General features: G+C 42.2%; 1 protein-coding gene across 1 annotated transcript; it reads left to right on the top strand.

The window, feature by feature from the left end:
- Positions 1 to 12,825: 12,825 nt before the first annotated feature.
- Positions 12,826 to 23,301, top strand: LOC105489676 (RNA polymerase II subunit M). Its single transcript, XM_011754679.3, has 4 exons — positions 12,826 to 13,072; positions 14,829 to 15,476; positions 18,079 to 18,283; positions 20,300 to 23,301. The coding sequence occupies exons 1-4, from the start codon at positions 12,960 to 12,962 to the stop codon at positions 20,441 to 20,443; spliced, it is 1,110 nt and encodes a 369-aa protein (XP_011752981.2). The 5' UTR covers positions 12,826 to 12,959; the 3' UTR covers positions 20,444 to 23,301.
- Positions 23,302 to 60,948: the final 37,647 nt, after the last annotated feature.

Raw genomic sequence — 60,948 nt, 5'->3', positions numbered from 1 at the left:
GTACCCAAGAAGTTTGCCTGCAGGTGAGAAGGGTAGGATAACGGGGCCAGTAACTGATGGGAGCAGGGGAGGATACTTCCCTGGGCTATAAGAACATGCCTATCCTAAAGTCACTCAAATTCCTAAGTCTGAAAAACACTGTGCTGCCAAACACACCCATCTGTAGTTTGAATGTGGTCAAAGACCGACAATTTGCCACCCCTGACTTAACATTATCTAATGTTTTTCTTGCTGTATATTATGAAGAGGATATTTATTCCTTCATACTAACTTTCTTCAGTCTGCTTGAGGTGATGCCCTTCCACATCATTCATAACAGTTTGCTCGTCTTCTACTATTTTGACAACTTCACTTTTTTAACCTTATAAACAATTTTAAGTTACTCAGAGCTGTCATCCATTAGATATAAAAATTAAATGAAGTCCAAGAATTCTAGGTGATGGGAAACATTATCCAGGGCTGCAAGACATGCACAACTATGGGAGTCCAGCAAAGGCTGATAAGCCTGGAGCTCCAGCAGTGTTGGGTGAGCATTTATTTAAAGGGAGCTACTTGCTTCCTGGTTTGACTGCATACCAAATATTTCTTCTCAACATTTATGAGCTTAAATAGATGCAGATGTTGCCAGAGAATGTATTATATCATTCATCATACTAGAATCATATACTTTTAAGTGTTCAGAGGCACCTTGGACTTTGGTTCAATACTCTCGTTTTAAGCAGGAGGAAGCTGAGGTTCAGAAGAGTTAACTGACTTGCCACAAAGTTAGTGATCCACAAACCCTGACCCGTAAAAACATTGTTGAGGGTTGACAAATTTTACTACCACCACCTTCATTCTCTCATCTGGATTACCTTTATTGCCCTATACACTATGATTGACTATTCTCTCCTCCCAATTTTCAGGAAGAAAATTGCTGAGGATTTTTTTTTCCTGAATAATTCTTCTATGTATTTCATGGGCATCTCTTACTCCTCTCCAGCTCCCTGCTGCCGATGATTCTCAGAGCTGTGTTCTTTCTCAGGTAAGATGGAAATGAAAGGTGACCAGACATTGACTCTGGCCAGGTCTAGTGAGAGGAGAGGGGTTAGCTGGTTTTCTCTAACTCTAGCCTGCTGCTGATCACTGGTTTATTTATTTCATAGCCTCTGATGTACCTCAGACTTCAAAGAGTGAGAGCCATGGTATGCTCACACTGTAGCAGAAACTGGTTCTTTCCATCCATTAAAAAGACAACTACCTCCTTTCAGGTTGAAACCTGAAAGGATCTTATGAAATCTCATCCTGTAGTGACTTTGCAAATTACCTCCCTCACTCCTTTTCTGTTTTCTCATAAATATATGTGCAGACTATTTTTCCTCAATCACAAAGGAAGTATAAACATAGTTTATCTGATATTTTATGAATTAAATAATTTTTATAGCCAGACTTATATGATGCACTGGATGTTTTATGAAAAATCTTCAGTGAGGCCCATTTAAGTGTAGGACACTCTGCCCTCCAGCATAGAACATGAACCAATTCTAAGCAAAGTTTAGCTTTGATATCCTCCTACTTTCCTGCCCTACATACTCTCCAGATTCTGGAGATGAGTACTCTGGAGTCTTCCTATTATCCTAAACTCACTGATGTAATAGTCTCTCTGGTGTGTTCTTCTTCTCAGATTACTCAAAATTCTCTCCATTTTCTCCCTTTCCCTTCTAAACAAATTTCACTCTTTGAGTGTAGGTCACCACCTCAACTAGGCTATTATGAGGAAGCCTTTTAGAACTAATTAATACTCACATGTAAATTACTAATAGATCATTTGTCTTCTCAAAGGAAGATATTTGTTCACCATATAATCTTCTTATTGGTGGAGTTTCACTTGATGTGTCAAAGGGAAGGAAAATAAGTCAAAGAGAGGGGAAGGTACTTTTAATCTTATTTAAGATTTTATGTCTTAAACTGAGAGGAGAGGGCTTAGCTACAATGTCTATATAGTCTGTGTCAAAGATTATGTGCTCCTTCAAGGATTTTGTTTTCACAGTTTGTGAGTTTTTTCATACTAAAAAATCTTACAAAGTTTTATTATTCAATTACAATTCAGTTGGTCACATATCTAACCAGCAATCTTCATTACATTTGCTTATTAAAAAGTAAACTTACATGAAATTTCAGAGTACCAAACTTTTAATAATTTTAAAAATTATGTCTTCCCACACTACCAAGATCATAAAACACAGTGGTGACCTGAAATGGAAGATTTGTCACTAAACAACACTTTAGCCATGTGACAGTATTAAGAGAAAAGGGTTCTTTTCCTCCAACTTGAACCTTACTTGGCTGAGATTTTCTCACCACAGTCTTTGTATTTTTTTTTCCCCCATGGGCAACTGCCCCCTTGATTAATCCCATTTCCCTTAGTCCTAGTTTTTCCAGGCAGCTGAGCAAACAAAGATGCAGGCAGCCATTTTAACGTGCTTCCTCCCTCAAGCCCTCTGGGATGGGCCGTCTGTTCATCCTGTTCATAAACCAATGGCCTAAATGGGGTTGGAGAAAGCAGCAAGGATCTTCTGTCAGGATTAATTTTAATAGGCTGTAGTCTGTCACCCGGGAACCATAGCCCAGGCAAATGGCTTTAAATTACTATTTGCTGATAAAAAGGGAGATACGAGCTGAAAATTTGGTTCGTCATTTCAAACAACTTGGGTAACTAATGCAAGAATTTACTTTTAGTGTGGAGTGCAGGCACTTTACAGCCTAAACCCTTGGGTAGCGGAGGAAAATCTTTTGTTGCCATGGGATCACAGTGAAATATAAAGAGGGGAAATGTGGCATTTTGTAGAAGTATAGAATTTTAGAGCTGGAAGGGAAACAAAAAATGTATCTGCGAATTCCTAAGGACTTATGTTTAGAGCTTTATATTTCTGATTTCTTTGCAGAGAAACGTGATTCCTTTTATTGCCCCTTCCACTTTTTCATCTCCCTCTTTACCAGTTCCTTTCTCTTTCCTTTTTTCACTGTTTTTCTCATACCCAATTCCAATTCCTTGTTCTTTCCCTTGGTTCCTCATCCCTCACCAACTAGGCTCCCGTCATTTCTCTGTGAAGCTCTGCACTGAGGGATACATGGGGTAGTGTGGTGAATGTAGCCCCTAGGCAAACAAGTCAGGAGTCCTAGCTCTTGTCTCCTGCCCTGTAAAGTGTGAGAAAGCAGTCTGGGGGACTGGCTGGAAGGGATGGTTTTGTAAAATGACACACAGATGTCAGTCATTATTGTTCAATAAAGTCCTCTGTGTACCATTCCTAAGTAATTTTTCATGAGCTATGACCATTGTTTTGGTTTGTTTAAAAATTCAGAATGTGACTGGGCATGGAGGCTTACATCTGTAATCACAGAACTTTGGGAGGCCAAGATGGGAGGATCACATGAGCCCAGGAGTTCCAGACAAGCCCTGGGCAATATAGCCAGACCCCATCTCTCTACACACACATACACACAAATCAGCTGGGTATGGTTGTGTGCACCAGTAGTCCCAGCTACTTGGGAGGTTGAAGCAGGAGTGACCTTTGAGCCTAGGAGTTTGAGACTGCGGTGAGCTATGATTGTGCCACTGCACTTCAGCCTGGGTGAGTGACAGGGAGACCCTGTCTCAAAAAAGAGAAAAAAATCAGTGTGTTCCATTCTCAAATGCATGATTCCAAGATAAACCATGAAAGAAAATAGAATTTGCTTCATACTTATTTATGACCCTTGGTTCCTCTCTCTTCTCTTCCAGCCAACTCCCCTCAACTCGCATGGATCATATCACTTGTTCACGGAGAAAACGTTCTCCACATTCCTTTACAAACATGATTGATACCATAAAAAATGTTTGGTGCAAGTTCTGTAATCTTTCTTAAATAGCCCAGCCTGAGCACTTGAGCAAGAAGGCTGGTGGCTAAAATTAAACAAAACATAACAAAACCAAAAACAGGCTGGGCGCAGTGGCTCATGCCTGTAATCCCAGGACTTTGGGAGGCTGAGGCGGGCAGATCCCTTGAGGCCAGGAGTTCAAGACCGGCCTGACCAACATGGCAAAACCCTGTCTCTACTAAAAATACAAAAAAATTAGCCAGGGGTGGTGGTGCATGCCTGTAGTCCTAGCTACTCGGAAGGCTGAGGCAGGAGAATCGCTTAAATCTGGGAGGTGGAGGTTGCAGTGAGCCAGGATCATGCCACTGCACTCCAGACTCGGTGACAGAGCAAGGCTATACCTCAAAAAAAAAAAAAAAAAAAAAAAAAAAAAAAAAAAAAGGAAAGAACAAAAAAACGAAGTGTCAATGAAGATGTTGAGCAACTGGAACCCTGAGACATTGCTGGTGGAGTGCAAAATGGTACAGACACTTTGTAAACAATTTGGTAGATTCTTAGAAATATTCATTTACCAATGACCTAGTTATGCCACTCCCAAGTAAAATGGAAGCTTATGTTCATGCAAAAACCTATACACAAGGTTTATAGTGACTTGATTTATAATCAGCAATAACTTAAAGCAACTAAAATACCCTTCAATTGTTAAATGTATAAACAAACTTATACAATGGAATACTATACCCATAGAATACAATACTACTTAGCAATAAAAAGGATTAGGTTACAGATACCTGCAGTGGCATAGATGAATCTCAAAACCATTATGCTAAGTGAAAGAAGCCAGATTCAAAAGGCTACTGTATGGTTCTACTTACATGACATTCTGGAAAAGGCAAAACTCTAGGACAGAAGACAAACCAGTAGTTGCCAGGGGTAGGGGTTCAGTGGAGAGGCTGACTACATTTTGGGGGGATGATAGAACTGTTCTATATCATGATTATGGTGGTCGTCGCAGAACTGTATGCATTTGTCAAATGCAGAGTTGTACACTAAAAAGGGGGGCTTTACTACATGTAAACTATATCAATAAATCTGACAAAGAAAAGAAATATACAGTATTCATTTGCATGTTATTCATCTTAAAATAAATGGTATTGTTCTGCAACTTGCTTTTTTCACTTAACCTTAAGTTTTGGAGATTAAACCTTGTTGATATCTATAGATTTAGTTCCTTCATTTTAATTGATGTAGTTTTCAATTTTTGCTACCACTATAAATAATGTGGCATTGAATGTTCTGACACACCTCTTCTTTTGTACATACACAGTTGCCTTAGGAAGGCTAGTACATAAAGGCTGTGTGTTGGATTGCAGAGTAGGCATGTCTTCCAGTTTACTAGATGTGACTGCATATCTTTCCTAAGTGTTTCTGCCAGTTCAGTCTCTGTAACACATGCACTCCTACTTCTCCAATCAGAAAGAGTTTGGAATTTTAAATATTTTTTTGACTTTGCATTTCCCTGAAGTTGAGGATCCTTTTTTAAAGCATGTTTTCCAGTTTTTCCAGTTTCCTCTTCTGTGAACTATTTGTATTTTTCCTTTTTTTTTTTCTGCTGACTTGTTTTGCTTATTGATGTATAAGAATTGTTTTTTGTAAAGTATGAGTTTTTGTATTCTGGATGCCAGCTTGCTGTTTATATGTATAATAGCCTTTACCCTTTTGTACTACAAAAGTTTTTGCCTTAATATAGTTAATTTACAAATTATTTCCTGTAAAGTTTGTAAAATGTGTCTTAAGAAATCCTTCCTAAACTTGTGATCATTAAAATGCTTTTCTGTAAACATTATTTTTCAGTTTTTAATAGTAGTTTGTTAATTCCTCTGGAATTAATCCTCATGTCTATTGGAAGAAGGAAACTATTAATATTAATACTTTTTCCCATATATACAACCAATCTCTCTAGCACCATTTATGAGAATTCACTCGTTCGTCACTAATCTTAAATCTTGAATCAAGTTTCCACATATGCATGGGTCCATTTTGGTGTTCTCTATTCTGTTCTATTGGTCTATTTGTTGCAAAAATTATATAAAATTAATAAAATGTAATCAAAAGGCCAGGCACACAGTAGGGGCAAAGCAAAAGCTAGCTTCCCCCCCTCCTCAGTCAGCTCTCTAACCCTAAAGTCTGGTCATCAATGAAGTCTCCATTTTTCTAAAAGAATGATGCTCCCTTGTTGGTGATCTTTATTCCCAGTGACCTCATCTGGTCCAAATCTCTGGCTATCCTCTCCTTTAAATTCCCTTTTGGTAGTAACTCCCCACTAATCATCACTCCGCTGCCTGCATACCCGCCACTAGGCCCATTGTCACTGTGGCCAAGTCTAGGCATAGAGGCTGGACATGCTTCTGCATTGCCCCATGACACCCCTACCCCCTCATTCTCCAGCAATCCACATGTGGGGGTCGGGCCATCTCTCATGCTGAGAGGCCCAACAAGTGTGAAATTGAACACTTTCAGTCTTTGCTACATTGACACTAATGTCTCCCACATTAGTAATCCAAGTGAAGGAAGCAAAATTAAATTTCTTAAAGAAAAAAAGGCCGGGCATGGTGGCTCATTCCTGCAATCTCAGCACTTTGCGAGGCCAAGGCGGGCAGATCTCTTGAACCCAAGAGTTCAAGACTAGCATCAGCAACATGGCAAAACCCTGTCTTTACAAAAAAATTTAAAAAAAATTTAGCTGGGTGTGGTGGCACACACCTGTAGTCCCAGCTACTTGGGAGGGAGGCTGAGGTGGGAGGATTGTTTGAGCCGAGAAGGCTGAGGTTGCAGTGTGCTGACATCATACCACTGCACTCCAGCCTGTGCAACAGAGCAAGACCCGTCTCGAAAGAGAAAAAAAGTAAGTCAGAATTTAAGAGAGGAAGAGTGGGTTGAAGGAGGGAAATGCAAATTCAGTTTTGGACAGGTTGAGACTGAGAAAACTTTGAGACATTCAGGTGGTAAGGCCTCTACCTGACTCTAATTCTAGTCCCAGAGCAAAACCCCAAAAGACTTCTGTGCTTAAAAGCCTGGAGAGATTGGTACCTTGGAATTTATGGTAAGAGAGAGTTTTAAGGAGGAGAAAGTGCTCAACAGGGTCAGAGGCTGTGAGAAGGGGAAAGACTAAGACACATTCCTTGAATCTGACAGCAATGAAGGGATCCATGGTGCTTGCAAGATGGTGAAGAAATGGAGTCAGAGAATGTGGACAATTCTTTTAGGAAGCGTATCTCTGAAAAAAGAAGGCAGGTGGAAGCTGGGGGAGCTTTTAATTGCTTTATTGGAGTATAACTGACATGCTATACACTTGACATATTTAATGTATACCGTGCAGTAAGATTTTTTTTTTTTTTAAATTTTCTCTTTTTACCTCTAGAATAAGTAAGTTTTGACTTAGCAGATGAATACACCCATATAACCATCAGCACAATTAAGGTACTGAGCATCCCTGTCACTCCCAAATGTTTCCTCATGCCCCTTTGTCATCCTTCCTGCCAGCCTCTCCCTGCCACCCAGCGACATCAGATAATCACTGATCTGCTTTCTGTCACTATAGATGAGTTTGTATACTTTCCAATTTTATATAAATGGAGTCATACAGTGTGTACTTTTTTCCTGGTCTCTTTCTCAGTATATTTGAGATTCATCAGAGTTGTTGCATGTACCAGAGTATTCGATTATATGGACAAACTACAACGTGTTTATCCACTTACCTACTAATGAATCATGTCTAGTTTTGGGCTATTACAAATAAAGCTGTAATGACACTTACGTGCAAGCCTTTGTATTAATATATGGTTTCACTTACCTGTTTCTCTTAGGTAAAAACCTAGCAGAAGAATGGCTGGGTCAAATGGTATATTTTAAGAAACTGCCAAACTGGTTTCCAAAGTGGTTGTACTATTTTGCATTCCCATTAGCAGTGTATCAAAGTTCTAATTGCTCTATGTCCTTTACAGTCTTTACTACATCCTTTTCAGTCTTTCTGGTAGGCATGTACTAATATCTCATTGTGATTTTATTATTTCTTTTTTTCTTGGATATGGAGTCTTGCTATGTTGCCCAGGCTGGTCTTGAACTTCTGAACTGAAGCAATCCACCCACCTCAGCCTCCTGAGTAGCTGGGATTACAGGCATGAACCACCATGCCTAGCTTCTCCATGTATTTTAAATTTGCATTTTCCTAATGGCTAATAACACCGGTCCTCTTTCACGTGCTTATTTTTCACTTACATATCTTCTCTGGTAAATTGTCTGTTCAAATCTTTTATTCCCTAATCTGGGAAGTGGTACCCATCACTTCTACCATATTTTTAAGAAGTGAATCAGTTAAGTCCAGTCAACATTCCATGGGAGAGGATTACATTGGAGTGGGACACTGGGGGCCATCCTAGAGGCTGTCTACCACGTGTGGCTTCCCATTTCTTTTAGGGTAAAATCCAAACTCCATATCCTGGTCTACAAAGCCCTGCTGGATTTAGCCCCAGTCTTCCACATTGCCTTTTTTGTTATTTGAACATACTGAGCTCCTTCTCCTTTTACAGTCTTAGTATTTTCTCTTCCTTCTCTACTTGGGATGTTTTTCCATCAGATTTTCCCACAGTTGATCATCTGTCATTCAAGTCCCAGCTTAAAAGTGACCTCCTCAGAAAATCCAACCTCAGTCACCCAGTCAGAGTAGTCTACCAGTCACTCCTTATCACATCACTCTGTACTAGTTCTCTTTGTGGCTCGTAGTGCTGATAGAATAAAAGTTTCAGTGTAACAGGAAATTTCTTTGCCTTATTCATCGTTATAGCACCAAATCCTAGAATAGTATTTCGCTTATGATAGATGCTTAATAAATATTTACTTACTGAACAAATGAATGAGATCTCCAAGGAAGCAAGAACAGATGGGATCCATAGTATAGCTGAAGGGATTAACCTTGGATAAAATTCCTGTTGTTACTGCTGTTTAATAAACCACCCCAAATTTGGAAAAGGCATAGTGAAGATGTCTCCGCTCCACGGTGTCTAAGGCTTCAATTCGGAAGTCTTGAAGGCTGGAAGTGACTGGACAGATGGGGCTGAAATTATCCAAAGTTTTGCTCACTTACATGTCTGGTGGTTGATGCTACCTGTTGGCCGAACCTTCAGCTTAGGATGACAGCCAAAATATCTACACAAATGCAGGCTTCTTCATGGCTTGCTTACTGAGTTCCAAGAGTAAGCACTTTAAGAAAGCTAGGTAGAAGTTGCATCACCTTTTGTCATCCAGACTAGAAAAATCACTTTTGCTCTAGTTATAAGCATTCCCAGATTCAAGGATAGAGAAGACCAACCCCATTTCTTGATAGGAGTGTTAAACTCACATAGTAAGAAGAATATTTAGGATGGGAAATATCGTTGCTGCCATTCTGGTCAACTCCAACTATATCGTGGCCAGTTTTGTGGTCATTCATGCCCCAACAATGACAATCAATGCAAGAAAACAGAGGAGAACAGCCTGTAAATTCTAAAGGTTTATGTTTATCAATTTTACAATTGATTTATCAGTTTTTATCTTCAACTAGGTAAGGACAAGTGGAAATCATTCCTAGGTCTTGTTTTTGTTCAAACAATGTCCTTGTGTAGCTTCGTGGTAATGGGATGTCTATAGGTCATCTTGGCAGCACCTCGTGTGACTAATGAAAATTTCCTTTAATTCTGTTTTGAATTTTCCTTCCTTTCAAATGCAGCCAAATTCATTAGTTTACTCTGAGAGCAACTTTCAGGAGATTAATCCAAGTACCACTGGAAAAGTGATTCAGTTTTTTTTTAAATGAGCACTGAAAAACACAAACAAAACCCCAAAACACTTGCCCAGATTCATTTTTATAACAGATGGGCTCTTTGACAGGCAACTGGAATTCTTTAGCAGAGATCAGCTGTCTGTGGTTTGTGGGCTCCATTTCCTTTCAAGTGTTTGGTTCAGCTGCAAACAGGTATAACCTGTAGCATTCGTTGTTTCTCTCTTTAGTCTTCATTTCTCCATTGTTATTTATATCTTTTTCTCTAGACCCTGCTGTGAAAATTTGTGTCCTAGACACTTATTTTTTGTTTGATAAATTATAAAAGAATACTTTGCCTATTTTCATTCTGAAGTGTGAATAGCCTGCAAGTAACCTGCTTCTGTTGTAGACTGATGTTTTCCACTTGCCATGCCTCTTGGTTACTGACAAAATTAGACAGTTTGTGCTTGGATGCTGGTAGGAATTCAGATTTGTATTATGGTATCTTGAAGCCCTAAGCCATACTGTATAAAAGATTCTATCCCAAAGCACTGAAAATATCTACACAGTAATTATGATTAATTATGTAAAAAGTCTAAGATTTGTATTTAAGAAACATTTCATTAAGAGAAAGAGGAATATGAGGGAAAGGTAGAGAAAAAAATACGAGAGAAGGAGATTGTGTCAATTAGTACCTGCTATGTTCCTGAGAGGAGAAAGAAAAAGTACAATTATAGCTCCCTCACAGAAAGGACTTACTTTTGTTAGGCAAGGAAAAAGAAATCTTGATGCATAACACAATTAGAGAACTATAATATGTTTCATGCAGTGAGGTTCCAACTTTAAGCCCTATAGTTGTGCTCAAAAGAAAGAGAAATTTAGTTTGGAATAACCTAGGAAAGTTCAGGGAGGAGGTGAGACTTGAGCCAAGACTTATAATTGGCAAGGGGAGGAGAGACAGCCTTCCAAAAAAGGGTAACAGAAGGGGGCAAAATTCTGAGGCCTGAAAGAAAGGCATCCTTGCTTTGGGGACACCTGTGGCCCACAATCAGCGCCTGGGGAGTTCACTACTATGGGGGAAATAAAGGCCTCCAGCTGCGGTCCAGGGTGGGGCAAAGGAGGCTTGTGGGGCTCTCACCACTGTAAACCAAAAATAAAATTTGAAGGCCCCCCTCAACCGTCTGAATGAACTTCCTCCTCTAGTCCAGGGTCCTCCAAATTTAACCTAAAAGACTGGCTTAGGCCATGATGGGAAGGGGAGGTCAGACATGCCTCATTATGCCCTTCTTTCTTTTAGAATCCAGGAAAAGCTGCACAGCATTTAATATCAACATCTACCTTAAGTCTGATAAGAAACACTTACAACTTACTTTCTCTGAAGCCTGCTAACTGGAGGCTTCATCTACATGATAAAACTTCGGTCTCCACCACTTCTTATGGTAACCTAGATGTTCCTTTAAATCAACTGCCAATCAGAAAAAAATTTAAATCTACCTATAACTTGGAAGCCCATCTTGCCCCACACCTGCTCTGCTTTGAGTTGTCTCACCCTTCTGGATTAAGCCAATGTTTATCTTAAATGTATTTGATTGATGTCTCATGTCTCCCTAAAATGTATAAAACCAAGCTGTGCACCGACTGCCTTGGGCATGTGTTCTCAGCATCTCCTGAGGGCTGTGTGACGGGCCATGGTCACTCATATCTAGCACAGAATACATCTCTTCAGTATTTTATGGAGTTTTTTTTTTTTTTTTTTTTTTTTTTTGTTGACACCACAGACAACCACCTGACTCGAGGAGCTTACCTATTTCTCATTCAGCCAATGCTGGAGCAGGTTATTAATGTCCTTGAAAGCAAGTCTTATACAGAGAAAACTTATATTGATATACTAATGAATCTGATCTGAATGGACTAGATTGGGGGGATAAAAAAATGGTTGCAATTGTGCTCCCTGGAATAGCTTTGGAGTTTACCTAGATCTTCTGTCTCTTTGGGATGAAGCTGCTTGTGTTAATATAGCATCTTACATAGGAGTGAGACAACTTCAATTTCCTATATAAAAAAATCGGGGAGGGCAGTGGTTTTGGAGGTCATGGGGGTGTTCAAATCTCCCAAGTGATATCTGCTGTGACTGCATGTCTTCCCACTGTTTCCATTGGGATGCATCTCTGGTAGGTGAACTATAACAAGAAACTAAAAGCTGTGTCCAATACTTACTAAACTGTCTTCTTCTCAACAGCTGGGGGAAAGAAAAAAAAAAAGTCTTTTCAACAATTTTGCACATTTGGAGATAGGCCTAAAGTGAAGAAGGGAATTTTCAAATTGGTGTGTTGGAAAAGCCGCTGGGCTTTTGGGTTTGAAATCTGGTGCTGTCACTTACTGGTTTTGTGCCCTGGGAATATTTATTTCAGTTTTCATGACTCTTTTTCTACAGGCAAAGTAGAAAATTATAAAAGGTCCTCAACCAGTTTGTACAGCTGCTCCCACTCCCTCATCACCTCTTGTGGGCCTTTGGAAATGTATGTTGGGGGAGACATTTTGGATTTTTGCAATTACTTGGGAGTGCCATGGCACCTAGCAGGCAGAAGCCAGAAACACCAAATGTCTTAACAATGCCTGAGGCAGTGCCACAAATGAAGTCCTGCTCCAAATGCAATGAGCCCCGAAAAGAATTGCTGATTCTAAGGAACCTTCCAACTTTAACATTTCAGGACGTCCCTAAGCTGAGCTAGGAGGCACCACACACAGGCCGGAGTCTCCCAAATCCTGTCCCGCACTCTCCTCTACCTTATTAACGGCCAACTCATCTTTCAGGTTTCGACTTGTATTTCACTTCTCAGAGATACCTTCCCAGGTGCCCATCCCAACGTCACTATTATATTATTATTTGACTCTCCGTCCCTCCGTCCCCCGCGCCAACTCTGTAAACCCCAACTATAACAGAGGACGTGGCTCTTTGTTGACTAACACATAGTGCTTGGTGAGGTCACGCTGGCGCCAAATACTTTTTGTATAAACCTATGAACAGCTGACAACCGGATGAATGCTCACACGAGGGGAAAGGGCGCCAAGCCCAGGCGCCGGCGTCCTCCGACGTAATTTCCGCCCTTTAGCGCTCCTCCGGACGCCCCCTTCTCCCGGTCCGTGTTTGTTTCCGGCATTTCAATAAAGCTCGATTCGGCTCGAGGAAGACCCCGTTCTTCCGGGAAAATGGCGACTCCCGCTCGAGCCCCGGAGTCACCGCAGTCCGCGGATCCGGCGCTAGCAGCGGGGCCTGCCGAGGAAGCCGAGTGCCCGCCGCCGCGCCAGCCTCAGCCTGTGCAGAATGTCCTCGCTGCCCCGCGGCTTCGAGCCCCAAGCTCCCGAGGACTTGGGGCAGCGGAGTTTGGTGGAGCTGCGGGAAATGTTGAAGCGCCAGGAGAGACTTTTGCGCAACGAGTAAGCTGGGGTCCCGCGGAGTCTCCGCCAGGCTCCTTCAGCTCGAGCTCCCTGGGCGCTCCCCTCCCCTCCCCCAGTCTGTTTCGTTCCCTGGAAGGTGACCTTGCCTCAGTCACATTCGCCTCAGTCCTACGGCAAGTGGACGGAGGGCTTGCTGTCGCAGAGCCGTGCCTCTTCCTGGCCAGGCACGTAGGCCTGCGAGGATGGCTCGGAGTGAACGGCTACTTATTGTTGCAGGCAGTTAGTAGCCCCTCGTTGGTTTTATTTACCCGGGGACTGTGTTAGTTCCATGAAGCAAGAGTCTTCATTCTAAACCCTTTTGTCGCCCGCACCCCTAACCCATAACAAATTGTCAGCTTCGTCTCTGGATTCTACGCTTACAGGAACCGTAGGAAATGGGAAGAGTGGGATATGAAGAGGCGTTTATTAGGCCGGGAAAGTTCGACCCTCAGTCAGCTGGTTGATTTAACGGATTTTAGCAAGGGAGCCACGTGATAAAAGTGATTTTGTTTTTCAGGCAGCTTTGTTTAGCAGCTTGTTGCAAAAGATGGTTTGAAGGAATAAAAAGCGGGAGACAGTAGATGGCTATTTTCAGAGAGGCTCCCCACGAGACAGTTGTAAGAAAGTGAACTAGGAAGGGATTGGGAGAACTTTTAAGCGTAGAGTCATTTAAATGTAGTTGACAGAGATGGCTGAGTTTTCCAATTTGTATGGAAGACCACTAGCAAAAATAGGAATATTCAGGGAGAGGAATAGATCCGTGGTTGATTTTACGTAGGGTGTTCAGAGTTGAGGGGAGAGCGGGACAGACATTTGACTAATTGAAAACCAAACACTTAAAAGCTGGAGAAGTTGTCATTAGGCTCAAGAAAGAGAGAACTCTGGAAAAATATAGAAAACATAGGAATTTCAGCTGTAGAGTGTTGTTAATAGTTGAAATAGTGGGAATGAATGTAGTGTCAAAAAGAACAAAGGACCTAAGATTTTTCTCTCCATTTATTGTATAATTAAAGAAAAGAGAATCAAAAAAGGAACTCTGTCATCTAGCAAAAGGGACAAATAAATAATTGATTGGGATCAAGGCAGGTGTTTTTACCTTGTGAGAATAGGTTTTTAATCTGTAGTAGTGAATTAACTTTTTGGTCTCAGGACTCCTTTATACTTTAAGATTTTTTGACATCCCAAAGAACTATTTTATGTGTTCTGTCTAGTGAAGTTTATTTACTTATCAGAAATACAGCTGAAGTCTTTAAAACATAAGCATACACAAGCACACATTCTATTCTAGAACAATGATGTCATCATATGTCATGTAGCCACTGGAAAACTGCCGTACCCATGTGAGAAAATGAGAGGGAAATAACATCTTAGTATTATTATGAAAGTAGTTTTAAAATAATAGGCCCATCCCCACACTCCACCCCATCCCCAAATTGTGGGGATTGCACTTTAATGACTGCTGGTTCTTAGAATGTCTTATGTGATTATTACATGCTTAAAATACTTTTGCCGAAATTCTAATTTGCTGAGACAAATGAGGCATATATTCCCTATTCCAGCATTCCCTTGTTTTTTTGTGCTGTTTGGATAATGACCGTTTTATTTGTTTTATTCCTGTTTTGGGGCAGTTAGAAATCAGATATTTGACTTAAAAATCAGCTTTTCTTTCTTTGAAGATAATGCTTTGCCTTTTTAATGTTATATGTCAAGTTAAAAACATGGCTGTAATGTATATGTATTCTTTTCCATTTGACAGAAAATTCATTTGCAAATTGCCCGACAAAGGTAAAAAGATCTTTGACTCTGTTGCCAAACTGAAAGCTGCTGTTGCAGAACATGAAGAAGTTAGAAGAAAAAGTGAACTGTTTCACCCTGTTAGTTTAGACTGTAAGCTAAGGCAAAAAGCAATTGCAGAAGTTGATGTGGGTACAGATAAGGCCCAGAATTCTGACCCGATACTTGATACTTCATCACTAGTTCCTGGGTGTTCCTCTGTAGATAATATCAAGTCATCTAAAACAACCTCACAAAACCAGGGACTTGGACATCCTACTCATGAAGGTGATGGAGAGACTCCAGAGGTTGAGTACACAGTGATTAAGGGCCCAGCTTCCAGCAACAGAGACAGGGTACCGTCTTCATCTGAAGCTAGTGAGCATCACCCGCAGCGTCGTGTTTCAAGTCAAGCAGAAGATACTTCCAGCAGCTTTGACAACCTGTTTATTGACAGGTTACAGAGGATCACCATTGCAGACCAAGGTGAACAACAGTCAGAAGAAAACGCAAGTACTAAGAACTTGACAGACCTTTCTAGTGGGACTCAGAAGAAGCCTCATTACATGGAAGTGCTAGAAATGCGAGCCAAAAATCCAGTGCCCCAGCTGCATAAATTTAAAACCAATGTGTAAGTACCATCGGAAACAGGCCTATAACAGGAACATGATATTTGTTAAACTCAAAAAGTTAAGGGAAACTGGGTGTCGTGGTGCTTGCCTGTAGTCCTAGGCTACTCAGGAGGCTGAGGTGGGAAGACAGCTTGAGTCCAGGAGTTGTAGACCAGCTTGGGCAACTTATAATAAGACCTTTTCTCATAAATAAGGAGAATGCTCTAAGTTCCATGGGCTGTGTATGAGAACTACTTGTAGTTAGGAAAGAACATATTGTGGAAACACTGAGACCAGCCTGGCTGGAGTGGAAGGTTCATGCTGAAAAATACTTAGTTTTGAAACCAAGTAATTGACAGGGTCTTAAATAGCACTTGGGGGAATATTAAATTTCAGGACGCTTAGCCAATATTTCATAATAAACACAGAGTTGGAGAGAATTTATGATGATGTCTTTTTTTCAGAACTATTTTTTAGTGTACAGCTCTGATTAGTGTACTATCAAAGTGTACTCTCTTTGATTAGTCTGTGAACTAAGGGTAAAGCAATTGCAGGAGCTGATCGGCTTTCCAGCAAAAATTATTTGTATGCTCACTGAATGTAAGCAAGCAGCAGGTGTTGTGGGGACACAGTGAAGTCAAGATTCTTAAACTTCTTTGCCTTTTTGATGTTATACCTCAAGTTTAAAAACATGGCTGTAATGTATACATGTATAATGTAATACAACACCATGTTCTTCAAGGAGTTTCAGAGCTAGATGAGGACACAAGGTTTACACCCTTGGAAAAGAGTTCAGCTACATAATAACAGTTTCAGGGGGAAGGAAGCTGAGGAGAGTTTGAAAAACTGAAAATAGATTCAGGCAGGATAGGCAAAAACTCTCCTTATCAGTTCCTTGCCATAAATTTGTTTCTGAAATTTCAGGAAAAGTAAAGTCTTTTTGAAAATAATTGCTATTTACTTGCAGCAAATGTAACATTCAACTCAAAAGGTACCTTCCTATACTGTATTTACAAGTATGTAACATCAAATACAAAGTTAAATTACTACTACCTTTCTTTGAAAAACAGAAAATCTCTAGTGAAAAGTGCCTAACACATGCTTCTTTTTTGTTCGACTTTAACTCTACCCCAGCATTCATTTTAACCGCAAAACATTTTATTTCTGCCGTATAGAAAATCAGGATTATACTGCATTCATGTGATCAAGTCATCTCTTGTGTACAGTGAGGTGTCTGTCTTCACTTCCAGGATGACATTTTAGGAAACTAGAACCATCATCTAGTCAATAAATACAACAAAGAATACATTAATCCCAGTTCTGTATTACGGTCATTTAGCTGGGAGTGGGAGAGAGGTAAGGGAATAGTGATGAGGGCTACCACGAATTCAGGAAGTTGAAGAGACAGGGAGCCTTCTGTATAGTTAGAGAACAGGAAAGACAGGGCTTTGAGGAGTCCTTATGCCATAGACAAGGATTTAGAGGGTTCCATGTGAGAAGTGGTTTGGAGGTTGGAAGGTGGGGTCATTTAGTGTCCTTGGGTCCTTTCTGCTCTTCCTTCTGCATACTCTTCTGGTTTCATGTATCACCTGGATGCTGGAGGCTGACCCCTGTCCACCTCTATCCCAGATCTTCCCAGAACTTTAGGTTTGCATAGCCAATTAACCATGAAACTTGACCACTTGGGTGTTCCTAGGCACCTCAGCTTAATCATGTACAAAGTGGAACTTCTGTTTCTTTCCAAGGTAATTTCCATATTTCCTAATAGGACCACTACGTTCTTTGTTTTCTTCCCCTAAGGTATCTTCCATTTTTCTCATCTCCGTATCTGCTAGCCATGAAGACCTACTTATTTCTTTGATCTTCATCTCTATAATTGTTCTTCATCTTCTGTCGAAGTGAAGACTCTCATCTCTCTCGGGCTATAATTGTGGCCTCTTCTACCTCTAGTCTTAACTACCAGTCAGTCTCCACTGCTGCCAGAGTGAAATTTGTAAGATGGAAATCTGAATTTGTTACGGAGAACTCTTCATTGCAGTCTGGGCCCAGCCTACTTCCCAGCCTTCTTTCTGGCTGTTTTTTCTGTGTAGCCAGAAAAGCTGAGTCTCTCTACCTTCTGTACTTTCTCTCACTCCCCTTGCTGGGATGCACTTCTCTCCTTATTTAAATGGTAAGCAGTTATTCCAAGACTCTTCAAAGCTTTTTAGAAGCTTTTCTTACAGCCTCCCTGTCTCCCACTAGAACTGGCCATTTCCTAATGTTCCAGTGTATCTTGTTGAGATATCTGCCATAGTACCTCTGGTATTATATTGCACTGAAACTTGACATGTTTCTTTCTTTCTACTGGGCAATAAGCCCTTTTGCAAATGTTCTTTGAATGATACATGAAAAAAAAAAAAAGCTCCAGATGAAATATAAGGTTTGAATAAGGAAGGAAAAGGCAAGAGCCAGTGTGCACACAAACACACCCCTGTTTGTTAGAGCAATAAATACTGGTAAACTGCTTACTATTACCTTTGGAGGAGAGTTAATTGCTGAGGTAAAGGTCATTTGTGTGAATGTTTTAAATGTGTCTACAAATAAAATAGTCTGATTATATAGCACAAGTTTTCCTTTCATCAGGTTACCTTTTCGACAAAATGATTCATCTAGTCATTGTCAGAAGAGCGGGTCTCCTATTTCCTCAGAAGAGCGGCGGCGCAGGGATAAGCAGCATCTTGATGACATCACAGCAGCTCGGCTTCTACCGCTTCACCATATGCCTACGCAGCTGCTCTCCATAGAAGAATCTTTGGCACTTCAGAAACAACAGAAACAGAATTATGAGGTATTTAGAGTATTATTTTTTTTTCTTGTCTGTTTGTTTGGTGCCTCTTACATAAGCCAGAATTTACTCCAGGTTCAAGGAGGAAGGAATGGAATAGAGGGGATTAGGTGCTTCCATGAGCTCAGACCTATGCCACTAGTTTTCAGAGACCTATGCCATTAGTTTTCAGAGTCATAAAGTTGCTAGAACTGCAGGAAATGGCTAGAGATGATCACAGCTACCTTCAACATGAAAGTGGTGATTTGCCAGGAAATGTGGGGAGACTATTGTAGAATTTCATGTCTTGAAGCTCATGTACCTGCCTGTTCCTGTTAGGATAGTAGTAGCATCGCATCTCTCCCTTTCACCTTGTAAAACCCATGTGACAGCTTCTGAGTGGTGGACTGTAACCCAGACCCCTTGTTAGAGAATGAGGAAAATGTAGTTCCCAGGCTTCCATCTCCTGCAGTATAGGGGAGGGCATAGAAGGAGTGGGAGGATAATGTTGTATAGCCAGCAGACAGTGAGACACTGTTTCAGAGCATAATCCGCAGGCCTATGTGAAGAGAAAAAATCTGCTTTTGGCAACTTAATCAATTTTGCATAGCACTTTGTTTCCATGTGTTTTGCATTGAACTTTAAACTTGTATGTTGAGAGTTTGTATATAGAGTAATGGGATGGGAGAAAATAAGTGTGAAGCACCACAGGGGAATAGAAAAGTTTAGAAGTATTTAGTAACAATTTTAGCCTCCAGGAGAACACTATCCTGTCTCACTTCCTAGGTCTTGCTTAGCTTAGATTTTAGTCAGGTACTAGTGTACCAGCCAGTATCACACCAGGCTGTTCAGGAGTTCGAGACCAGCCTGGGAAACATAGCTAGACTCCATCTTTACCAAAAAATTAGCCGGGCATTGTGGCATGCAACTGTGGTCCCAGCTACCCGTGAGACTGAGGTGGGAGGATTGCTTGAGCCCAGGAGGTCGAGGCTGCAGTGAGCTGCAATCGCACCACTGCACTCTGTATAGTCTGGGTGACAGAGTGAGACCCTGTCTCAAAAAAAAACCCAGCAAAACAGGCTGTTAATCTGCCTTGGCTTTTCATAAAAGCCTTGGCATGGATTGGCATTTTCAAGGTGCTCTTTTTCAAAAAACCCATATTTCTTTCTCTCAGTGCATTAAAATTACTGCCTAGTTATGACCGTAGCATTGAGGAAGTGTTTATTGTCTCTGGGCTCTTAAATGCCCATCCTAAGGTATTTTTAGGTTGAATTAAACCCTTTATCTTTAAATTGGTTTTCTTGGTAGAGGTAATAGCTCCCACTTTTACTTACCCATATTCATGGCTTGAAGAGGAAGACATCAAGAAACTCAAGAAAGCATGAGAAAAGGGAAGAACAGAATTAGGAATGACATTGCCACCTACCATGAGTTGGTGGTGAAGTCCTTAGCAGTTTTTAAGTACTTTGCCAGTGTCTGAAATTTACTTGGACTTTTTATTAGATACTAGTTGCTGTAGGACTCTATTTGGAAAGGAATAGTCAGCTTTTTAGTATTAATTTCTTAATTTTCATTTTGCCATTGAAATGTAATTCCCAAGTCCAGAAGTCATGATTTTTATTAGGGAAGAAGGTTCTGTCAGTTGTAGAAATCTAGACAATATTAATCATTTTTGACATTTGATAGGTCACATTGTTATGTGAGCGTGTATACATGTACATGTGCCCACATATTTAATGCATCTGCATTTATAACTGTTGTTGTGCTAAGCTGATTACTCAGTTTCTTATATAGAGGAATGTATTTCAATGCAATGTTGTATATTAATGGAGGTCAGTAACTTCAACTGTAGCAGGCTGGTGGCTGTCAGAAGCATTACCCTGTTGTGTCTGATAGGGCACAGCCAACAGGCTTGTATTGCCCAAGGGAGCACTCGGTGAGGTGTCAGTACCCCTCATATCGCTGATTCTAGATAACTTCCCATTGAAAAATTGAAGAGATGTGAACGTGTAACTTTTTGCTTTGCTCTTTGTTTTAAAGGAGATGCAAGCAAAGCTCGCAGCGCAAAAATTAGCTGAAAGACTGAATATTAAAATGCGGAGTTATAATCCAGAAGGGGAGTCTTCAGGGAGATACCGAGAAGTAAGGGATGAAGATGACGATTGGTCCTCTGATGAATTCTGAAGATAATCTCCTAAATCACTGACGTTGAGGTGTCATCATCTTACATCAGACTTTCTAACTAGTATCAAGATCAGTGTCAGATATTGTTGAGGGAAGTAATTTTATAAAGTTACACAAAGGTAGTTATTAAAAAAAATCCCAGTTTGTCTTTCAGAAGATGACTTTCATGTGCTTGAAAAGTTTAATTTTTGAATATTGTGTTTAACCACATGGTATTAAAATTTTGCAATATATTGTGTATTGGTCTGATATTTTAGTATATAGTAGAACATACTTTTTTAAGCCAAATGAAAAGAGAGAACTTTGCTTTTTTTCCTTATTCTTAACTATCAAATAGCATTTATTACATGTCTTTCAGTGAAATACTTAGTTCCAGGCACCCAAAATCAATTAGGAAGACATAGTTCCCTTCTCTTTTGGGTAATGAAGGGAGCAGTCTAAAGAATTGTATGCATGTTTGCATGGGGTTATTGAGACATTGGATGTGAAATACTTAGGAAGACATGCATGGAGAATGCTTAACAAATGCTCTTCTCCTTTTTCTGTCTTCCCTTAGGAAGAATGTTCTCTCTCTTCTGATTAGGAAGGAATTCCCTTTTGAGTAGATGCTGGAAGGTGGAAGTTTTTTTTTTTGTTTGTTTGTTTGGTTTGGGTTTTTTTTTTTTTTTTAGAGTCTTGCTCTGTCGCCCAGGCTGGAGTGCAATGGGGCACTATCTTGGCTCACTGCAACCTAGGTGGAGGTCTTTTTAAATAACCTCATGTTACTTCAGGCAAATCTGGTACAGGAAAAGTCCAGGCTAACTGAGCTAGGTGAAGGCTTGTGCATCACCTGGCTTGAGTTCCTTGCTGTCACAGATGATAGGTTCATGTACAGAACATTAATGTTTGGTAAGGAAAGCATTTTTTTTGTTATTGTTGTTACAATTGTCAGTACTTTACTTTTTTTCCCCCAAAGAGGCAGATATAGACTGCAGAAACTTCAGTCTCATATATAAATGTTCATGTCATTTTAGAGGATTATATGGTTGTCTCCAGAGAAATTAACTTACATTATCAAAAAATTCTTTGTTTAATGTATTGGAGTCTTTAAAAGTGTTGAAGAATAAAATATTAATTAGAACAACTTCAAATGCTAATGGTGATGTTTTACTGGGACTTAATTAAATACTTTTACTTTTGAAAAAGACTGTTCACATTTGCTTCCAGGTGTAGTTATTGCTTTCAGTCCTCACCCACCTCAAGCAAATGTGAAAAGTATACTGACCTAAGAGTCTCATTAGTTTTAGTTCTTAAAACTAATAGTAAATGATTTTGCAGCATAAAATTTGATGTTATTTGTGGAAAGCTGGATGATATGGAAGAGTTCATGTGCCTGGACACACAGTTCCCTGTAATCCTGCCACCTAGGGAGATAACCTCTGTTAACATTTTGATGTTGTGGTTTTACTTATTTTTCTAATGATAGTTATACATTTATTTTCTCAAAAATGCAATCATAATGTACATTGCTTTGTGGTCTGCTCTATGTATTATCAACATTTTCCCATATTAAGTATCTTGCTTTTTAGATAGCTGTAGGATATTTTATTTCATGGATATACCATAACTTTAAGACTGATTTCCTATTCAGCAATTTGATTATTTATTATAATGTAATCTGTAAATAGTGATGTGATTAACATCTTAAAATAATCACATCTATACAAAATGACTTATTTCCAGAAGAGACCGCTCTAGAAATGAAATTGTTAGGTGAAAGTGTTTTCGAGAATCTTTATATATCACTCACTGCAGAGATCATGTTCATTTACATTCCTATTAGCAATATATCCAACGCTCAGAATTGAAAATTACTACTTAAAATCTTTGGAAATTGAATAATTACAGAAAAGGGCTACATTTAAAATTTGTATTTTTTTTTATTACTTAGTGAAGGTTGTGTTTTTTTTCCACGTTCATTGGCTATTCTGTATTCATTCTTTTGAGAATTGCTCATTCATATTTTTTCTGTTACCTGGTGAATTTGCTCTTTTCTTGGCTTGTAAGTTCTTAGAATGTGCGTCCTTTGTCATATATTGTAACTTTTTTTTAGCCTTGTCATTTAACATAGTTTGTGATATTTTAGTGTAGAAGTTGTTTTCTTTAGGAGTCTACCTTTGTATATGTGCTTGAAACTATTTTTGTAATCCAAGAATGGATAAATGTCCTTTTCTTCTTCTAGTATTTTCTTATTTCACTTCTACACCTGTCTTTAAAAGGAATTTAAATTTTGTTTATATACATTAACTAAATCAGTACAAGTTTGGGGTGAAAAGGAAATTTTTAATCCATCTCAAATGTATTTGGGTATATTATATAAGGTAGGGATTTGATTTTATTTCAAAGAGTTTATCAATTGGTTCAGTATCTGAAACCACCATTTCCCCTCTGATTCGTAATGCTATTTTTATAGAATATTAAATTCTTATGTCTTTTGTATCTTAGGCCAATTTCTGGGCCTTCTGGGTTTTTTCCACACTGTCAATAATTATCGCTTTAATTGGTGTTAATATTTGGAAGTACAGGTTCTCCCTTGTTCTTTTAAATTTTGTGAAATATAACCTACAAATAAGTACTTAAAACAGAGTTTAATGGGTAAAGCAACAGCTGTGTAATCACAAACCAGATGCAGAGGAGGTCCTGCCAGCACTCCAAAATCTCCTTTTGTCCCCTCTTGACACTCACTCTTTCCCCCAGAGGTAACTATTCTGACTTAAATTCTCCCTTTGTCCTTTTAAGAATTATTTTACCAGTTATGTGTGTAACAATATGGTTTACGTTTTGCTCACTTTTGACTTACATAAAAATAGAATATTGTATGTTGTGTTTGGTGTCTTTCAACATTGCATGTAAGATTCATGTCACATGGTGTGTTTCATTCATTTTCATTGCTGTGTAATGTGCCATTTCATTAGTACCACTATTATTCCACTTTGATGAGTACTTTGAGATTTTCAGTTTTTGTCTATTATAAGTAATGCTTCAGTGAGCATCTTTGTGCACATAAACATGTTTCCATAGAATGTGTACCTAGGAGTGGAATTGCTCAGTTATAAGGTATGCATACCTTTAAAATTTTATATTCCCTCCTCTGCTTCCATGATGTGTGAGTGCTTGTTCATCAACACTTGGTGTTGCCAGATTTTAACTTTAGCCAATATGATGTTTATATAGTAGGCGTTCATTGTGTGTGTGTGTTTCTGTCTTCTGAGATGGAGTCTCGCTCTGTCACCCAGGCTGGAGTTCAGTTGTGTGATCTTGGCTCACTGCAACCTCTGCCTCCTGGGTTCAAATGATTCTCCTGCTTCAGCCTCCCGAGTAGCTGGGACTATAGGCGCATGCCACCACGCCCAGCTAATTTTTTGTATTTTTAGTAGAGACGGGGTTTCACTGTGTTAGCCAGGATGGTCTTGATCTCCTGACCTCATGATCTGCCTGCCTCCGCCTCCCAAAGTGCTGAGATTACAGGTGTGTGCCACCACCCCCGACCTCATTGTGGTTTTATTTTACCTTTCCCTGATTAGAAATGGCATATGAGCATTTCTTATGTTTATTGGGCACTGGATTTCTTCTTTTGAAAAGTGCCCATTCAAGTCTTTTTTTTTTTTTTTTTTTTTAAGCGAGAGTTGTTCTGTTGCCCAGGCTGGGTTGGGGTGCAGTGGCATGGTCACAGCTGGCTGTAACCTCTAACTCCTGGGCTCAAGGGATACTTCTGCCTCAGCCTCCTGGGTAGCTGACGTTACAGGCAGGAGCCACCACACTGGCCTCCATTCGAGTTTTTTGTTTTTCCATTGTGTTGTGTCAGCTGTTTTTTTTTCTCATTGATTTGTAGGATATATTCTGGATACTAATCCTTGGTATTCAATCAAATTTGGTATTTGGTTGGCTTTGTTGGAAATGTCTTCTCCTTTTGGGGGATTATTTTTCATTCTCTCTCTCTTTTTTTTTTTTTTTTTTCCAGAGATGGGGTCTCACTATATTGCTCAGGCTGGTCTTAAACTCCTGAGCTCAAGTGATCCACCTCAGTCTCCTGAAGTGCTGGGATTATAGGCGTGATCCACCACATTCCAGCCCTTATTCTCTTCTTGATGACTGATAAATTCTTAATTTTAATGGCAAATCTATCTTTTATGTTTAGTGCCTTTTGTGGCTTGTTTTAAGGACTTTTCCTGTCCTGAAGTCATGAAGATAATCTTTTATCTTTAAAAATCTTTATAGTTAAAAGATGGTTTATAATGTTGCCTTTCACGTTAGGTCTTTGATTCCACCTGGAAGATATTCATGACTGTGTGAGGGAGGGGTCCTTCTGGACAGCCCTGGTGCTAGCACGGAGTGCAAACACGGTCATTCCCAGCTGCTCCTCCTTGCTCTCCTGCCATGAATCAAGCATCTGTATATGTCTGTGTTACCTTCTGGATTCGCTCTTCAGTTCCATTAACCCATTGTGCTAATATTCCATTGCCTTGTTTATGATAGCTTAATGATAAGACTGGGACAAGACCCACCATCTTACTCTTCAAAGTGCCTTGGGAATTTTTAGCCCTTTGCCTTTTCATATAAATTTTAGAATCAGCTTGTCATGTTCCATACACACAAAATCCTTGGTAGTGCAAATTCTTTCTCGTTCATTTTCAAAAATACGTTTGATATTCTGTCATTAACTTTTCTAACAATTTATATATTGAAATTTAGGAGATAGGGGATTTGGACCTTTGCCCTTGATTAAAGTACACTTACTCTCTATGCTGATGACTATTTTTAGTTTCTTTGAGTTGAATAGAAAATTCAAAATGCTGTTTTATGTGAATACCTGATGTATTGTGTAGTTTTGACTGAGGAAAAGCGGAAGAGAAAGAATTTTTTAAAAAGTCACATTTAGGTTTAAACTGGGAAAATGGAATGAATGCAGTAGTTGTGAACTCTTGCCTTCAATTTTCAAGCGACTATGTCTAGGGAAGGAAGGAAGCGCTAAAGCTTGGGGCTTAACCTGAGTCGTGGAAGACATTATGAGGATTAATCTCATTATATAATAGTCATCTATAGGAGTGATAATTCTTCATTTTCACAGGACCTGTCTGTAATCCACATCGCATTTTCTGGGGAGCCAGGCTGTGAGCTAATGCGGAAGGTAGTTTGTGGGATTTTCTCAGTTTCCTATAACTGGGAGGTTGAGGTGATTTGCTCAAGGTCACTTAGAGCCAGCTAAGAAAAGAACCCAGCACTCAAGATTTTAGGCCCTTGACTGCATGGCCTTGCAGGTGAATACCACAAATCAAGGCTGCATTCAGGCTTTAACACGTGCTAACGCCAGACAAGAGCTCAAATTACTCTGGGGTGTTTGTCAGGTCTCCATGACATTTTACAAGAGAGCTTTTTTCTTCTGATTTTTTTTATTTGCAATGTTTTGTTTTTAATCATCTTACGGCTGTGTGATCATTTCAGTCACGGCTGGAATCTTCACTCCTCCTTCCTTGATGGTCAGCTGCATACAACTTTTCAGGAGAAGAGATACAAGGAAAAGTAAAGTGTCATAGGCTTTACTCAGAGGACCAGGTCTATCTGGCAGTTTAGCCTTCCCAGGCTTAATGACACAGTTTGTAACACTAAAAGTAAAGTTGTTAGGACAAAAATAATTCTGTCTTTGCACACAAAAAGTTGGGAATGCCTGTGCCAAATAAATAAAAGGATTATATATCCAGCTTTTATGGGGAGCATATAGTCATTTAAAAAATATGGCAAATCACATTATTGGCTAGCTGCTTGCTAAAGGGGGATGGGGTGGAGGAGTTTCTTAAAGCTATTATTTTAATTTCTGGCGAAAGTGAGGAAGCTTTGATACTGGGCTGATGAAATAAACCTAGTGTTGGATAATACTGAACCAGAGCCAGACCACAAATCAGACGCGATTCTGAAAGTACAGCATAAAAGCCTGAACAATTAAATATGATCTATTACTTCCCAGATGGTTTTAGAAAACTTGGAATTTAAAAAAGGCAAAAAAATTAAAAAAAGAGGGTAAGCCACTGGAATAGCATTAGATTATTAGATTTAGGATTTAAATACCACTATTTCCTTTGAATCCAGTGGGAAGTTATGTACTCTCTTGACTATTAAGTCTGTAAGATGAGGTCAGTGACCCCTTATCTAATGTATGGGGTATGTTTTAAGAGAACAAAATTTCAAAGTGTGGTCTTTATAGAGCATTTTGAGGTTTAAAAGAGATTCTATATGAAAACCTTATTGTAACGATGGTAACAATTATGATTGAAGTAGTTTAGGGGGTACCTTTGGCCATATGAAGTAAAATGTTTTAAAATCACCACCATATGAAACTTTTAATTTAGTGTTAAAATTAACTGAGAACAATAGGGACTCCCTAAAAAAGCTATTTTGACAAGGGGAAATTAGGACATTGAGCTAAGGAGAGATCCAACTTCATATGGAAAAATTTCACATTATTAAGGCAAAAGAATGAGAGTTGTAAATCAAGTCCTTATTTAGAGCATACAGAAATACTCCTTAAAAGAGGGAGACTCAGCTCAGTGCTTATAAATTTTGTCCAAAAATATTGCTAGTAAATATATCAGTTTTCCTAATCAGTACCACATATATTTGTATTGAATTAAATAGCTTTTCTAGTGATTGTGTTATAAAAATGAAAGCATATCTTCTGTCAATTATTTAGATTTTCAATAAAGAAGATTTTTTCTCCCCTTTAGTTACTCTTAGTGGGGTAAAAATAAAGCACCATTAGAAACACCGTAACTGGCAACAGAAAACAAATCTTATATTGAATTAACATCTTCAGTTTTTAGGGAAGGAAGGAAGCTTAGTTATTTGTTCCAAACCCTATAAATGAAGAAACTGAGGCACAGAGAAGCATGGAGACTTGCTATGGTTGGGCAGCTGGTTCTGACACGGCCAATTTTTTTCTTTCCTAGGCCAATGCTCTTTGATTAATATGGATTCATCTCATAACACATTTTTATAAAATTACTGAAAAAGTGCAGTGCCAGCAATCTAGTTTCTAATTTTAAAATTATGGATGTTTTTAAAGATAGTCATAACTATTGCAGCTGGGTCCAGTACTATAATTTTCTTGAACCAGGGTAATGTGCTGCCCATTATTTATAAGCATGACCCCCTTTTTCCTTTTCACTCCTGACTTGGTCTATTTCGAATGTGCCCATTTTCACACCTCTTCCTTTCCGTCTTCAGTAGTTCCACTTCCGTCAGCCTACAGAAACTTCTCACTCGTCCTTCTGAGACTCTTAGTCTTTTATCAGCATCCAAGGGTAACAAGGGTCTTGGGGTCTGAACAGTATAGCTGACTAATTGGCATCAATCAACTCTTATCAATATCTCGGTGAATATCAGTTTATTAGATGATTTTTTTCATCAAGGAAGATAGGGCTTAAAGCAATGGTAATGGAACAGGCAAGTTTTTTGGGGGGTGGAGGATGGTGGGAGAGAAGAGAGAAAACGGAAAATGAAAGAGGAGAAGGACAAGGAATAGGAAGCAGCCTGGAGGTGCCCTGAACAGCCAAAGGGTAGCAAGAAAGCATAATTTGTAAGAGTTGTCTATCACACTGTCAACTCCTCCCTTCCCATTTTCTCTCAAATCCACTTAAATTTTAAGTATTTACTCCAAACATTCTCCTGAAAAAGCTTTTGTCAAGGTCACCAGTGACCTTCATGCTGCTAAGTTCAATAATCAATTTCCAGTCCTTTTTCTTGACCCCTCAGCAGTTTTTGACATAGGTGATCTCTCCCTCTTTCATGAAACATTTTATTTTATTTTATTTTTTTCTGGTTTCTGGAAAACCACTTCTGGGAGGTACAGGCATACTTCATTTTATTTATATTTCCCTTGATTATGCTTCTCAGATAAGGCATTTTTTTTTTTTTTTTTTTTTTTTTTTTTTTAACCAGTTGAAGGTTTGTGGCAACCCTGGGTCAATCAAGTATATTGGCACCAGTTCTTCCAACAATATGTGCTCACTTCATGTATTGTGTCACACTGTCACATTTTGGTAATTCTTGCAATATTTCAAATGTTTTCATTATTATTATGTCTCTCCATGATCTTGGATGTTACCTTTGTAATTGTTTTGAGGTGCCATGAACCATTCCCCTATCAGATGGTGAATTTAATTGAGAAATAAATACTTGTGTATGTTCTGACTGCCCCGCTCAGTGGCCATTCCCCCAACTCTCTCCCTCTCCATTGGTCTTCCTATTCCCTGAGACACAACAATACTGAATTTAGGTCAATTAATAACCCTACAATGGCCTCTTAAGTGTTCAGGTGAGGGGAAGAGTTGCACATCTCTCACTTTAAATCAAAAGCTAGAAGTGATTAAGCTGGCCGGGCACGGTGGCTCATACCTATAATCCCAGCACTTTGGGAGGCTGAGGTGGGCAGATCACCTGAGGTCAGGAGTTTGAGACCGGCTTGGCCAACATGGTGAAACCCCGTCTGTACTAAAAATACAAAAATTAGCCAGGCATGGTTGGGTGCCTGTAATCCCAGGTACTTGAGAGGCTGAGGCAGGAGAATCACTTGAACCTGGGAGGCAAAGGTTGCCGTGAGCCGAGATCCCATCACTGCATTCCAGCCTGGATGACAGAGTGAGACTCCATCTCAGAAAAAAGGAAAAAAAAAGAAATGATTAAGTTTAGTGAGGAAGACATGTTGAAAGCTAGATAGGCCCAAACTAGGCCGCTTGCAAAAAACTGTTAGCCAAAGTGTGAATGCAAAGGAAAAATTCTTGATGGGAAATTAAAAGTGCTACTCTAGTGTACACATAAATGGTAAGAAAGTGAAACAGTCTTACCGCTAATATGGAGAAAGTTTTAGTGGTCTGGATAGAAGATCAAACTAGCCACAATATTTCCTTAAACCAAAGCCTAATCCAGAGCAAGGCCCTAATTCTTTTCAACTCTGTGAAAGCTGAGAGAGGTGAGGAAGCTGCAGAAGAAAAGTTTGAAGCTAGGAGAGGTTGCTTCATGAGGTTTACGGAAAGAAGCCATCTCCATTAATATAAAAGTGCAAGGTGAAGCAGCAAGTGCCAGTGTAGAAGATGTAGCTAGTTATCCACAAGATCTAGCTAAGGTCTTTGATGAAGGTGGCTACACTAAACAGATTTTCAGTGTAGACAAAACAGCCTTCTATTGGAAGAAGATGCCATCTAGGACTTCCACAGCAAGAGAGGTGAAGTCAATGCTTGGCTTCCAAGCTTTAAAGGACAGGCTGACTTTGTTCCCCCTAGGAGTTAATGCAGGGTGACTTTAAGTTGAAACCATTGCTCATTTACCATTCTGAAAATCCTAGGGTTCTGAAGGATTATGCTAATTGTACTTTGCCTGTGTTCTATAAATGGAAAAAGCCTAGATGATAGCACACCTGTTTACAACATAGTTTACTGAATATTTTAATCATACTGTTAAGACCCACTACTCAGAATAAAAGATTGTTTTCAAACTATTACTGCTCAGTGACAATGCACCTAGTCACTCAAGAGCTCTGATGGAGATGTATAAAGAGATTAATGTTTTCATGCCTGCTAACACAACATTCATTCAGCAGCTCATGGATCAAGGTGTAATTTCTGCTTTCAAGTCTTACAATTTAAGAAATACATGTCATAAGGCTATATAGATAGTGCCACATGTAGTAATTCCTCTGATGAATTTAGGCAAAGTAAATAGAAAATCTTCTGGAAAGGACTCACCATTGTAGATGCCATTAAAAATATTCGTGATTCATGGGAAGAGGTCAAAAATCAACATTAATGGGAGTTTGGAAGAAGTTGATTCCAACTCTCATGCATGACTTTGAGGGGTTCAAGACTTTAGTGGAGGAATAAACTGCAGATGTGATGGAAATTGCAAGAACGAATTCTATTAGAAGTAATTCTAGTTCTAGAATTAGAAGTGGAGCCTGAAGATGGTACTGAATTACCATGAAGCAATTGTTTTCATTTGCTATTATTTCAGAACTTGAAATGATGAAGAGTTGCTTCCTGTGGCAGAACAAAGAAAGTGATTTTTTGAGATAGAATCTACTCCTGGTGCATATGCTGTGAATATTGTTGAAATGACAGCAAAGGATTTAGAAATTTTTTTTAGGGGGGGTCTCGCTCTGTCACACAGGCTGGAGTGCAGTGACAGGATCATAGCTCACTGAAGCCTTGACCTCCCAGGCTCAAGCAATCCTCCCACCTCAGCACCCCCTGAGTAGCTTGGATTACAGGTGCACATCACCATGCCTGGCTAATTTTCTTGTATTTAGTAGAGATGGGGTTTTGCCATGTTGCCCAGTCTGGTCTTGAACTCCTGGACTCAAGTGATCCAAAGGCCTTGGCCTCTCATAGTATTGGCTTTACAGGTATGAGCCACCATGCCCAGCAGGATTTAGAATATTTCATAAACTTAGTTGATTAAGAGGTGGCAGGGTTTTAGAAGATTGATCCCAATTTGGAAAGAAGTTCTGTGGGTAAAATACTGTCAAACAATGTAACATGCTACAGGGAAATCTTTGGTGAAAGGAAGAGTCAATTGATGTAGTGATCTTCATTGTTGTGTTGTTTTAAGAAGTTGTCACCGTCACCCCACCCTTCAGTGATCATAACCCTGATGAGTCAGCAGCCATCAACATTGAGGCAAGACCCTCCACCAGCAAAAAGATTGTAATTCACTGAAGGCTAAATTATACTTGCTAGTTCTTTTTAGCAATAAAGTATTTAAAAATTAAGGTATATACATTTTTAGACATAATGCTATTACAGAGTTAATAGACTACAGTGTAGTGTAAAGATAACTTTTATATGCACTGGGAAACAAATTGTGTGACTTGCCTTACTGTGATATTTGCTTTATATCGGGAATTGAATCCATGTTATCTCCAAGACATGCCTGTACTCAATGGCCACTTCCTCTTAGTCTCCTTTGCAGATTCCTTCTCATCTTCACAATCACTAAACATTGAAATCCTCAGGATTCTCGCCCTTCTCTACCATGCTCACTCCTTGGGTGACCTCATCTGGCCTCTTGGTTTTAAATACCATTTATATTTAATGACTCCCAAACTTTTATCTCTAGTTCAGACCTAGTCTCTCAACTCAACTGCAACAAAAGTGATCTGAGGAGAGTTGGAAGCTCTTGGATTAGGAACCAGGGGATAGAATGGGGTGGTGGTGGCAGTCGTGGTGGTGGTGAAGATGGTGGCAGAGTTCTTGCTTTAGTATTAGCCAAGTCACTTCACTTCTTGGGATTTGAGTGTTTCACTTTCTAAAACAAATGATTGGACCTAGTCAGTATCTCCCAAAATATGTATCTTAAAACAGAAATCCTGAGAAAAATGGAATTTGATGTTCAAATGAACTACCATGCTCTGTTGCCTGGACCAATTGCAGGGGCTTCTGATCTGGTCTCCCTGTTCCAGCCCTTGTCCACATGACAGTGAGGTCTCATCACAGCAGCCAGCATGTGTTGTAAAGCCAGAAGTCAGATCAGGTCATTTTTCTGCCCTGAGCCCTTCACTGACTCCCATCTGACTCAGAATCAAAGCTAAAGTCATTATGGTAACTTACAAGACTCCACATGCCCCTGCTTCCAGCACCTCTGACAGTATCTCTGGGCTCCAGCCACATGGGCCTCCTTGCTACTGCCAGAACGTGGCAAGAGTGTTCCTGCCTAAGGGCTTGTGCACAGCTGGCACAGCTTCTTCCAAACTTCTGTTACCGTTGATATTTTGACCTCTTCCCATGAATCATGAATATTCTTAAAGGCATCTAGAATGGTGATTCCTTTCCAGAAGGTTTTCAATTTACCTTGCTCACGTTCAGCAGAAGAATCACTATGTATGGCATGATCTATGGTTTTATGACATGCATTTCTTAAATGCAGCTGCCTTGAACATGCCCTCCCCAAATATCAGGGGGGCTGGTTTCCTACAAATATCGATTCAAATGTCACCTGATCAGGGATGACAATGAATATAACATAGCCCCCTACTGCTTTGTCTTCATAGAATTGCATGTTTTTCTGTTTGTTTATTGTCTAAGATCCCCCTTTAGAATATGAGTGCAGGGATGTTTATGTGTTTATTTCTACATGTCCAGGTTAGAATAGTGCTAGACACATAGTGAGCGTTCAGTAACATTTTGATAACTGAATGAATGAATGAATGAATGAGTGAATGAATGAAATGAGACAATGAGCGGATGGAGTGGAAGAAGGGCAGGCTTGGAGGGCCACATTTGCATGTCCCTGAGGGCCTGTTTGCTTCCATGTGGAGTAACCCCCTCCCATGTACCTGGCAATTTGTTGTCAAGGGGATGACTTTGCATCTGTGGTTTCTCTTGGTTCTTATGCCTGCCCTGAGGTAGGTATTTTATCCCAGCATTCTCCAGAGAAGGAAATTCAGGGCCAACGAGGCAGGGGCTTTCTCGAAGTCACGCCCTCTTAAGGCCTGGGCCTAAGTCAAGCACCCTTTTTCATTTCCTGAGCAGCCTTTCCTGTTGTGCTGTTTGTTTGAATTCCAGGCAGTTAGTGCCTGGCTTTCACAGAGGGCTGGCGAGGATGGGGTGGGGAAGAACCCTGGTGCATGTCACCAAGGCCCTCACACTGGGCTCTGGGTGGACCCTTCCTTTGGTCCTGACAGCAGCACTTTCACAGATATTCTCCTTCATGATCAGGGAGAACAGGGGAAACAGAAGGCAAGCAGCACAGAAACAGCCCTCTCTAGCTCACCTTTCCAGATCTTAGACTGCCTTCTGCCACCACTGCCTCACCCGCAGCACCAGCCCTGCACTTGTGCAACTGCCTGTGCCAGCAGCTCAGACCCACCCCTTACTCCCAGGGCGATGCTGAGCAAGTTCCTTAACTGCTCTAAACCTCCTGTCTGAAAGGTGGGAATAATCATCATAGTATCGCCTTCATAGGCTTGTTGCAAGGATGAGACAGTCTTGACATAAACAACTGTTACTCCTCCGGCTTCCAGCCCGTGAGGCTGGTTTCATCTTAACATCTTCCCGCCTGCCCCCTGACTTGGATTCACTGCTTTGTGGGAGAGAACAGAAGAGTCAGGTTGCCCACCTAGAACCCCTCGATGAGGCACGGCTTTGCCCTTTGGTCTTCAAGACTGATCCCAATTCATATGTCACAGAAGCCACAGCATTCAGAGACGAAGACCTGGACATTCCTTTAGTAATAAGTGTCGTCCTGTCACACTGCGGTTCCTAAGTCTGGAAGCTAGAGTTCCTAAGTTTGGAAGAAATGGAGTTCATAGGACAACAATATGCCTGAGGGGATGACATGGGCACTCAGCTTTGGTGTACCTGTGGGGGTCCTCCAGGAGATCTTGCAGGCAGGTCTAGGGGGCCACTAGCAAGGCAAGCCTGACTTGTGGGAGAAAGGTGGTGACTGGTGACCAAGGATGAGGCTCCTTCATAAAAGAAGGTGGTGAAGCCCATCGATGAGATGCACAGGGAGGCCGGGCACAGTGGCTCACACCTATAATCCCAGCACTTTGGGAGGCTGAGGCGGGTGGATCACCTGAGGTCAGGAGTTTGAGACCAGCCTGGCCAACATGGTGAAACCCCATCTCTACTAAAAATACACAAAATTAGCTGGGTGTGGTGGCACACACCTATAGTCATAGTTACTTGCGATGCTGAGACAGGAGAATCACTTGAACCCAGGAGGCAGAGGTTGCAGTCAGCTGAGACTCCTCGTTAAAAAAGGTGCCCAGGGAGAGCACAGAGCAGGAAGCGAAAAGGACAAGCAACACAGCCCTGGGAGGCACCATGGCAGGTGAACAGGACGGGCCTCACGTGCAGCAGACTCATGCTGGACTCAAATCCTGCCCTCACAGACTTCCTAGAGCTGCCACACGCACACAGCATCCTTATCCAAAGTAGACAGGACCACAGGACAAAGAGCACCAACGGCGTCACTTGCAAGCATGGGGCCAGGAAGACGCCATGAAAGAGGGGGTCAGAACCATGTCTTGAACCAGAGGTAGGATATGGATGGATGATGGAGAGATGGGTAGACACAGCATTTGCAAAGGAAGGAAGCAGGGAAATTCAGGACATCTGGGAAATGGAGAAATTGGTAATATCTGGCCAGAGGTACCTACAGCATAATGCAGACTTGAATTAGAATGCAGAAGAATTTAAAAAGTATGTGGGTTCAAAAAGTATACAGATTGAAGTTTAGGGGGATTTTGAAATGTATGCGATGATGGCAGACAAGGAGATGGATATTAGTATGCAAGACACTTATCAGGCAGAGGTCCTGAAAAGAAGCACCTGTGAAAGGGAAGAAAAAGCAGCAGAACTGGGCATGGGAGAAGCTGGGGTGCCTCCCTGGGCTGTGATGATGTCTCGACAAAGGACTCAGGCGACTTCACAGGGAGGTCTGGAGCTTGGGAAGCCCTTCAGCTCTGTTTCCCTCTCAGGGGTGTAGTGGGCTGAACATAGGCCCCAAAAAGGTACGTCCTAGTCCCAACCCTCAGTACCTGTGGATGTGACCTTAGCTGGTGTTTGCAAATATAATTAAATGAAGGAGGTTAAGATCATTATCTTGTACTTAAGAGTGAGCTCTAAATCCAATAAATGGTGTCCTCATAAGAGAAAGGAGAGACTGGACACTCAGACACGCAAGGGAGAAGCTCAGGCAGGACAGGAGCAGAGATGGGAGCGATGTATGTAATAGACGCCAAAGAACGCAAAGAATTGCCTGCAGCCGCCAAATGCTAGGAGAAAATCATGGAACTGACCTCCCTTCAGAGCCTCAGGAAGGAACCAACCAGGTTCCTGCTGACACCTTGCTTTCAGCCTTCTAGTCACCACAACTTCAAGGGAACACATTTCTGTTTTATTTATGTGAGACAGAGTCTTGCTCTGCTCAGACTGGAGTGGAGCAGCGTGATCTCGGCTCACAGCAAGCCATGCCTCCCAGATTCACACCATTCTCCTGCCTCAGCCTCCCGCGTAGCTGGTGTGTCCGGAATTGGTGCGTTCGTGGTCTCACTGACTTCAAGAATGAAGCTGCGGACCCAGGTGAGTGTTACAGTTCTTAAAGATGGTGTGTCCAGAGTTTATTCTTTCTGATATTCACACGTGTTCAGAGTTTCCTCCTTCTGGTGGGTTTGTGGTCTCACTGGCTTCAGGAGTGAAGCTGCAGACTTTCAAGTGAGTGTTACAGCTCTTAAAGGCAGCCTGAGGGTACATCTGGAGTTGTTCATTCCTCCCGGTGGGTTCCTGATCTCGCTGGCTTCAGGAGTGAAGCTGCAAAGCTTTGCAATGAGTGTTACAGTTCATGAAGGTAGTGTAAACCCAAGGAGTCAGCAACAACAAGATTTATTGCAAAGAGCAAAAGAACACACCAGCCACAGCACCGAAGAAGACCCGAGCGGAATGACACTGCTGGGGCTGGCAGCCTGCTTTTATTGCCTTATCTGACCCCACCCACATCCTGTTGATTGGTCCATTTCACAGAGAGCTGATTGGTCCATTTTGACAGGGTGCTGATTGGTGCATTTACAAACCTTGAGCTAGACACAGAGCACTGATTGGTGCATTTACAATCCTTCAGCTAGACAAAAAAGTTCTCCAAGTCCCCACCAGGTTAGCTGGGTACAGAGTGCTGATTGGTGCATATACAATCCTCCAGCTAGACAAAAAGTTCTCCAAGTCCCCACCCAGCTGGCTTCCCCCAGTGGATCTCGGGCAGGGCCTGTGGGCAGAGGTACCCGTCAGTTCCACCCCACGCCCCCACACTCCTCAGCCCTTGGGTGGTTGATGGGACCAGGTGCCGGCAGAGCAGTGGGCTGTGCCCCTCCAGGAGGCTCAGGCCGTGTGGGACCTGATGGTGGGCGGGAGGGGGGCTCAGGCATGACGGACTGTAGGTCCCCAGCCCTGCCCCACGGGAAGGTGGCAGAGGCCCCGAGGTCCTGCGAGAATTTGAGCACATCGCGGGCGGGCCTGCAGTGCTGGGAAACCCAGCGCACCCTCTGCAGCCTGGGTGCTAAGCCCCTCATTGCCCGGAGCCAGCGGCATCAGCCGGCTGCTCAGAGTGCGGGGCCCACCAATCCTGCACTCACCCGGAACTTGCGCTGGCCTCCTGGCCATCGAGCAGCTAGCTGCAGCCCCGGTTTCTGCCCACGCCTCTCCCTCCACTCCTCCCTGAGCCAGAGGGAGTCGGCTCTGGCCTTGGCCAGCCCAGAGAGGGGCTCCCACAGTGCAGTGGTGGGCTGAAGGGCTCCTCAAGCATGGGCAGAGCAGACGCCTAGGCCGAGAAGGTGCCCAGAGCAAGCGAGGGCTGCCGGCACATTGTCACCTATCACTGGGACTACAGGTGCCTGCCACAATGCCCAGCCCTTTTTTTTTTTTTTTTTTTTTTTTTTTGGTATTTTTAGTAGAGAGGGCATTTCCCCGTGTTAGCCAGGATGGTTTTGATCTCCTGACCTTGTGATCCACCCACCTCGGCCTCCCAAAGTGCTGGGATTACAGTCGTGAGCCACCACACTCAGCCTATTGTTTTAAATCAACCAGTTTGTGGTAATTTGTTGTGGCAGCCCAACGAAATGAATACAGGAAGCCAGGCTTTTCTACCATGCATGATCTGTCACTGGCTGTGGACTGCGCAGTGACAGCCGACAGGATGGGTGTCCTCCGGTGAGCCAGCTTTCTTCAGCCGAAGCAATCCTCAAAGAGGACTGACAGCTCAGGGCCATTCTCTGGCAGCACTCCCAGCAGCTGGGGGATTAGATTTTTTAGTCCTGAAGGGGATCTGGGTGGCACATAAGAGCAGCCACTTTCCTTACCCTCAGTTTTCCCATCTACATAGTGGGAATAACAATAAGACCTGTCTCATAAGGTTATTAGGAGATTAAATTAGATGATCATACTAATAGTGAACATTTACTGAGCACTCACTGTATACATGCCAGACACATCAAATATGTGAGTTCATATTCATCTGTTGCCCAACATATTGTAAGCCCCCAGCAAACAGTACTTATTATTAGTGGATGTGTCCAAGGTCACCCAGCTGCCACAACCAGGACAGAACCCAGGTTTCCTGACTCTTGGGCAAATGCTTCTTCTGTAATAGGTCCCCTCTCTGCATGTACCTAATTATGTCTTCTTTTCATGATGGCGATAGTAATTTTATGCAATTAAACAAAATTTGTGCTGCACAAAAGAAATGCTATTTTGCCTCATCATCTGAAGGGAAGAGCTGTGAGTTGTCTGAAATTCATTCACACTCTCTCAGGCAGACCCTGTGTGACCAAAGACATTAATTTGCGGGACAGGCTGGGGCAGGAGGGGCTGGGCACAGCTCCCTGCAGCCTACAGCTAATTGGCCTCTGCGGCCCCACGTTCCAGTCCCAGCATCTGCTGACTTGGCATTCCTAAGAAGAGGGGAGAGGCCAGATACTATCATTTTAAAGAGGACAAAGTGAAGGACAGAGAGATTAGCTGATCTGCCCCCTTAATTATGCGGTGAGCTCGCGATGGAGCCAAGAATTGAATCCAGATTTCTCAAGTCCCAGATGGGTTTTTTCATCAGGAGGTCCTGCCACATTCCTTCTCTTGGAACCGCCCCCTCTCTGGATCCCAGAAACACATACCTGGGTTGAGTTCATGAGTGTGTGTGTCTCTCTTCCCTTCATGTTATCTTAATTCTTTAAAAGAAAGGAAAAAAATGTGCTCACCCTTAGAAAATGATCACTTAATTGAGATTAGTAGGGATGAGGCACAAATTTCTTAAATGCTTTTTTTTTTTTTTTTGAGACAGGGTCTTCTGCTCTGTGGCCCGGCCCAGACTGGAGTGCAATGGTGTGATCGTAGCTCACTGCATCCCAAAAGTCCTGGGCTCAAGCAATCTTTCTGCCTCAGCATTTTTTTTTTTTTTTTTTTTTTTTTTGGTAGAGACAGGTTGTTGCTCTGTTGTGCAGGCTGGTGTTGAACTCCTGGGCTCAAGTGATCTTTCTACCACAGCCTCCCAAAGTGCTGGGATGATGGTCCTGAGCCACTGCATCTGGCCTGACTGCTTTTAACCACCTTTATTTTTCAAGAATTTTGGCTTGACACATCCAGAGCCCAGATAGAAGAGGTCTTCAGATTTGACCCACGCCATTTCTTGCCAGAATAATTTATATATGGAGGCACTGTGCAAGTTATTAATGTTAAAAGAACTTTCCTCTTCTAGTCAAAAATCTGAAATAAAATTAATATTGGCACAATCTGGGACTAAGAAGGGACAGTGGCTATCCAGGAATTTCCACAGGCCACGCGCCACTGCGGGCTTTCACCACTGGAGGGCGCGATCTGAATCGTGCACTCAACTTTTCTTCCAAGAGTAGTTGTTCCAAACAAGGTAATTTACCAAAGAATTACTTACTGTCAACTTCAGATACATATCCCAGTTATGTCTCCCCTCCCAACTAAATTCTAGATGTAAAAAGTATGGACAATATAAGAAACGAAGCAATTTGCAAACTTTTATCTAACTGACCACATTGTTTCTATTTTCGTTACTCTTTTTGGGAAACCGCCAAAGTAAATACCCTCCTGTGGGTTGGCCTGGGGGTTAGCCGGCTGGGGCTCCTATGCCCAGCCCCTTTATCTCGGCCTGGATCTTCTTTGGAAACAGAAATCATTTTGTCTTCTATCTTCTGGTGTTGATGTTTAGTCATTCTTTCCTTCAAAGAGCTGAGAAATCCTTTAAAAGCAAGACACAGCTTGTTGGTTAGTTCATTTGGTCATTCATTCATTCCATGGATGTTCACCAACATGAACATGCCATGTGACAAACTGTAAAGCTAATTCCTTGACCTCTTAAAATGAACAGTGTAGGGGGGGAACCCTAATAGTTAAAAATGGGGAAGTGTAATGGAAGGGTGCTATGGAAACATGAATTCTACTTGCCCCTGCTCACCTCCACAAAGGTAACTGATCTTCCATACTCAATAGAGACCACACAGTGCTAGAATTACCATGGCACATCACCAGGTAATGCTGCATTACCTTCAATGTTGCCTTTAAAAGTGTATTCCCTTTAGGTTAGACTTGAAGTACAAATAAATCTATTAGCAGGAGAGCAACAAAAGTTCTCTGAAGAGAAGAGTCCTGGGCTATCAGGCTAGGAATCAAGATATATTGGGTGGTGGGGATGGGGGTGGGAGGGGAGGTGACAGGTTGAGGGGGTGGGGCAGAATTCTTGCTTTGCTGTTAACAAATTGAGTGCTTGGCCAAGTCACTTGACTTCTTGAGATTTGAATTGTCCAGTATCTAAAATGAAGGAGTAGAACCTGGTCAATGTGTTCCAAAATGTGTCTCTTAAAACAGAAATCTTGAGAAAAATGGAATTTGGAGATCAGATGGGTTTGGGAAATACAGCATAATATCTGCCCCCTTTCACCCACTCTCCCATGATAATTCTGCACCACCTTAGCTTTTTAAAGGTTTGAGAGGTCCTGGAGTAAAAAGCCTGCTTAACTTTATTTAGCCCAGTATTTCCCAAATGTATTTGCCTGGAGATTCAGTTTTATGTGATAGCTATTAATGTAGAAATGCTGGACTAGATATTCATTGAAAAGCTGATAAACATTTATTCAATGACTACTCTGTGCTAGGAAGCCACCTCTCTGACTGTATTACATGAGTCTGTGAATTTTATGATTTAATCAAGTAAACAGCATAGGTGGAGATTTTCCTGTAGGTTACATCTTCCAATTAATCTGTTCACAGTTTCCAGAAGATACTGTGTAGTATCATTAGTGGTTTTTCACGTCTGTAGCAAACTTTTTCTTCACTTTATATTGGAGTTCAAAACAGATTTAATTCTTTTAAATGAACATGGCGAACAGCAGAGGATAAATAGTGTTGACCCCTTGCTGGTCTTAACTCCCCGTCTGATCATAGCTTGGACCAACCTTCAGATGCACTGGGCTCTTTTGAATATTCATGCAAATTTCATTTATTCATGTCCCCCCTTTTTGGGGGGTTTTAGGTACTTTAACAATTTGGGTAAAATTCAGTTAGTTTTAGAAAGGAGAAACTTTTAGTACATGTTTTCTTTTGTGCAGCTGATGAAAAAAATCCCCATCTGGTTAGCTAAAAAGTAGAATCATGGAATCATGTTGTCTTTTGCCACTTTCACACAAAGGAAAAGGACATCATACAATCTATCTTTAGAATGTTCTCCCAGGTGTCTTACTCTGCAGAAACTTTAGGAAGTGAGTTTTGACAGAGGGCCTGGTTTCCTTTATTTTAAAGTCATTTTACTTTAGGTTTTCAAAAGAAGACAGGGTGCATGAGAGGGAGGGAGGGGAGAGAATGCACACAGAGTATGGTGAAAAATCCCATTGCCGGTTCTAACTTTGCCTTACATAACATTAGGAGAAAAGAATAGGTAGGAAGTTGGAATCTGCAAGTAAGACATTCTAAAATCTGGATTCTGTATTCTTTTTTATTCTCTTAAATTGACTCAATGCTGCTGGTTGTAATGTCTAACTGATAGCTGCTGATAAATATTATCTTTGTGAACACACAGGGCATCATCAAATGTCAGGTCTGCAGACTCATTTTTTATGCAAGCCCAGCAGATTTTTGTGGATATGGGCCAGGAATTTTAATGAAAGAAAACATCAAAGATGCAAAAGAAATGAGAATATTAGTCAAGGAAGATACACAGCGATGCTCTCTGATAACCCCTGGTATTGACATTAGAACTCTGTGGGAGCAACTTAAATAAACATCTGGACACCGAGTTTAGACATTTTCAGTGACAAACCCCAGACAGATCTTTTCGACTTGCAATAATAAATATTTCAGAGGCTATATGAATCAACTGAAAATCCTGTTTTCAATTATTCTAGTTTTATAAATAGAGCATAATTATTCAAGTATAGAATTTCTTTTGAAGATTAGGTGAATTTTATATTTCCTTTGTCCATATTATACTTCAGTTTTATTATTCATATCAAATTTATGTCTGTGTGTTCAAAAATAATATAGTTAGCTTGCCAGATACTATTAAATCAGAATCCAGCTGAGCTTGATTTTTTGTTACTTTATTTTCAGGAAAGACCCTTTTACAGCCCTCCAGTACCGCAGTTCCGTGAACTTGCTCAGCTTGGCAGCCCCGCTAAGGACACCCGTGGTAGTAAAAAAAAAAGCCGGAAGATTGGCTCCCTGGCTCTTCTTACCAAACTCTGATTGTTTGGAGCAGTTTGACCATCATTTAGCCAGCAAGGCACCAGAAGGATGGCGTGCTGGTAATGCTTCAAGAGAGCCAAACTTGATAAAAAACCTGGAGGAAGTAAATATAGCTAGGCAGTTAGTGACCAAAGCTACTTGGATGGGCCTGTTGATTGCTATTGTAAATTTAAAAATATGAATACAGGCTTTTCTCTAGAAATTGAAAATAAGAAAGGAAAGGGAACTGTGATGAATTGCGTATATTACCTCCAGAGAGCCTAAACGCCCACATGTTAAAAGTTAGCATCTGCGGCAGATAGTCCTTAATATTTATGATCTGCTCTGGCATTGAGAATGGGACGCGAGAGGGACATACTGGTTAGAGGCTGGCTTGATAACTCTTGAAGGCTTGTTACCTGGTGCTTGCCAGGGTATGCTTTGTGAAATAGTTATGTACACTCGTGCTCTTCCTCCCAGTCCCTGAACAGAGTGATACTCATGGACCGGGACTGCCTCATTCTTGGGTCTGACACAGATGCCCTTTTAAAATGCTTTGAATGAAGAAGCCCTAGTTCTGCTTCTGACAGTTTCAGGGGAAGGAAGCTTTAGGCAAGCCACAATGTTTCTATTTGTCCAGATCAAATCTATAATTCGATAATAGTAGCTAGTGTTCATTGAGCCCCTACTAAATGCAAAACACTTAATAGGACCCACGTTAAGGAAATACATGTATATAATATAAAAAGTCTAATAGAACTAGAAGGCTTATAATGAAAAACAGAAATCCTCTTCTTAGTCTCATTCCATCCCTAAAGCAACTACTTTAGTTGTTTCTCAGTTATTTATCTCCAGATTTATAAATAAGATGCTTATAGTGCTATTGTTTCATTTCTAAGATAGGCATTATCTACTGACTGAAGAGTGTGGTTTCGCTCTTATACTTCATCCACTCACATTCCCGTACACTTCTGCTCCCTTCATCCTTTCTATTTTAAATTAAATATCCAGTGTTTATATTATAATGACTATAAATAATATTTCTATTAATATTCTCAAAGTGTAGTGAGTGTCCTTCTTTACATGACTTGAGTTTGCTTTGGAATCTATAGTCCCTTTGTTTAATTTTCTATGTGTCTAAAAATGAAGTCTCAAACTTTCCAACAGAATCATAGAGCTCCTTTCTGTATTGTCAAATGAGTCAAACAAACTATTATTCCATTTTCTTTGACTTGGAGGCATCCCTGCTGGAGTTCTCTGTCCTGAACTCTGGCCCGATGGGTCTAGTGATCTACCACACTCTGTCATTCTGAGACTTCGCTTCACTCTCACCCAGGGAATTCTCTTTACCTCATTCCTGTATATGATCTGCTTTCTGGATCTCATGTCTTTGTCTTTCTCATTTTGCTCTCATATGTTGACAAAACACATCTTTCAGCAAAAATGAAAGTTGCAAAAAGGCAGGATAGGAGACAAATTTTTCCATACCTTGTATGTTTGATGATTTGCTTTGTAGTTGGGCTGGGTATAGAATTCTAAGTAGGAAATCATCCCCCACTTAGGATCTGGAATGCATTAATGACTCTACTGTCTTTTTGCTTCTAGTTATGGAGGAATTCAATGGCTTTCTGATTCCAAATCCTATATATGTGACTTTCCCCGCCCCTTTCTCACTCTTCCTCTCTCTTCTGCTCTCAACATTTAGGTCTTTTTTTTTTTTATTCTCTAGGATATTAAAATTCCATGATAAACTCACTCAATCACTTTGGTGTGAGCACCCTCTACCCATTCTTTTTTGTGGAGATGTAGGGAGAGCTGGTGATTGTTGGGCTCATTGAATCTAGGAAAGCCTGTCTTAATTTCTGAAAAATTTTTCTTATATTAGTTAGTTGATAATTTACTCCTTGCTAGTTTCTGTCTTCTTATGTTGGAACTTCTGTTAGTCAGATATTGGATCTCCTGGATAATAACTATAATATTTTAATTCATTATAGTTTTAAAAAATTCTCTTTGAATTATCTCTATTTCTTTCAAGTGCTTCCCACCTGCCCCACCCCCTGCACCCCATTTGCTTTTGGTTTCTATCATTTTAGAGGCTCTCTTCTAATCTCTTCTATCCTTGCTGTCAGGTGAATTACTAAAAGGTTGTGGGGAAGTTCTGCGGGTGGGCCTGGAGTGAGAGGGCACATAGCCTTTCTTTAGGAGATCCTCGGGTGTCAGCATCTGTCCCTCTATCAGGTTCTTTGGAAAGTCCCCTGCCTTTAGGGTGTGTCCCTGGCTGCCAGCATTTGGGGGATGGTGCTAGGACACTCCCATTCAGCCTGCAGTCTTTCATTCTGTCCCCCTAATTTTTGATAAATTGCCCCATCCTTTCTTCAGCATGTACCCTGTGTATGCTTGAGTGTCTACTGAGTGTCCTCGAGTTCACCCCTCTCTGGCCTCTCTCACCAGCTGCAGGGGTTGGACAAAAGGGTGTGGGGGTCTCTCCACACTTTATGTAATTCATGATCAAATCCTGTGGATTTTTGGCCTGCCTCTCAGTCTGACTTGCAGAGAATCTCACTGCCTCCCTCTCTGAACCTTTCTAGGGTTCAGTGGTGTAAATTGGCCTGCTTTGCACTGGTTTCTCCCCTCTGCAGTTTCATATTAGCTTTCTTTACACTAGTGAATGGGTAGATGAGTTGGTATTTTTAATACTATTTTTATCAATCTGTGCTCATTTCAGCAGGGCTGCAAGGTAGAATGAATTTAAATGCATGTTTCAATCTGCATTGTCTAAGTGGAAGTCTTAAACCATCAACACAACAACCTTATAACGTGAATATTATCCCCATTTTGCAGATGGTGAACCAAGCATAGTGTAGGCCAAACAGCTAGGAATTGAGAGTGTTGGATCCTAAGGCCAGATCTGTCTGACCTTGTGCCTTGGAGGACTGAACTTAGTCATCTCCAAAGCAGTGGTTCTCAACTCTATTTGACATTAGAGCCACCCAGGGAGCTATAAGACATGCTAATACCTAGGCCACACTGAAAACGATTAAATCAGAATATCTAAGGATGAACTCCAGGCACTGATAGTTTTTACAGCTCCCCTGGGAGATTCTAATGTGCATCCTGGATTGAGAACTGATGCTCTGAATGTTCTTCCAGCTCTAGGATTCTATTACTTTCCTTTTAGAGCAGAGGCTTAGTGTGCAGTGTGACAGTCTGAATCTGTCTGGGAGGCTCCTCAGGCCATTTCCTCAATTGCTCTCCATCCTTTCCTCCTCCCTTGAGCCCTTTTTTACTGGCTCTTTAGGGTGTGTGGCTCTATTCAGATAGAGATGTCAGATTTAGTAAATAAAAATATGGGACACCTAGTTAAATTTGAATTTCACAATGAGAACACATGGACACAGGGAGGGGAGCATCACACACCAGGGCCTGTCCAGGGTTTGGTGGCAAGGGGAAGGGAGAGCATTAGGACAAATACCTAATGCACGCGGGGCTTAAAACCTAGATGACAGGTTGATGGGTGCAGCAAACCACCACGGCACATGTATACCTATGTGACAAACCTGCATGTTCTGCACATGTATCTCAGAACTTAAAGTTAAAAAACAAAAAACAAAAAACAAATTCGAATTTCAGATAGCAACGAATACTTTTTAAAGTATTACGTCACATGTAATATCTGTGACATTATTGTATTTTACTGAAAAATTATTGGTTGATTCTTTGAAATGCAAATTGAACAGAGTGTTCTTTATTTCATCTGGCCACCCTATATTCAGAGCCCCAGTGCGCAGAGTGATGGAGGTTGGCAGGAGCTTTCCTCTGGAAGTAGCCCCCCTTTGGGCCCTCTGTGCTCCCCAGGCTCCCCTGCACATGGCCGCCCCTCCCAGAGGAGAATCCAGTGCCTGGGCAAAAATGATGCTCCCATTTTTCTTCCTTTCCCTCTTATAAGTAGTATAAGTATTCTCAATGTCAGCTTAAATGCTACCTTTTCCAATATATCTTCCCCACGTTTTCTGGTGTCCCCATAGCACTTCGTTTGGTAGTCATTAACAGTTGCAGCTATGAAGTTTCACGCCGCCTGTTGTGAGATGGCACCTGCCCGCCTCCACCATGCGACTGAAAGCATCTCCAGGGAAGAGATCCTGTTGTTCACCTTCCCATGCCCTCACCACTTGTGTCTCCAGGTTTCCAGGGTGTGGTAGTAGCACATGGGGGCCCTTAGGTACGTGGTTGAGAAGTTACATCTTTATTGCCCCAGGGGTTGGCTTCTCCCCCAACCCCTTCCTTTGGCAAATCTCCTTTTCCTGTCAAGTTAGATACTAGAGCATACACCTGAAGGAGGCACTCACTCAGGGAAGTGCACGTTCAGGGTCTGTACTTGCATGGCCCTAAGACCGAGGGCCACCTTAAATTGTACACCCTTTGCCTGGCTTGCCTCACCCTGGGCTGGCCCTGCCTCTTTGGGAAGCCAGCACCCACCCCTTGGCCCAAAATAAAACAGGCCTTGGATCACTCAAGTAGAAAGGTGTGTTTCACAAGCTCCATGTGCTTGGTTTTTGTCCCCCTTGCCCATCCGCCGCATGTGGATGCTGAGATCTGTTCCTTTGGTCCGTAGGCCACCATTGCATTGCCAGCACATGAGAGTGGGTGTGTGTGAAATGCACACTCTAGGTACACAGAATTGCCTGCAGACAAATATTTATTGACAGTTAAGAAAATGTAGTAACAATGAGCATCAGTTCCTGTCCTCAATGTATACAAGAGTCTTATAACTTATGGTATATAAGAGTCTTAATTATAAGCCTTTTATATTCTATGCCTCTCTGTTAACAAAAACATATTCCCTCCAAAAAGAAAAAAATCACAGAGCTTTCTATTCTGCAATACCTTGAACAGAAATAGGGTCATTGATGCCCTTAACAGACTGTGTTGCTGTAGACAGCCCTTAACCTTACAGACCTTGGTTTCTTCATTTGTACAATGATGGGGGATCAGATGAAACAATCTCTGGGACCCCTCTGTATTTTAAAACTTCCATAATTTCTCTATCCTAGTATTTTATTGTCTACTAAACTGGTACTTAAGTCTTATGAAGCAACAAAAATATTTCAATTTTGGATATCTTTCTTGGTTCATCACTTAATCTAGTTCCATATCCTGGCATACTGCTTTGTCTAAAACCTATATTTTAATTTTTTTAAATGCAATTTATCCCTTATAACTCTTTTTCATGTCCCATAAAAATGATGGATAAGGGAAGGTAGATAAAGCTGCAGATCAAACTGAAATTCTGATAATCTAATAAATGCTTTGAGCACCAATCTTGCAGTTTACGACCTCTTGCCAATTGATTTATGGCCCCGTAGTAAATTTTCTCTCTCACTTATCAAATATTTATTGGAACATCTTGTTCTTAACAGACAAAGTACTGTATAAAACATCTGTCAAAACAAAAGCCAATTCAATTAAATATCTTTTACTTCCAAATCTACTTCTCTGGTTCTCTCCAGCATCCAGATTGCAAAACAAGTTGTGTTACGCACAATCTTTGAGCAAGTTTTCAGAAGCAAAAAAGGCATACCATTAAAACTAAAGTTAATCTGAAAGGAGTGAAAAATCCCCATTTACTTCCCAGTAGAGGGCTGGCCCACCCAGTGATTCCTGATCTTTTCATCGGTGATGGCTCTGTTACTCGTTTTCCCCTCACAGACCCTAAAATTTGCAAGATTTTCTTGAGAAACAAACTTCATTTACTTGGTAGTCACTCGTTTATGATTAATCCAAAGATGTATTCACCACTAGCTCCCCTTGTTAGTCAATGATAATCCGCGTCCAGTCACAGAGTTGATATAATTCCAGCTAAAACAAAGGAAAATAAATGTAGGTACAATTTCTTTTGGCATCTTGAAATACTAAAATAATCTAAGGGTCTCTCCATCACTGTCTTTGAAGAAACAACTAAGCAAGTGTAAACTGAGACATTTTTCACTCAGATTCTCTTTTTTTCTACTGTCAACTCCCACCAGAAAAAAAGAAAACGGCATTTAATTTTCCAAGAGCGGTAGCGGTGAGAGAGAACTTTGGGCTTTTTGTAGCAGAGATTCGTGTCTGTACTTCCTCGAACATTTTGTTTGTGTACGAGGGAGAAATGCTCAAATTTGTGTTCTCCACCCCTCTTTTTGACCTACCAACCTCTGAGCTACGTTCTGAAGGTCAGTTTATGGAAGATTTGAATGTGTGGCTTAGTGAACCTGACTCGCAAGATTTCCACAGTTTAAATTTCTCCAGAATTCAAGGTTCCAAAATTATTGTTGTTGCTAAATGCTCCCCAAATGTAGCACGGATCAATGACATATTGAAAGCATATGTATGTTTACCTCCATATTGATGTCATTTCCTGTAACATCGGGAATTATATGCGAAGTGCAGGGCGGCGGGGTGCAAGTGAGGAGATCTGACAAGCAGAAGCAAATGCAAAATGTATTCCAAGAGATGGCTCCATAGGATTTTCAACGCTAAAGTTGAAACCTGAAATACACACTCGTCTTAAAGAAAACAAAAAGCATTCTGTGGATGGACATTAGTAGTACCGGAGCCATTCTCTCTTCCATGTAGGAACATTTCTTTGCCATAGGAAATTTTGGAAATAGTCTTAGCTGGAAAGTCATATTAATTGCCACAGTCGTAGCTACTTTCCCCCTGGACTTAACCTTTCAATCGTGATGTTGCCGTCGCCCCAGGGAGTAGGGATAGAATAGATAACTTCAGTCAACAGATTTTCAAACTTGTTCCCTTCCACCTCTGTTACACAAGTCCCCTTCCTGACAACTGAAGGGAAAAGAAGGAAAAAATGCAGGTTAGAATAATATAGAAGTGGAGTTCTACAAATGGTGAATTTTTGTCATCTGTGGTCTGGTTGCTCTGAGTTCCTCTGTGGACAGCATGTATTTTAATTTCCATCTTTAAAACTCAGCTACTGAAGGTCAAAAGTAGTTTTTTAAACACTGCAAATTGTCCTTGGGCATTTAGCATTTTAAATGTTAGCCCTGAGTTTCTCTAACACCGAAAAAAGACTCCACTGAAAGCAGGTGGACTTGCAAGTCCCTCCATTCGACTCCTACGGTCCTGGGGCCCCTCCTAGCAGTGCAACCTCCAGAGCAAGTCTAGAGCAAAACTGGGAGGAAGCAGTTTGTGCAGAAAGGCCGTGAAGTCATTACTTGCCATGCCCGTTTCCCCTGCCTTCTTCCTGGGTGAAGCACAGCTGCACCAAAGCTGCCCACTCAGAGACCCCTCAGGGCTCTGTCTGCCTGTTCCAGCTGTGGCCCTTACTGACCTGCTTTCCATGGGCCCAAGATGCCTGACCCTGGGAGAGAATAGGCTCCCAGATCAATTAGCCCCCATTTGGTATTTACTAGCTAAATGATATTGGGCAAGTTGCTCAGCTTTCTGGACTTCAATTCCTTACCTGTACAATGGATTTTGTGCAGATCAAATAATATGCTGCATGTAAAGCACTTAGTAGAGTGCTCAGTCCCTATTAAGGGTACAGGAAAAGTTAGTTCTTATTATTAATGTGATTAACAACGTTGGAGGGGAAGTGTCCGTGTGTGATAAGGTCTCAATATATTCCTTTATATTTCCACATCCAGATGCGTTAGGCAAGAGTGTGGAACTCCCCGGACCTTAATGGCCTTGTGGGAGGCTGCCTGAGGCTGGAGTGTGTGAAAGGGAAGGAGGCCTTGGCTGCCTTTAGCAGCCAGAGCTTGAAAGGCCACAAGGTGGCGGTGAAACACACCAGAGAGGGCTCAGGAAGGCTCCTGGAGCTCGCTCTTGCTGGGTGCAGAGCCTTGGGGATACAACCCTAGCAAGACAGAGCCTGTTCCTGTCCTCACGAAGCTTCTGGTTTGGCAGGGGAGAGAGTAGCAAACAAATCATTGCCCTCCAATTCTCCAGCAGGGGTTTTCTTGTTTTTTGTTTTTGTTTTTTCTATTTTACTGGCTACATGCACCCAACCCAAAGTTTGGTCCCCTTCTCCGTGCTCTCCCCTGAGCCCTCTCTGTCATAAGCCCCCAGTACACTCTTAGGCTCTGGTTCTTGAGCTCACCTACCCGCTTAACCAAGTCTGGTCCCTGTAACTGTGCACAACCAGCAGAGAGTGAATTTGTTTTGTCCTGTAGATTCTTCATGTTTCTCGGTCTGGAGGTTTCAGATTAGGGTCTGACTCAGTGGGTTCAGTTCCTAGGGAAGCTCCATCTCCCTAATATTCCTACTGAAAAGTAGTTTCAGGAATTCAGATAACACTGATTGAACTTGCAGTATGTGAGAGGCACCGTACTAAGCACTCAATATGCACGATCTCACTTAATTCTCTTAATCAACCTTTGAAATTGGTACTATATTTACCCTAATCTTATAGATGAGGAAATTGACACTAAACAACATGCCCAGATGTCAGAGTTTGTCAGCTGCAGAGCTGGGATCTGAATTCTGTTTTATGTTCTTTCTGGTTCCATGCAGCTTCTATGGGAACACAGGCACTTCTTTCCTGGCTTGAGGCTTGCCATTTCTGATGTTCACCTTTAGGCCATCCAAAGCTCTGTCTCTTTGATATTCTAGGCCTTTCTCAGCCAGGAAGCAGCCAGCCTTCTGTCCCCAGGACCTGTGTCCTGCCTGCTTCCCCTCAGTCATCCCAGTCTGCTCTCCATGCTGCCCCACTGGCTGGGAGCTCTGGTCCCACCTCTGCCAAACATCTCTACACCCTCCCAGGGGTAGCTCAAATGGCACGGATGGCTCCTCTCTTCCACCTGGTTCTCCAGGACTGCCTCCCTCGCGTCTCCTGTAACACTGCACACTGGCCTGTGCAGGTTTTGTCTGTGTGTCTGAATGGTCAGCTGTGCAACCTCTTGTCTAGCTGTCTATTGTCCTATGACTCCTAGCACTGAGCACAACACACTGAAGGCACAATTTTGCCTCGGGCCCAACGTCTGCCTTCCGCATTCAGTAGATGTGGTGAAGAAGCTGAACTCCAGGTATCCTGTTGATCCAGCCACAGTGGATGATTACTGCTGGTTTGCTTGAGTTTTGCTGTGGCCATGTTGACCAGTCAGTCAATAAATAAACCCCAGGAAACCGCTGACAACCCATGACATGATGCCTCCTTTGGCATCATCAATTACAAAATGTGCCATATTTGTTGCTTGTCCTACCTCTTCCCTTGGGAACCCAGTGATCTGTCCCTTGTCCTTGAACACCGTCCCAAACCTGCTTGCAGAACTGTCATTCACACTCAGGTGTGACCGAGTGATAGCGCTCCTTTTGCTTTTCTTGGTGGGGGCGTGCAGCCTGTTTTAACCGGAACCAAAGCTGAAGAAGGATCGATGGAAGAATGGCAGACAACCTCAGGCAAGGGACCATGCCTACCTCCAGGAATTACACCTAGGCCACATGAGTTCATCTTTATCTTGACTTTTGATATTCTCTAAGGGATAATTTTCTGCAGAAAGATCTCAGGGTGGGGAGGCTGGGGCCCTGCTGACTGTGAGAGTTCCTTCACCAGCTGATAAGTGTGTCTGTCAGCTCCCAAAGAAAGGGGCGCCCCATAACCTGACCTTGCTCTTCTCCTCTTACCTTCTGGGCAGCTCCTTCATGGGCTCCTCGCCTTCCTCTCACTCTCCAACAATGGGCTTCTTTCAGCCCCGGCCCCTTCCCTTTGCCATTTCCCTCTCCCTGAGCTCGTCTATTCTCATGGTTTCATTAGCACCTCTTTGCAGATGACGGGCAAGTTGACCTCTTCAGCCATGACCCTTTCCTGTGCCCCAGACTGCATTTCCAACCGCTGACAGGACATCTCCACTCTCAGGTCCGAAGGCCCCTCAGTGTGCCCAAGGCAGCGTCCTCCATCCTCTCACTGCCTTCAAAATGACTTCCTCAGTGGGCATCTATTCAAGCAGGCCTCCTGCCAGGCTTCCTAGAGTCCCTGGCTAGCAACTTTGGAGTCAGTTATCAACTCTATTAAATGCTGGTCATGCATCAGGCATCAGGCTTGGGCTAAGGGTAGAGAAATGAATAAAAGTCACTGAGAGACCTTAAGGGACTCAGCCTAAAGAAGAGAAATGCACAAAGAATTTAAGACAATCATAAGATTGAGAGAGGTGTGCAGGGTGCTATGCAGGGCAGCATTCCATAAATGCTTCTTGGTGAGGAGATCTCAGTCTTGGCTGGGCTTGCCTTCCCTTCCTGTTCCCACTGCCGCCATGTTGGTTCAGTCTCCTGTCACTCACAACAAGATTAACAGCAACGGTCTCTTCTCTGTCTCCTTGATGGTAAATTTCTCTTCAATGCCAACTAATTTTCCCAGAATACTGCTCTTACCAACTCTCAAGAAAACAATTCACTTTGTGCTCTAGCCTTTCTCTGTGGCCTTATTTTATCACAGTGGTTAGCAGGTGAGCTCTAGTGTCAGGCTCACCATTCTAGAATCTCAGCCCTGCTACTTAGTTGCTCTGTGATCTTTGACAAGATACTTAACCTCTCTGTGCTCCGCTTTCCTAATCGGTAAAATGGGGATAATAATAATACCTACTTTGTTGAGTTGTAAGGACAGAATGAGTTAATACAGGCAAAAATTATAAGCCCTGAATAAGTGGTAGCTATTATTATTGTTCTTTTCTATTGCTTTTAAGTAGAAGGGGCTCTTGGTTCCTTTAAGGCCTCCTCGAAAGCCTTGTGTAGTGTTCCCTCTTTTCTCCATGATGTTGCCTTTGTCTAAGACACTGGCTTTTCTGGTTATGTTGCTCCTGCCCATTTCTCAGAGCCAGCTCAGTCCCCTTAACTTGTGTGGAATGTTCCCCAGTACCTGAAATAAATAAAACTTTCTTTACAAAAACACATGGTAGGCCAGATTTGGCCCGCGGATTGTAGTTTGATGAGCCCAGCTCCAGATGAGAGCCAGTTTGCTGGACAAATTCACTGCTCAGCAAGCCTCTCCGAATTTTCCTCCCAGGAACAGATGCGTTCCTTGTTGTTTGGACTCGAGTCAGCCCCGGCAAATGTTTCAGTGGCCTGGACAGCTAAGGTGAGCAAGTGCTCCTTGCCTGACAGCTTTGTTCCTGAGATCAGCCAGAGCAAGAGAGGATGGGACCCAGGGGGCTGAAGACATTTAAGGAAAAGAAAACCAGAAGTTCTTCTCATCCCTTTCTTCCTCCCTAACCCACGGTCCATTCCCACTGCCCTCAGCCCTGGTCCCAGAGGTAAATAAATAGACGTTTTATAACCACTTTGGACAGATTTTTGTTATTAAGAAAGGAAATTAAAAGTCTCAAGTGTAGATAATATGGAGCTTGCTAGACAAATTGACAATAGCCAGGAAATTTGAAACGCAGGGCTCCAAGCTCCTCCACCAGAGTGCCTTAGGTTTGTGATCTCTCTGGGCTTGCCTGGCTTCCGGGTGTGACGGTGCAGCCTCAAATGTTCTGTCAGTGGACGCCGTGGTTCTCTGTGAGAAGCACATTCTGTGGGCTGTGCTGCTTTGCCCAGTATTGATGAGGCATTTGTGAGGACCCTTCCTCCTCCTCAGGCCCCAATTCCCCTTTTTCCTCCTTGAAGCTTGGGGGAAGGCAATCAGCTCCCCAAAAAGAGTCCAAACCCCTAAGCTCTGGGGTACCCTCTTTTAATGGAATCCTTTTTTAAGGGAGACAGAAATATTTCTCTTGAGAACTGTCCTGCTTGCGTTCTCCATAACCCCTTTGGTTGTCACCAGGGGAGTAATTATAATTTAAATCGATGGGTACTTGAGAGAAGGCGAACTATTTGCCCTCCCTTAGCACTTGACATTTTGAACATTGGACAATGAGAGGTGACTTTGTTTATTTATTGAGCTATTATGGCTTAGTGCTTAGAGGAGTTCCTGCCAAGAATGGAAAGAAACCTCCTTTTTGGATTATGTCTTTAAGCACGAATTGCTTTGTTACTGGTCAATATTTGGGGGCAAAATCCAGTGAAAGCTATGTTCATTTGATGTAGCATACATTTCCCTCTATCTCACTGAGTATGCCGAAAGTAAATGCTGTCTTTAGTATTTCTGACATCTGGTCTTAATATTTGAAAGTCTGTGTTTTATGTGCTTTTTTGATAGACAACATTTTTTCTGTGGAGCATTTTGTTATTAGAGTATGTGAAATGTTGATATTAATCTGAGCTGCCCTGGTCTTCATGGAACACAAGGCCAGTCTGAAACGATCCTTGGGAGCATCTTTGGGAGAGTATTTTTGGGATCAAGCAACATATTTTGACATCCTTCCAAGGGCATGTGATTGTGTTTTGTGGAATCACTGTGTACATTTAACCCGGAGGACTGCTAGGCAGGTTTGCTGCTCACATCCAATCTCTCCAATCAGTATATCTGGTGCTACTATGGCAGGAACATTGACAGGTTCAAAGAACAGATGTCAGGATTGACCTTCTCTACTCCGTGTTCCTGGACCCAAAGGGACTGAAGGGCTCTGTGAGTAGAGGGCTGAGCTATGTTTCGAAGGGGCCTTCAACTCTTTCTGGATTTGAATGGACATAAAAGCTGAGGCCTCTTCTCAAATAGGCTGGCTCGTGCAGATTTTTTTTTTTTTTTTTTTGAGACAGGGTCGCACTCTGTGACCCAAGCTGGTGTGCAGTGACACAGCCTCAACTCACTACAACCTCTACTTCTTGGGCTCAAATGATCCTCCCACCTCAGCCTCCTGAGTTGCTGGGACTATAGGGGCACACCACCATGCCCGGCTAATTTGTGTATTTTTGTATTTTTGCAGTTTCTTCATGTTGCCCAGGCTGGTCTCGAACTCCTGGAGTCAAGTGATCTGCCTGCCTTGGCCTCTCAAAGTCCTGAGATTATAGGCATGAGCCACTGTGCCTGGCTCCATGCAAGCAGCTCCACAGACTTGGCCAGGTCTGATGGGTACCAGCACTCTGGTCATATGCAGAATGATGTCCACTATCATTGTTAGCTGCTCCAGGAAAAGAACCTACTGATGAAAGTAAAATGTAAGAAGTTCATGAGAATTAGGGTGGTGCGGAAGAATTTGGGATGAGAAGGTATGGTGAAGTTAAGGCAAGGGGATGTGACAGTCACCAGCATTTTAGACTTGGAAATTCTTAGACCTGGCTAAGGTCACAGAACTAGTTATTATTAACTAGACTAGAATGGGACCAGAGCTGGGTGTGCCCACTAACAAATCAGCTGGGACCAGAATAGAGAATCTTATCATCCCTGGTCAGAAATGCTGATTGCATTTATGCATATTTTTTTCTTTTTTATATAAATTAATAAAGTGTCAGTAAAACTTTCTAATGCAGATTCCCTAGATGAGTGAAGAAGAGCTAAGACCAGGACATTGAGAACCCTTGGGACATAGTCAAGCATTGACTCCTGCAGAACAGCTCCCTGAAGCCACCTCTTCTCAATCTTCTTTCCATTACATCTGCTTCATTGCAAGAGAATACTATGGTCTTGTGTGGTTTCTTTTTTCTTTTTTTTTTAAAGTACAAGTCTACTTTGAATTAAACTTCATTATTGAGTTCTTGATTCCCAGATGCTCTCTTCTTAAGTTCACTGAAGAAGAAAATTAAATAGAAATGCACACAGTATAAGAGACATTTGTCATCCAATGGAATATATTAAGGTAGAAACCCTGGATGAAAAAAATCCCAGAGCATTCTTGGTCATAGTTTGGTGGTGCCTCAAAAGAGAAAAGATCTTGTAATCCCCAGGATTGGCAGTCACTCATAAACTCTTCTCATAAAGTTACAGGGTTGTCTTGGAACCATGGTGGCTTTGCCCAAGTTGTTTAAATTCTACTTGTTGACGAAGAATCTCCAAGACATGTGGTTAAGAGAAATGACCATGGTGTAGAGCAGGGTGCATAGCATATGGCTATGTGGTTAAAATTAAAAAGAGCATCTGTAACTGTGCATATATGGAATATATAGGGAAAGATATACAAAAGCTGGCAAGTTTGCATCAGGGAAGATGAGCCCAATGGCCAGGGACCAGGGAAGGAGAGGGACTTCCTTTTCACTGTAGTCTTTTGTATCTTTTGAAATTTATACCATGTACCTGCATTATCAGTTCCAAAAAATTAGTTGAAGCCAATAACTGAAAAAATAACTACTTAATGAGCCCTCTGTCTACCCTTTTGGAACCCAGCTTTCTAAAAGAAGACAAAATTTACCAAACCAACTTATAGAGAAAAGTACTCTCACCCCTAGCTCCTTTCCATTCCCTTGCTGACCTACCAGCAGAACCACCCCCAATACCATGATTTTTAATGAAGTTAATTTTTTTTTTACTTTTTATTTTTTCTTTTCTATTTTGATAACCACTTTCTGTGAAACAATAATTTTTTCAAAACTTGGCTCGTATCTCCTTTTATGTTAGCAGTCATGGCGTAGAAAAGCTGTCCACAGAATGATAGACATCAAAAACAGTTTTCTGTTTAGACGGATAGCTCTAAATGCGTGCAAACAGGTGCCTCTATGTGTGGAAGGAAGACATGCTAGATTATTTGGGGTCCACCTACAGAGGAATAAGCTAATTTACAGAAGAGTGAGACAGGCTCTGCACTGAAGGCTAGGGTTAAGGCATACAGCTAATGATAAAATAAATGAACGTGACTTTCTAAAAATGTCATGGGGGAGAAGGAAATGAGGAGGAAGGGAAAACTGGCCTCTATAATCCTGTAATGTTACAAATATAATTGCCATGTGACTCAGATCTTCTCAAAGGTTAGAGGGCATAGGTCACTTTTTTAGCGGTGTATCTTTGTCATTAGAAGAAGAATAACTTGGAGGAAATGATTTCACCCCAGAGTTTAAATTCCTTGGTCACTGCCTCATTTTCTTCCGTAGATCCATAGGAATCTCCTGGGAGTGCAGTGGAGCCTGTGCATTTCCTGGAGTTGGGCTTCTGGGGGTTTTGGTTTGGCTCTATGGTGTTGCTCTCTTGGGGACAGAAAGTATGGACGGGCCACAGGCGCAGAGACAGGTTCCTCTGTGTTGCATTCCCGTCCTGCCACTTTCTAGCTGTGTAGCTTTAAATAAGTCACGGGACATGTGTGGCTTTGAGTTTTTGCATCTGTACAGTGAGTTACTAATACTAAGCTGGAAGGGTGCTAAGGGGACTCTGTGAAAATTGGTATCCAGCTCTAAGACGTGTTTCCTTTCCCTTTGCAGAGAGTGCTAGGAGGGAGACTGCTGTCCCCACGACGGCTGCAGCCCCATTCCTTTTTCCAAGCCGCCTGGGTGAACATTCCAGGATCCTGCCTTTCTGTGGAAATTGATGAGTGCTTGCTCAAAGGTCGGTGATGTACTGCAGATGGCATCACCTGCTAGAGACAGAGCTTTCTCAGGAGGAGCTTTGATTTCCTTTACTTCCCGAACTGCTGTTTCACAGTCTCTCAGTAGATGTCAGCAGCACAGCAAACATCTCCGTGCCCATCATGGAAGCAGGTTGGTTCAAACACTTTTCCAATTTAAAAAAAAATTAATTCCTTCCTTTGCAATTTTCTTCAGAAGCCCCAGAACCAAAATGGTAAGATCTAGTGGCTTCAAAGTAGATTATTGAGAGGATTACTCAGGGTGTGTTTGCATTTTAAAGACAACCTTTTATTCCCTGTAATGAAAACATCACCCCTGAGATGGCTAGGGATTACAGCAACCTTTTTGGAATTTTCTGCAAGTTTATCTCGCATTTACACTCTAGGCAAGAGTGAAATAATAGAAGATGTCCAATATTTTGCTTCTTCCTGTGAGGTAAATCAAAACCCTGGGAATGGTTTCCCCTACGTTAATTAACTTCTGTCTCCTCATCTCTATCTTCATTATATTCAATTAACCCACTGATTGCTACTATAGACAACTGCCATGAGCTCAAAGAATAAGACAGAGTTTTCTCATCAGAATGAAAGAGATGATTTGAGCCGCTCTGGAGGCTGAGGCTTGAGAATCACTTGGGCCTGGGAGGCGGAGGTTGCAGTGAGCCCAGATCGTGCCACTGCACTCCAGCCTGGGCGACACAGCAAGACTCCATCTCAAAACCAAAAACAAACAAACAAACAAAAAAAGAATGAAAGGGATTATTTGAATTTGTGCCCTAGCAATATTTTGAGATGATGGCCACCCAGGCTTTGCTTATGACATTTCCTAACTAAGCCGACGCTCCTTCTTCCATTCTTGCCTGCCCAGCCCCAGGTATGATAGAAGCACGGTCAGCACTGCTAAAGGTAGGAATGTCTCTGTTTATTTACTTACCCTTTTGTCCCCAGTAATATAAAATTTTGCTCTGAAACTTTACTTGAGATTAAATTGGCTCTTGGGTTTTATATTTACCTTGCTTCTGTTCCTCGTGGCTTTTTACTGTGAGGAAGTTTGCTCCTTGATTCGTCATGTTATTTTTTGGCATTAACGTTCATTTCTTGCTGTTGCATTTAAATGGTATGTCTCTTGATCTCTGCATTTTTCGGTGCCCTCTTCAATTTTACACCAAGGAGGGTGCCTCACTTGCTCCCCCTAGTCCTGGCCCTGGGAAGAATGTGCCACGAGGTTCATCCACAGCAGAGAGAGGCCCCATGGGCTTCTCAGAGACCCCATGGGTTCCCAGATGGGTAGTGTTGTCTCACCCGCTGTCTTCAGGAGGAGCTAGCCTTCCTCGGGAGAAGACTCCTGCGCCGCAGGACTGAGTGCGGGACTCGCAGGGCCTGTCGGGGGAGCTGGAGCCTGTGTCTCTGCACACAGCGGGCGGCCGCTCTGATTGCCCATCTAAGGAAATGCTGGGGTCCTGAAAGAGTCAGCCGATGTAAACTCCTACGGCCTTTTGGTGAGAAACCAAAAGCAAAAGCAAAGTGTGTTTCTCCATTTCCAGGATTAAAATTAAGCAAAAACAGACTTTTCCTTTTTTCTTTTTGTTTTTTTTTTAGGTACGTGGCGGCAGTGGGATTGCCTGTCATAGGCAGCCGGGGAAGGATGGGTCCTGCCCAGCGCTGGGTAGTTGCCAGCTGGCGGCTGCAGCAGTGTTGTTCCTCAGACCCAGGGCCAGAGCTGGCAACGTCAATGGCAGGGAATAAAGCTCAGTGGGTACGTGGTGCCAGAAGCCTGGCTGAGCAGAGACCCCACAGTGAGGGCTGCCTTCTGCCTGTGCGCCAGGCTCGTTTGGATCTGGGACTGCAAGTGCATACACACTCCTTGTAGATTTCTTATTGCAAAGGCAAGAGTGGACCAGAGTGTTGTTATCAACGTGGTGTCACAAAACAAGGTCAGATTTGGATGTAGAAGGCCTGATTGCAGGCCCAGCCCTACCTGTGGCTGGTTGTGTTGCCTTAAGTAAGTCACTGGGCCTCCCAGAGACTTAACCCCAACCTGCAAATTGGGGAGAATAGAATTTATGCTGCCCACCCTAGAGATATTCATGAGACTTGACTGGTTAATATTTGCAAAGGTGAAGGCGTGTATACAGTATAAAGACTCCACAACTAGAGGCATGATTGCTGTTGTGGTGGTTATTGTTATTATCATTTGCTCCAGCTCACAGTCCATGCTCTTACTATGTTGCTTACTGTCCTAATTAATTAGGGAATTTACTATATATATCTTTGAGCCTGCCATGATGCAAGGTTCTGTACTGTGAAGCAGATAGTGTGTCTTCCCACCAAGGGCCTGGTAATAGGACAAATATATAGAAAACTCGAAGGCATGCTAGAAAGGGACACTATTTCAGGAGAGACAAGCAAGGGAGGAGCTGTTGCTTCCAGCTGGAGGAATCCCGGAAGATCTCATGTGGAAGTAGTACTGGAGCTGAGGCGGTAAGAAAGCGGGCACATTTGCAGAGTGAGCTGGGGGGATGGGAAGGCATTGCACAGGCAGGCAGAAGCTGGGCCCTGCTGGGGAGTCTGTAGGGAAGCTGAGCCCTTCTTTGGTCGGACTGTGGGCAAATGAAGAGAATAGTGGGGCAAAATGTTGGAAAGTTATGTAGGGGCCAGTCTGGTGGGGGTTGGGGATCTGATAGAGGTTGCTGTGGCTTGACTATGTTGCCTCTAAAATTCAGGTGTTGCCAATGTGATGTTATGAGGAGGTGGGGCCTTTAGGAGATAATTAGGCCACGAGTGCTTCTCCCTCATGAATAAAAGAGGCTTTGCTAGCGTTAAGCCTACTTGCTTTTCCACTGTTGAGGATGTAGCTCTTGTCAGACTCCAAATGCTCGTGCCTGGATCTTGGACTTCCGGCCCTCAGAACTGTGAGCAATAACTTTCTGTTCTTTATAAGTGACCCAGTCTGGTATCCGTGATAGCAGCATAAGTGGACTAAGACATGGGGGAAGGAGCGTGGTGGGCTTGGTTACTTGGGTGGCTTTGTCCCTGAGAGTGAGCAGGAAGCAGCAGAATGTGATGTCCGTATTAAATCTATGTGAGTAGGACGCAGGTCCTCTGCTGGTTTTTCCAGGCCCTGGATACCACTGTTTTGCATCATTTTCCTTATGGGCCTCACCAGTGTATGCTGATGGGTGAACCCTCAGTGAGGGTGTCCAACCGGCCTTGGATCAGAAGATCCTTTATCTGCTTTCTCAGGGCCTTGGGGGCTCAGAATTTGAACAATCCAGCAAGTCTATGTCATGCATCTTCTGTGATTCAGGCTCTGGGCCAGGGCCTGGGGTTCCAACTCTGAATGAGATTCAGTTCCTACTCGGAACTAAGAGTCGGGATTCGGGGGCTGTCATGCAGGGTGGTAACTGCTAACCACGGTGTAGGGGAGCACAGGGCTGGTCCCTAACGGGGTCCTCGGAGCAAGTGGAGAACAAAGGGTCAGGAGGGATTTGGAAGGGAGGGAAACTGAGCAGCAACCTAGAGGCTAGGTAGAATTACTTAAGTAAGGTAGTGGAGATGGACCAGGCAGGCTAAGCATCCTCCAAGGGGTGAGAGGGCAGGATGTGGGGGAACTTGCAAGAATCTGAGTGGAGCTGGAGCCCAGCAGTCAGGGACTGACGCTGTAGGCAGGTCAAAGTGCTCAATTTTCTTCTGAGGTCCCTGGGGCTTGTTGGTTTGATTGTTGGAGAGACTTGGTCCGATTTACCCTATAGAAAGGGGGCTTTGGGCAGAGTGAGGATGACCTGAGAATTGGCACAGGAATGCCGGACATACAATAGATTCCAAGTAGGATCAACAGGAGTTGGTTTGAGGTTGGGAGTAAGGCAGAGGGAAAGTCAGAGACGGACAC

This window comes from Macaca nemestrina, chromosome 7 (assembly GCF_043159975.1).
Source record: "Macaca nemestrina isolate mMacNem1 chromosome 7, mMacNem.hap1, whole genome shotgun sequence".
Lineage (NCBI taxonomy): Eukaryota > Metazoa > Chordata > Mammalia > Primates > Cercopithecidae > Macaca > Macaca nemestrina.
The sequence above is the reverse complement of the archived record's forward strand: the minus strand, read 5'-3'. Positions and strand labels throughout refer to the sequence as shown.

Excerpts from the sequence above, each read along its gene's own strand:
- LOC105489676 (XM_011754679.3), top strand. The coding sequence starts at position 12,960 with ATGTCCTCGCTGCCCCGCGGCTTCGAGCCCCAAGCTCCCGAGGACTTG. Across the intron at positions 13,073-14,828 it reads GAGAGACTTTTGCGCAACGA|AAAATTCATTTGCAAATTGC; the intron begins GTAAGCTGGGGT and ends TCCATTTGACAG. Across the intron at positions 18,284-20,299 it reads AACAGAAACAGAATTATGAG|GAGATGCAAGCAAAGCTCGC; the intron begins GTATTTAGAGTA and ends TTTGTTTTAAAG.